The sequence below is a fragment of the Corylus avellana genome, chromosome ca11 (genome assembly GCF_901000735.1).
Source record: "Corylus avellana chromosome ca11, CavTom2PMs-1.0".
Lineage (NCBI taxonomy): Eukaryota > Viridiplantae > Streptophyta > Magnoliopsida > Fagales > Betulaceae > Corylus > Corylus avellana.
Genome location: NC_081551.1, coordinates 20,181,646 through 20,253,445, shown reverse-complemented (window position 1 = coordinate 20,253,445; position 71,800 = coordinate 20,181,646). Strand labels below are relative to the sequence as shown.

The 71,800-nt window shown below is 35.6% G+C and overlaps 5 protein-coding genes across 7 annotated transcripts; 2 read left to right on the top strand and 3 right to left on the bottom strand.

Moving 5' to 3' along the window:
- Positions 1–513: 513 nt before the first annotated feature.
- Positions 514–5,100, bottom strand: LOC132166531 (probable glutamate carboxypeptidase LAMP1). 2 transcript variants are annotated; one of them, XM_059577359.1, is made up of 12 exons: positions 4,025–5,100; positions 3,824–3,891; positions 3,619–3,700; positions 3,428–3,520; positions 3,190–3,342; positions 2,882–2,950; positions 2,511–2,598; positions 1,840–1,923; positions 1,501–1,589; positions 1,268–1,384; positions 1,041–1,184; positions 516–866 (listed from the first exon to the last, which is right to left on the bottom strand). In XM_059577359.1, exons 1-12 carry the CDS (start codon positions 4,970–4,972, stop codon positions 684–686), a joined length of 2,118 nt encoding a protein of 705 aa, XP_059433342.1. In that variant the 5' UTR covers positions 4,973–5,100; the 3' UTR covers positions 516–683. The 2 variants fall into 2 exon arrangements, with proteins under 2 accessions (XP_059433343.1, XP_059433342.1); XM_059577360.1 differs by lacking the exons at positions 3,190–3,342; positions 3,428–3,520 and having other exon boundaries at positions 514–866.
- A 3,325-nt stretch (positions 5,101–8,425) lies between these two features.
- Positions 8,426–10,968, top strand: LOC132166180 (probable pectinesterase 53). The gene is made up of 5 exons (XM_059576957.1): positions 8,426–8,886; positions 9,285–9,474; positions 9,565–9,771; positions 9,878–10,113; positions 10,705–10,968. Exons 1-5 carry the CDS (start codon positions 8,525–8,527, stop codon positions 10,850–10,852), a joined length of 1,143 nt encoding a protein of 380 aa, XP_059432940.1. The 5' UTR covers positions 8,426–8,524; the 3' UTR covers positions 10,853–10,968.
- A 4,192-nt stretch (positions 10,969–15,160) lies between these two features.
- LOC132165696 (protein IQ-domain 26-like) lies at positions 15,161–17,635 on the bottom strand. Of its 2 annotated transcripts, XM_059576356.1 has the most exons (4): positions 17,238–17,635; positions 16,692–17,098; positions 16,160–16,363; positions 15,161–16,039 (listed from the first exon to the last, which is right to left on the bottom strand). In XM_059576356.1, the coding sequence occupies exons 2-4, from the start codon at positions 17,091–17,093 to the stop codon at positions 15,338–15,340; spliced, it is 1,308 nt and encodes a 435-aa protein (XP_059432339.1). In that variant the 5' UTR covers positions 17,094–17,098; positions 17,238–17,635; the 3' UTR covers positions 15,161–15,337. The 2 variants fall into 2 exon arrangements, with proteins under 2 accessions (XP_059432339.1, XP_059432338.1); XM_059576355.1 differs by having other exon boundaries at positions 16,692–17,634.
- Positions 17,636–37,406: 19,771 nt separating this feature from the next.
- LOC132166198 (protein DETOXIFICATION 52-like) lies at positions 37,407–39,377 on the bottom strand. The gene has a single exon (XM_059576977.1). It carries the CDS (start codon positions 39,111–39,113, stop codon positions 37,500–37,502), a length of 1,614 nt encoding a protein of 537 aa, XP_059432960.1. The 5' UTR covers positions 39,114–39,377; the 3' UTR covers positions 37,407–37,499.
- Positions 39,378–57,552: 18,175 nt separating this feature from the next.
- On the top strand, positions 57,553–65,057 carry LOC132166576 (hexokinase-1-like). The gene is made up of 9 exons (XM_059577420.1): positions 57,553–58,147; positions 59,673–59,823; positions 59,913–60,095; positions 61,097–61,171; positions 61,355–61,510; positions 61,828–61,926; positions 62,025–62,155; positions 63,934–64,015; positions 64,300–65,057. Exons 1-9 carry the CDS (start codon positions 57,876–57,878, stop codon positions 64,645–64,647), a joined length of 1,497 nt encoding a protein of 498 aa, XP_059433403.1. The 5' UTR covers positions 57,553–57,875; the 3' UTR covers positions 64,648–65,057.
- The last annotated feature ends 6,743 nt before the right edge of the window (positions 65,058–71,800 follow it).

The following is a 71,800-nucleotide window of genomic DNA, read 5'->3' as shown; positions in this document are numbered from 1 at the left end:
TGTATATTAATTATTAAGTAATAAGAGGTTCTTCAGCATCAACATGTATTTTATCTAATCAAAAAGCAATATTCTCTATTTTACCTACTCATTTTTCAATACAAATTCCAACAAATTTTCTATCTCATTCCATACTTTTTTTAAATATTATTTTTATTCATATTTTTTTATCCAAACAATCCAACTACCGAACCCCGTCCAATCCCCAATTTTTCTCCTCTCCCCATTGTTTATTTTTGCAAGACTATCTCTCTCTCTCTCTTTCTCTGTGTGTCCGACATGACCGAGGTTTTTGTATGGCTCCGACCTAGTCCCAGATCCTGGAGAGCTAGGACCTCCCGTGACTCCTGGTGATTTACTCTTGGAAATCTCGTAGTTTCAGCCTTAGGCGCCAGGGCATTTTCTCTATCCAGAAAAGCCTCGGTCCTAGATAGAGTTTAATGAAGCTAGGGATTAGGACTGATCAATTTTTTGTAATAAAAATTCAGATCATGCAAGTAATTTGGCATGCACTTTCGTTTTGAAGATTCTAACAACAAATTATTTGATTAGGACTTGCGATAGTGGCACAGATAGTCTGACCAGATTTAGAAAACAAGAAGGATATGTGCCTCTTTTGACTTCTGTTACGATACATGATGTTCATGAACCACATCAAAACGGGGAATAGATATTGTGCATATTCATGTTAGTTCACCATTGAGAATTAGTGAGGCATGTCTGACAGCTCGAGAGACTCGCCAAACTTCATGTTGTACTAAATGCCATGCCTCTGCAGTATTCACATACTTTGCCTCCTCAATGGCATCATTTATCCCAGGGAATGATTTAGATTCATAGTCATTGTGCTTTGAGGGCCCATAAATCTGAAAAGAGCAAAATAATAAATCTGGTGCCATTCTGTAATTACAATAATGCAATATCTTCAATTGGGTGGGATTGATTCAATTTTCATAACTGGAAAAATTGCTTTTACTTGATCTTTTGAAAATTATAGTAATTTCAATTCAGGAGTCATGTGTTGATTAGCAGAAACATACCAAATGCTTATACCATGACCTTTGAGAGAGTCCATCTTGGTCTGTAAATGCACGCTCTGCCATCATTAGCCTGTCATTCAGCTCTCGCACCTTCAAGTGGTCTTTATTCCAGATTGATGCCCAACCTTTTCTTTCTTCTATTGCCTACAGAATCATACCTCATGTTTTTGATAAATGTAAAACGTCATTTGTTACAGTATAGTATACAGAAACTCTCAAGTTTATACCTTTCTCTGGTTGATCACTGTGGCGGCTGCTTTTTGGAGCTCCTCTATGGACTTGAACAAAGGAGTTAGGCTTATGTTCTTATCTGAGATCTCAACTTTTAAGTCCTTTGTGTATGTCTGTTATTCCAGGATTCAATTCATTATGTTTGTGTTTGGCACTAACCTCAATAATAATAATTTGTGTTCCACAAGACTGCATGTAATGATTTTTGCAACTATTAACATTGACATACCTGCAGCTCCCGTGCATAGGAGAGATAGTTGTAAGGCAAAAACTCCTCGTCTGCTAACCAAAGGGCTACTAAACCCCAAACACTTGCCACTGTTTTTCAAAATAAATTTGAAAAAATTCAAATCTTTTGGGCAGTTAGATTAAGATTTATTATTAGCCGATCCAGGATTCAGTGCAAAATGTTACTTTTTAGAACTATAAATGGTTCAATGAGAGCTGAAGTAGAAAGATATGAACTGGAAAATCCGAGTATTATTGTAGTATATCGTTGACATTTTTGAGTGGGAAGGAATCCAAAAAAGTTTGTTGGATACTGCCAGGTAAAAATTTTATGGCTCACCTGCAACATGTCTATGAAACATCGGATCACCAAATTTTTGCATCCAGATAAAGTCATCGTACATTGAGTGGTATACAGGGTACCCTGCATTTGATGACAACTATTCAATGGAAAGCCATAAAAATTCCGAAAAAGCACACTGCCATAGTATACCTGCACATAAGTTTTTCTTAAAGGATAAAATGTTTTGACGTTTTGAAGCTTGTTAAAGTAATGGTGTTTAGTCCCTTACTACAATAGAGAACATCACTTTATTTCATGTTTGGTAAGTTATATGATTAGAAAATGGCTGTATTAGTTCAAGGTTAATTTTGGCTTGTGATTTATAAGTTGTTTCCTTTTAGGGGGATCAAAAGCTCATTCAGGGGATGAAACATATGTTATATTTCAAAAAATTGTGCTTTTGCTATGGTGCATATGGATTATGGTCTGAAAAATAATACTTGAGATTTGCTCTTCTTATACCTTTTCAATTATCGAGTTCTTCATATCAATTCTGAGAAGTGTACAGTTTTTTTTTTTGGATGAATAATTCTGAGACGTATTCTAGCAGTTGTTTCCTTTAGCAGAAAAATGGCACACGCAGTATAAATTTGTGTCTGTGCACGCATGCATGTATCATCTTACCAACTAGAGGATGATGTGAGAAGAATAAAATTTGTGCTTGTTACCTCCTCCAAAAAACATTGCAGTTGCTGGAATCCCTACATGTTGTACAAAAGCTGCAAAATCTGATCCTCCATCTCCCAACCTCCCAATCTTTATATAGAAAGCACAAGTTAATGAGCATCAATAATTTAACAGTAGAAGTTTCAAGGTTCAGTTGAAGAAATTCATCTCCTTTGTCTTATTCATCTGTGCTTGGTAATATGATGCTAGACTTGGAATTAATTATCACTAGCAGGTTGGCTGGAAACGAAGTCAATGGTACTTTTTACATTCAGGGTCGCTGCAATGCAGTTTTATTTCTTTTTTAAAATCATCAATTTGAGATCATAAAGTCAAGTTGGTGCTATTAGGCTTTTGCATTTAATTTGCTTACCAGGGGAGAATTGCTAGAACCGACCCATGAATCGTATAGACTTTGTGATGGGTTATCTGGGTCTCGAACCTTCAAAAACCAATTACAAATTCAGTTGGGATAAGTGAGATAATAACAGCAACAAGGAAATTGTTTCTGCAGATGCTAATGCTATATGTATGGCCTAAACTGATTATATAAGAAATGAAGAAATATCAACTCTTGGTATAGTTATGCAATTGCTGCTTTCACTGTTGGGTTATTCTAGCTGTTACCATTGCTTATGCTTGCTGTTGCTAGTTTTCCTAACATCACAACTTTTGAGATACCTCTTGAGTTGCTCGTTTGAGCAGTTCATCGAGCTGGGGAGTTGCAGAGGCATGGAAACCTGGTCCAGCTACTGCACAGTCAACATTTAAGTACGCAACAGCCCTTGAAGCTAGCATTTCTCTGTTCTCTTCTACCCATTCGGTTGATCCTAGCTGAATATATATAGTGGTTAGGTTAAATTTAATTGTGTGTGAGTGAGTGTGTGTGTGTGTGTACGCATGAGAGAAAGAGAGAGACCAGGCCATATTCCTCCGCATCCCAATTGCACAACACAATTGTTCTTCGAGGTTTCCACCCTTCTTTCTGCATCTTCCCCAGTCTTTCTGCAATCTACAGTTAGTATCAAAATCAGGCGGTGCTGCATGGTGTAGTGAATTTTCCTCATTGGGTAGAGTCTTGACAAGGCAATCTATTGGAGTCACTTTTACCTGTAGCAATGCTGCGGTGCCACTGTTGGGATCAGCGGCTCCAAAAGTCCATGCATCCCGATGATTACCCAGTATGACAAATCTGCAAATGATTGTAACATTTGTGACTTGGTCATTACAAGGTAGGTAGCTTTGTCAGTTCTGAACTTTATGTGTGTTTTCGTTAGTTCTCTGCATAGCTTTTTATGAAAGATTTTGGACATACCGATCAGGCTCTTCTGCTCCTTCAATCACACCAATGACATTCTGAATTGTCCCTATGATTTGCTTTCCCTGAAAACAACATCCGATTTTGATAATTCAGCAACTATATAATTCAGCAACTATATATTAGCAGCTCTTGGTCCACGTTTGTTTCGTCTTATTTTTTATTACCAGGGCTAGATTGGTGTTAGTTTGAGCTTACAGTGTAACTGAGATTGACAATCCCTGGCCCTGGTCCGACCCTGTAGGTAGGTGCATCTTTGCTTCCCTGCCAATCCTCTTTAGCAACATGTCCACCAATCGATCTCAAGATTGTTTCACCATCTGCCGCAGATATTGGCAATGAAGGTATCAGAGGAACATCCCCGCCTTTCTCTACTTCCTCTTCTGATAACCTTTCACAGTCTCCAGTGCTCGCCCATCCAGGCGTAGTAGGGTCTCCAAGCCCATTGTAAACTGTTCCCACCTGTACCCCACTGGGTGGCATCCACTTGTCATCTGGGAACCACCGTGTATCCCCTCCCCCGCCGCCGTAGTCCTTCCTGTCTGTATACACCAACGCCCCTATAGCGCCTGCCTCGTACGCATTCTTCACTATGTGCCCTCTGTATATTTCTCCATACTTGGCCAATACAACAGTACCCGACACATTCACCCCCATTTCCTTCAGCGTCACGTAGTCTTCTACGCGCCCATAGTTCACATAAGCCACGGGCGCAGAGACGGTGCCCGACTTTGCATATGCATGGAAAGTAGGCTGAACTTGGTCTGATACGTCGGCGTATGGATCGCCGTCGTAAATTTCTTGACGAAGACTGAACGTGGTGGGTGGCTCCGGAGGTGGACGTGTTAGCGACAGGGAACGATGTGCTGGGTAGGTTAGAGACACCTCATAGGACGCTATGTGGGATTTGATATTGACGGAAGTGAAGACGGATAAAACGTAGGCTGCAGCATCGGCGTTGGCCTCTGAACCGGCAACGTGGGGCCGGCGAGTGAGGGTGTAGAGGTGGTGTGCTATTGAGGTGTTGTCGGATAGAGAAGCGGATGTGTAGAGGGAGTGAAAGGTAGATTTTGGAGCGGGAGAAAGGAGGAAGAAGGTGAACGAGGTGGCTAAGCCTAGGAAGATGGCGGTGGCTGTTTTCAACATGGGCTTAACTTTTTTTGATTTGGCCGTGGCGGTGGAATTCCGGAATGTGAATTAGCAATTTAGCATTTAGCAGGAGAAAGAGAGAGAGCGATAGAGATACAGATAGAGATAGAGAGAGAGAGAGAGAGAGAGAGTGACTGCTATAATTTGTTTGGACCTTTGATTATTCAGATTAAATAACAAAGGTAAGAAATTTTGCAACTTTTGTTTTGTCTGTTTCCGTCAAACGCAGCACGTATGCATTCTCTCTTTTTGTCGGCATCATAGTGTTCAGCTTCCAAATTGATTTGTGATGGAGACAAATTATTATTTAAGAAATAAAGCTATGACTGGTTGTGATTGGAAGATAAAAAATTAATGTTAAAAATCACTTTCCTTTGAGAATCTTTGATCTGATTTGGTCTGCAGTCCCCAGTGATTACTGTTTACCCACTATATTGTAAATTTGTAACCCATTCTCCATACTGCTGCACAGATCAGCAAGAGGATGCCTGCAGTTCAACCCCTGAATGAAACAAAACGTTATGAAATCATCTGTAATTATCCGACACAAACCACCTGCGCTCGTGCCACCTGCGGGATTTCTGCGGCACTGCGATTATTATTTCCATCCCCAAAAAATTCTTCTTTTTGTTGGAAGAAGCTCAGGGATTCTTCCTTTGGTTTCTGGAACCAAGAAACAAAGTTTGTTTAAATATCTTTTAATTTCACTCTCGATTTCTTAAACCTAAGCCAAATCTAGGGTGACTGGTAAAAGCTAAAAAGCTTGGAAAGAAAAAATGGTCGTAGATCGGGGTTGGAATTACTTGTACGTATATGTATGTCACTTGCGTTGAACCAGTGGACGAATTTTGTTGTAAGATAGTAAGATACCATTCAGGCCACGCCTTGAATGAATAATATACTTGTGAAGACACAAGTCAATGTAATGGAGAAGATCTAAAAGAGACAAAGAAAGAAATACAGGAGGGAGGGAGTCCCTCTCGATTTTGTTCATATGAGTTCACAGTCAAAACAAAAACAATTGCCTGCCCAGCAGCTCTTTGTGACTCACTGGTCCACTTTCCTTGAATTGACCTTTTGATTATGTTTCCAGTTTCGACTGAGCGGGTCAACGTCGCCTCACCATCTTCAATCTTGCCAATTTTGCCTTTGCTGCTTCGTGACGCAGAAGTCATTTTCTTTTGCTTGCTCGGAGTTGGTGCAATAACTCTTATTTGGGCCTTTTTTAAGAAAAAAATAAAAAATAAAAAAATGAATGGCTCATGTCGTAACAGTACATAGGAATGAAAAAGAATAAACTTGTGGATGTCCAAACCATCCCTTTTGGTCACGGGATGGTTCTACGAACCCTAATCCGGTCATTGGGGATTCCAGATTCCATACCCCTTATCCAAAATAACATTTGGGATGAGAATGGCCTAAGACTTTAAGTGCAAGAATTTTTTTATTTTTAATTGAAAAGAGGAAAATATTATAAGGGAGGATCTTTTCTACTCTTTATCCGAATGGAGAAGAGAAATGGATGATCCTATGAAAATACTTTCGAACATTACGTGGGAACCGACCCATTTAGTCGAACAATGGCAAATTTCTTGAAGATAAAGACAATATAGATCTGTTGAGAAGGGCTGAGAATAACAAAACATCATATCAAGAAGGCATTGGAAGTAATAACCAGCTGTAACCAGCCGCTCGTGACTCAAAATTCTGATTTGGTTCATCTCCTCAGGTTTGGCACGGAAGAGGGTTAATTACCATTTTTTTTCTTATTCACGGGTCCATAATATTGAAAAGAAAGATTTGATGTTATGATTATTTAACATTACGCTTATAATAATATAGAAACTTAGTTGCTAAATACTTTCCTTTTTACATTTTTTTAATATAAATTTGGGATAATAATAGTAAATGATCCAAAAGTGGAACAATATTTTTTTTAAGGAGATACTTCCCTTATTTCTTTTGAAATATCATGAATTTTGCAATGTGGGGCGGCCCCAAGTTATCAAAAGTTTTGCAATGTGAGTTTTCTAATGGAAGGAACAAAAGTAACCAAAATACATCTGGGATTCCCAAAGGCAGGCTAAGGAAAGCAAAGTTCTTTGTACTACTCTTGGCCTTCAAATAAGACACTTTTATTCTCAACAAAAAAGAAAAAGAAAAAGAAGAAGAAGACACTTTTAGAAAGAGAAATGCTATAGTGCAATAAAAATGTTATTTTTTGCCCATAAAAGTTTTAGGTGGCAAGAGGTCATTAGTCCTATCCGTAGTTGCTATGGCCCTACCCACTGATGAGCTTATGACCTCTTACCATTTAAAACTTTTATGAGCAAAAAATGATCTTTTTATTGCACTATAACATATCTCATAAAGAAATTAGTTCTTCTTCGTCGTCATAAGTGATAAGACCCAAGCTGGCAAGGATGGCGTGAGTCTTTTTTTTTCCCTCTGTTTTTTAGAATTCTTTTTTTTTTTTTTTTTAATCTTTATAAATTTTACGGGATAGAAAGGACATTTCATTTGTTAGCCATTTGAGTTAATGAAAAACCTAACTGCAAGAGGAAATTAAAGGGACCGAGACATCAAACACACAACTTTTGATAATTTGAAGCCAACATTATATAATCAATGACGGTTCTAAAAATGGGTAAGTGAAGTTTTCCTTTGTTATTTTGAGGCTACTCAATTACCCTAACACAATTAAAGAAGCCATGGATTTGCAATTCCGTTAGCTAAATTTATAACTCAATTGAGCAATCTGTTTGCATCCAGAACCTTCAAACACATGTTCCTGGACTCTAAAGTATGATTTGGCATCCTTAAAAATCATCATTAAAAATAGCTTGTGCTGCAAAAAGCTTGATTAAAAGCCAATTTATTAATCTTAGTCTTGGACAGGTAAATCTCAATGAGAAACTTAGCCTGATTGTGTTGCTTTTTTCTAGTCCTGCAATTGGGTCTAATCTAAACAATCCCATCTGATAACTTATTTAGAAACCCAACAAAACTAATTAAACCACTCACCATGATCAAATTTGGATTATAATCCTACTAAAATCTGGATCCAATAATTAGACGGCCATGATTTAAGATTAGATAATCAGGCCAGAGGCAGAGAGTAACAACAGGTTTATTCCAGAATATTTAAGTCAAATAGTAGTACAGAAGCATGCCACGAATATATTCATCTTCACACACAAACAGGGGGAGGAACACTCACGGGCACCACCAAACAAATACATTAAAACAACAACAAAAGGTACTGCAAAAAAACTTTTATAAGGAGAAAAGTGCGACATGTTTGTGGATTACATTTGTTTGCTCATCTCTCTCTCTCTCTCTCTCTCTCTGTGGATGTTAGAAGACGCACCCGTGACCTCTCACTTTCTGTCATTGATTCTCTAATTCAGCATTACTTTTTACCTAAAACTAGTACTGACTTATATGTACATCTACATATATAAACAATGAGGAAGCCGCTTTTTATAACATTCTCTCATTCTCTCGTTCTCTCATTCTCTCGTTCTTTAATTGCCATTCTCTTTCAAGATGTCAAAACTGAGGCACATTTTCTACGTTCTTCTTCTTCTTCTTTTCTTTAACTTAAGCCAAACACTATGCCACACCAAAGGAATTCGACCGAGGAATTCAATGGGGAAGCAATTGCCAACCAATATGACGGCCCGAACCCAATTATCAGAGCAGCAATTTATGAAGTGGGTCAAGTTTGTTGGTAGCCTCAAACACTCTGTTTTCAAGAATGCCAAGAATAAGCTAAGCCCTTCTTACACTCTTGTTGTGGATAAAAATCCCGCGGCCGGAGATTTCACGTCAATTCAGGACGCCATTGATTCTCTCCCATTCATCAACCTTGTGAGAGTGGTCATTAAAGTCCATGCAGGGGTTTACAAGTGAGTCCTCTGCCTATATACATATATGTTGTGTAATTCTACTTGAATCCTTTTTGTGTTTCCTATTGTGCCTTTATTTATTTAGCTTTTATTTTTGATTTGGGCTCTGCCAAAATGGCATAACTCCTCTGAACCATGATTTGTATAGAGTTTTTTCTATGTTCAGTTTTATGTTATATATATTTTTCTTCAGTTCAGTATAGAAACATGCCTCTCAGTTTTGTTTGTTATGGTGTCTTTTCCCTTTGATAAAAAATCAAAAATAAAAAAGTGATCTTGGAGTAGTAGGTCTCTTTTGATATGATTATTTGTGTGTGGAAATTTTGTTTTTTGGCTTATAAATTCTAGTAATTGTGAAACGGTGAACTGGGTCTGAATGGAAATGTGGGAATTTTCAGGGAGAAAGTGAGTATACCTCCATTAAAATCGTTCGTAACCATTGAAGGAGCAGGGGCAGATAAAACAATTGTTCAATGGGGAGACACAGCTCAAACACCTGGGGTAAAAGGGCTTCCCATGGGAACCTACAGCTCTGCAACTTTTGCTGTGAATTCCCCTTATTTCATTGCCAAGAACATCACGTTTAAGGTCATAAATTAAGCCACCTGATCTCTTTCTCTAATCTCTCTATATCTCTCTCTCTCTCTGATTGTGGTAGCTAGAGAATGTGATATGCAGAACACAACCCCAGTTCCAGCACCAGGGGCAATTGGAAAGCAGGCGGTGGCATTCAGAATATCAGCAGATACAGCAACATTCTTAGGGTGTAAATTCTTGGGAGCACAGGACACGCTTTATGATCATGTGGGTAGGCACTATTACAAGGATTGTTATATTGAAGGTTCTGTGGACTTCATATTTGGCAATGGTCTCTCTCTTTTCGAGGTAAGATTAAGGTACACCTAAAAATGAAATAATGAATTGTGGGGGTGTATTAAGTTAATTGAAAGTAATAATACGGAGGAGAAATGGATTAATTATTGTGTTGCAGGGATGTCACGTGCATGCAATAGCACAGTCAATGGGGGCCCTAACAGCACAAGGGAGGAGCAGTCTTTTAGAGGACACGGGGTTCTCATTCGTGAACTGTAAGGTCACGGGCTCAGGAGCTCTCTTCCTTGGGAGGGCATGGGGTCCTTTCTCTAGGGTCGTCTTTGCCTACACATATATGGACAACATTATCATTCCCAAAGGCTGGTATAATTGGGGTGATCCTAACCGTGAAATGTAACTCTCTCTCTCTCATGTCTAATTGCTACTGATCACTCTGATATAGGGAAAACCATAGGGAGATTGAAGCAAATGGTTTCCATGATCTGTTTTATGTGGGTGTAGCTATTTGTCATCTTAGAGCCCTGATGCTCAATTATTTCCCCTTTTTCTCACTTTTGTAACAAAATGACTTAGATGTCCATCCAAGACCACTAGACTAGACTCAAACCATTTATTTTATATACAGGAAGGGCATATCCACTATATATCCAGCAATGTGAGCACACAAATGGGCGGTTCCAATTTAAGAACCGACCCACAAATGGGTGTGTGAGTGTGCCCTTTTTCCCCTCTGCTACTGCAAAATCTACGTGTGATGCACCCACTATGCATAAAAAAAACCCCTACGTATATATCCACCTAAATTCGGCTGCATATTTTAATTCAGCATGGTGTATAGCTCGGCTAGCTTGCTTTTCACAAGCCACCTACTCCTGGCAGTGGCTTGATTGGTTCATGTTTGGCAGTTTCAGTTTGGCCATTGTAGCATGCGTATGAGGCTGCAGGCTTTGTATTTATGTTGGTGGCTTTTTTGGGTTTGTGCAGGACTGTGTTTTATGGGCAATACAAGTGCACAGGACCAGGAGCAAGCTTTGCAGGGAGGGTGTCATGGTCGAGGGAGCTTACCAATGAGGAAGCCAAGCCTTTTATTTCACTTACCTTCATTGATGGGTCCGAGTGGATCAAATTGTAATAATACTTCTCTATCCACATTATTTTTTACAGTTCATCTTTGTCAAACTCATCTTCTTGTCAAATTTTGCTCAACACAATATAAAGTGGATACGTCACTCTACATATATAATAAAAGTTCGGTATATTATTAGCAATAAATTAATAACAGTACTATAATTTTCTTACAAATTCATATGTTGGTTTACTTTTTACGAAAATAAGTATCACTTGACGATTTACATCTTAATGGCTACATAGTAAGTGTCGACGTCATTGGATTTGTAAGATGTGGGAAGTCTTGTGTGGAGTGTCGTGTGGTGATTTATATTCTAGTAATTGATGTAGTAAGCGTCATAAGAATTACTGTACATGTGTACAACACCTAAGCCTAATCTAGGATTAAAATATTGTTGAATCGTATTCGGAAATACTTTTACAACAACATTGCCGCAAAAAGAAAGGGAGAATTAGAATTAAAAATAAATAAATAAAAAATCGTAAATTTCTTTTTTCTGAACATGTTTGGAGTATTACTATATTCCATTAGAAACTGATTTTAAATGTGACACTTCCTGTACAGACTATCACATCAATTTTCAACCGACATAGTAAAAATTGTAATATTCTGTACCATTTTTTTTGGTCCAAGTCTTTCTTGCATCTTTTAGGACATCAAAGCCTGGGTTTGCACTGTGCAATGTTATGTAATAGTCTCAACTAATTATTGGATCCATTTTTTTTTTTTTTTAAAAAAAAAAAAAATAAATTGTTAGTTGATGCTCCGTCAACATTATAAAATAATTATAAAATAAAAATATAATATATAATATTACTATAATTTATTTGATAGGTTAAGAGCTTGTTTGTGATTGCGTTTGAATGGCCTAAAAGTGTGTTTAACACTTAAAAGTTCGTTTCAAGAAAAAAGTACTCATTTGATAAAAAAAAATTAAAAGCACTTTTAAAGGTTAAAGAGTCTAAAAATGGCAAAAACGCACTTTTGGCAAAAGCTTAAAAATGAATCTTTTGCCCAAAAGCGTTTTTTGACTTAAAAGCTCTATTTCTCAAACGCAATTCCAAACAGACTCTAAGAGCATGTTTGAGATTGTGTTTGAAAAATAGAGCTTTATGTCAAAAAGTGTTTTTTGGCAAAAGCTTCATTTTTAAGCTTTTGCAAAAAATGCGTTTTGACATTTTTTGAGCTTTTTGAACCATTAAAAGCGCTTTTAATGTTTTTTTACTAAACGAGTACTTTTTTCTTAAAACGAACTTTTTTAAGTATTAAATATATTTTTAGACCCCTTAAACATATACCCAAACAGATCTTATCTCGGAAAGAAATGATCAAAATGGGAAGAACATAATAGGCTTGGCCCTTGGCGTGCTTAGCCCTGCCGCCCCATTAGGTCTGTCTAGTTGAACGGACCTTAGCCTTTTACTCCGAGATTGGCACCAGAACGGACGGGGTTGTGTATTCTCTGTGCCTCTTTAATACTAAAATAGTAATTGCTTGGACTTTGGTCCTTGGAAAGTTCTGTTGGTTTAACCGCACCGACGCTCATGAGTCATGGTGGGCCTAGAGTGAGCCTTGTACCCAGAACTTTACAAAAAGCCCAACCCCGACTTCATTTCGTTGTTGCAAATTTAAATCGTACGTATTTTTGGTCGGCATGCCAAGTGGGCCTATCCTTGCCACTGAATAATTTTAGCCCATAATCTCAAGATATTATCAGTTTAGATCATAAAAATTTATTGGGAAGAGTTCACGTACCCTCCTCAAACTACCACTCAATTGACAATGTCTTCCTCCCAAACTACATAAATCTCTATACTAGATTAGTGGGCTATGAATAATGAAATGTACAAAATTTATTTTATCATCGGTACAATTATCTATTTCAAAAGCTAAAGTTACGCTTTCTTTTAATTAATGACGTTCAACACGTGAAATATTTAATTGAAATTGATATAAACATGAAGGGAAAGTTTGAAGTCAAACTTTTACTTTAATACCGTGTTAAATCACACTTATTCAAAAAATTTAAACTAATAAAAAAATTAAATTTATATTATAACATTATTTTCATTTCCCTCCGCACCCAACGGCTTAAAAGGTTGAAAGATTATAAACATTTATAAAACTTAAATTATTATTTATTATCCATCATTTAATAGTATTCAAAATTATCTAATAAACAAAAGACAGTAGAATTTAATAAATAAATAATTTAAAACGATTAATATAATAATGAAAGCACAAAAATCGAAATAATATAGAGAGGCGTGCTTCATCTTTAAAAACCCTAAAAATGGGGATGGTGCAACCGATGATGGCAGATGATGCAATTCTTGGCTCTTCAAAGGAAGGTATCTTTTCTCATTTGATTAGGCATCCTTCACCATTTGTCGTATCGGAATCAGAATGTAATCATCAGAAGCTGATTATCTCGGAAACTGAGTTTAAGGGATGACATAAATACTCCCCCCAACTTACATTCAACGCCAAATTTATTTGTGGATTTATTAGGCTGCAAACATATTCATACAGTTAAATATTGTAAAATTTAATTTTAATCATAAAATCATTGCTCTTTATTTCATTTGAAATCAATCTTGTTCCGATTTTTTGATAGTGTATTTGGCCATTTAGTTGGAGATCGAATAGTTAATTTTTTTGTTTGTTTGTTTGTTTAACATAACAAAAAGTTTGTAGTGATATTCATTGTTATTGTTGAGGCAGTTTTTGGTACGTACGGCTTGACCGGCGATGGATTGTTTGCAAAATAACAAGAGCGTTAAACAGTTTTGACCTTGGTCGGAGTCTTTCTGATGCTTAAATTAGCACTCTTATATGAAATCAAAATATAAAATGAACTAAAGTCTTTTGAGAAGGATTTGATCAATCATTTTACAACCTGCGTTATAGAGTTTTATGTTACTGTTTTTTGTCGTTACACGTTCCACGTTCATCTCGTGGTTGATAGATCATGAGTTGTCCACATTCAGATAATAGTTGAGAGAAAATAGAAAGTGGTTGAGAAATAATCTCCTCCTGAGTTGTTAGAAAATTTTATTGTGGATGTAACTTATCTCTATGTGGCTGCATGAGTAGGACTCATAGTAAATTTTATCTCCAAAGTTATGAACAATATATAACGAATAATGAGTAAATATAAACCAAAACGCAATGTGTGACAAAAATATATTCTTCTAGCTTAGTTGTAGCATTGTTTATCATTGATTCATAATTTTTTTTTTTTTTTTTGTTGGTTCAACCATATGATAATTATAATTATGAGAAAGTATTTATATAATATAAGTGCTCAACTTCATTTTTACCACAAATACAAAAAATAAAAAAACATAATTTTTTTAAAAAAAATATATATATATATTTAATACAAACGAGCTGAAATCAGGGATGAGTTGTGACAGTACACACAAATTAACACGGATTTCTCCTTTTTGTTGTTTTATCTTATTTTTAAAACAAACGAACATAAAATAGTCCCGACATAGAAAAGGTAAAAGAACACTTGGAAAATGGAAAACACATAGTGCTTCGATCTGTCCAATCATTTCAATTAGAAATTCAACTATATTTGTGGGCTTACATTTTGTTCTCAAATTGCCCTCGTGTCTGCCTCTACATGTCAATATATCGTTGTTTTTTCAAAAAAGACATTGTTATGATGTTCTGACGTGACGTAACTATGAAAATGTAGAATATTATGATTCTTCATAGTATTTTTATTTATTTAATTTTAAGTGAATATTATTTTTTAAAAGAACAGTAAAAAAACATCCTACTGATATCCATTTATGATCAGAAAAACACTAAAAAAATTCGAGAATTAAAACATAACCAAATATCAAGTCAAACACAAAATAAAATAAGGGCATGTTTGGATGTGTATTTAAGAAACCTAAAAGTGCATTTAATATTAAAAAAATTCGTCTGAATGAAAAAAATATCAATTTGATAAAAAAATTGAAAAAGCTTTTAAGGATTTAAAAAGCATTTTTGACAAAAACTTAAAAATAAAGCTTTTGCCAAAAAGTATTTTTTGACTTAAAAGCTTAATTTCTTAAACACAATCTCAAACTTGCTCTTAATAAAAAAATTGAAATCGTTTTTAAGTGTTCAAAAAATGGTCAAAAAGCGGTCTTTGAAGCTTTTGCCAAAAAATATTTTTTTGAGTTAAAAATTATATTTCTCTTACCCAATCTCTCAAACATGTTGTAAGTAGTAAGAATACGAATTGCAATTCATTTGATTAATATGAAAAGGATGATGATGATGATTCCATGACAAAGTACCAACATATGAATCCAACACAATGGACATCGAATTAGGATCATATTTATAAATTCTACACACTTTTTCTTCTCTTCTATCAAACTATTTTATCTCAATTACCATCTAAAAAGTCCAAGAGCTATAGACAGTGAAGAAAACATCAGAATTGCAATGATAGCAGCAGCCCTCTGTCTATCTCGTTCTCTAGCTCTTACTTACATTCACCACCTCCTCTGCAAATAATATCTCTCTGGCTCTCTGACGGAACTCTGAGGATCTCTCTAGCTTCCCCATTACAGCATTCTTGAAGCTAATGGCTTCCTGGACCTGTGAACACGACCGTTGCATCCGAACCCCGCTCAGGCTACTCCTCGACTCCATCATTTCATGAAGGGAAAGCCTTTTCTTCGGCGCCGGCTCAGGCCTTTGCTTAGGAGCGCTATAGGACCTCAACTTTGCTCTAAAAGACTGAGTATTAGCCATATAGTTGGGAAAATTCCCGTATCCCCGGAAGGAGTTATCGGCGCAAACACTCTTTGCAGGTGTGACAGGTGAATTAATGGAGTTCACGAAGCGCGGGGTGCTTTGTGCGGTGGAGATCAACCTACATTCCTCGCCGGTTAAGCCCCAATCATGGTCTTGGAAGTTCCGGCAATCCGGAATCGATAAGCGGCCGGGAAAGCGACATGTATGGAGTGGAGAAGAGAGTGTTTGATAAGGTGGGTCATCGCCGAAATCTGAAATTGAAGTGTTTGTTCGGCGAGATCTTGATTTAGGCCTGCCGGTATCGACCTCCACGATTTTTGGGCTCTCGTCAATGGAGTTAAAGGTGGTGTCCAATGAAGCCGATAGCCTTCTGCTGTGGATTGGAGCTGCGTGCTCGCTTCTAGTGTCATCAAATCTTTCCTGCAATGTTAAAAGAGTAATGAAGAACTATGAGATATAAATGCTATGCAAAGAAACTGTACTATTTGGCTTTTTCTTTTTAACATTATTGAAACGTTGGGGTTTTTAAATTTTAATTACCATGGATTTTCGTGCTCGGATTTCAAATCTATTAGTTTCTTTGTTGATGCGCCCGCGAGCTTTCTGGGACCGAACCGTGGCTTGAGCTCTAATAAGTGCCTGCATACTGTGAAGAGTTGCAGTGGCCTGCTTGCGCACTAAATAGCCTCTAACAAGTGCCTGTAACTTCACCAGTCCTTTAAGTGCTCTCAGGGCTTTTCTGGCCTGCTCAGAATCCAAAATCCAAGAAAACAAATTTCAATTTACAGATATCCAAACAGATTGCAAAAGCAGAAAACTGAGCGTTCTCAGGACCTTCCATTTCTAAAACAAAGCTACTGTAAATGAATAGTAAAGCAAAGCCATGTTTTTTAGCAACAAACTAAGATCTAAGTAAAACCCATTTGGTTTTTCCTTTATTTTTCTGTGAATTTTGTTCAACTGAGTCAAAAATTCATAAAGATGAACAACCCAGTCTACACAAATTCCCAAGAAAAGTTGCTAAAACTAAAACTACTAATTCAAAGCACACGATTAGCGAAGACCCATTTACCAAATATCCCCTGAAGACGGCCTGAATCTTCGCAGCAGCCCACCTCTCATGTCCACCACCAAACATAGTATCTCTTCCATGGCTTGTAAGCCTGACAACAGCCACCGCCGCCTGCGCAGCAGCCACTGCAGCGTCAGCCGCGGCCGCCGTGGCTGCCGCTACAGCAATTGCGTGCTTGTTCTGCTCCTTCTCTGATTCTGTGTAGTATGACTTTAACCAAGCAGCCTCTGCAAGCGATATGTTAGGTGGTATGGTCGTCGGATTATGACACAAGCCCGTAGAGTCTCTGCCGGAGTCGCCCAAACTACACCGTTTCTTGTCTTTCCGGTCACTGGAATTGGAATTCTCTTTGTCTTTCTTTATCCCGAACAAGCTCTTAAGCCATCTTGTCGCCCTGCCCATTTTCTCTGAATGGAAGAGCGAGAGAACCCAAGAAACGTTAGAGTCTTACAGAGAGAAAGAATGGCTCAAGAGTGAAATCGATTAAAAAAGAAAAAAAGACCAAGTTAAAAAGTTTTTAAGAGAAAAAAGCTGATGCAGGCTTACAGCTCACAATCCTAGGCTCTTTCCATGTTGCGAAAAGTGGCGAAACAGAGTGGTTAAAGAAGAAAATGTTTTAAGAAACCGTCGATGAATGTAAAAATAGAAAATTGTTGCGACTAAAAGTCTAAAACAAATAAAAAGCTCAGTGGGATTTTGATTTTCTTTTCATTTTTGAAATATACTCTGTACAGCCCTCGTGAAAATCTGCATTACATGACAAAATCCTGTCGCTGGAACGTGCAGGGGATTTAGAAATAAAATATAAAGAAAATATATTAGAGGAACTTAAGGGGAAGTTACAATAAAGTGAACTTATAGTAAAATAATCACACACAGAGTGAGTAACCCAGTAGATAGAATCAGATTCTTAAATGCAAAGCACCTTAAAAAAATATTAAAAAAAAAAAAAGGAAGAAAGAAAGAAAGCAAAAGAAACGCTCGGATGAAACTCCCCAATCAGAAACCGAGAAAAAGCTTGCAATTTTCAAAGATAAAAAAAGATCAGCAAAGGCAAATAGTGAAAACTCTCTCTCTTTCTCTCTGTCTCCCTCTCTTATTACTTCCTGGAGCGACGTGTCCTCAAAAGGAAAGATACCTCAGTGTCCTCAGTCTCTGACAATCTCGTGAAGCCTTACATATTTTTATATGCACCATAATATGGATGCTTCTCTTTGCAAACCAACTTTTTATCTATTTTCCTTTTTCCTTTTTTCTTTTTTTTCTATTTTCTTAGCAACTTTTTATCTTTTCTCTTTAACAGTTTCGCTCCCTCCACTTCTCTTTAAACCCTAGCAAATAAATGGAACCCTATCATTTCATTTTCCATTGCAGCAATATTACTCTCTGTAGGCTGTACTGTAGCGCTTAAAGAAACCGGATGTGGATGGGGTTTGTGGCATGTAAAGAGAAACAAATCATATGCCTCTGCATGTGCACATATCTCTGTTCCACCATTAAAGCAGAGCCAATGAGAGATAGCTTTTTCCTGAATCCATTGTTATCCTCTGTGCCCAGTTGATAAATGGCTGAGGCGCCTGTAACTCTAAGCCCCCACTTTCTCTCTCTCTATCTCTCTCTCTTGGGGTTTGGAAAGATCTTTCGTTTGTGGCAGCATCTAACAGTGATTTTCAGAATTCCTTTTTACTGTTCTGCTTCAATGCTTCTTTGAATTATTTGGGCACTAATTCAGCTCTCTTGTCAATTTTCTCTCTAGCCTTTTCTCTGCGACTCTGAAATGCAGCTTAAAGACGATAATAAAGGTTCTTATGCTATGGACGTACTTTTACCAGTGCTCAGTCTTTCTTTATCTTATCGTACTCTGTTATTGTTTTCTTGGTTGCTGATTATCAACAAAAATTAATTAATTAATTAATCAAAGTACAAATCACAGTTCATTTTGTTAAACGACCAAGAGTCAGAGTATGATTGTTAACGTGTTATATGAGTTATGTTACGATGTGATTTGTATTAGGTGAAAATATGTTTTTATAATGTTTTGTACTAAGATTGCTTGCTCTTCAAATGTACAGTTCTATAAATGACAAAGAAGCACACCATTTTGGTTATCTTAGCCAAAACCAATTCATCCGATGTGTTTTAGATGTGTTTTTTGTTTTTAATTTAAAAAAAATGTTCTGATCTAACATAAAAGTACTAACTTTTGTGTTTAGGATTATTTGCTAATGTCTTTGACTTGAGAATAAAAAACAAAATCGGTGACAAACATGACCATACCTCAAATGATAAGGTTGTTAAGCCCCAAGTTGGCACCTTGAAGGATAGAAAGTTCAACTTTGGAGGAAAAAGGCTACATGGTCCTTTGTCATGATGGCTCAAGTAATTGGTTTTTTTTTTTTTTTAATCAAAAAGGTGGGAAGGGGCGACCAGTGTAGTTTTCTCCCTTGAGCGTTACCATCGGAGTTCCCACCCGCTGTGGAATGTTCGGTTTGAGCCATAGCTATTGCCTGGGAAGGCGAGCCCGTCACCACAACCCCACAAAGGTGTGAGCCAGTAGAGTATTTAGATTAATATAAAAACTTATTTTTTTAGATTAATGAACTAATTCTCTCAAAAAGAGTGTTTCATCATCTTTTTCTTTATCCCTACAATTCAAAGTTTGCTTCCATATCCACCCGGTAATGGTAGAAGGACGTCTCACGTCCTCTTTGTGTTCTCTCAAACTTAAAGTAAATTTTAAAATTACAATTAAATTTGTGATATATGATTATTGAATTTTGATCAAATAAATTTTGAGTTTACTATAAATTTATGTCAAAGGCGATGCGAAGCTTGTGGTGGAAGCGATGAATTCCATGGATTGAAACTGGAGTAAAGTGGAGCACCTGGTGGAGGACATGCGATCTACTCTCCAAGCTTTTCCTCAGTAGAAGGTTGGTTATGTGGGCCGTGAGGGCAATTTGGCCGCTCATAGGCTAGCTAAGCTGGCCATTAGGTAGGTCATGGATAACACGTGGCTAGAGGAACCACTTGAATGTATCAGTGATATTCTTCTCATAGAGCAATCTGCTTTATCCCTCTAATTTTAAAAATGAGAATGAATATACCTTTTTTCAAAAAAATAAAAAATAAAAAAAAATCGGCATCAATATTGGGAGAACACAAGAAAAATACAGGCCTTCCTTCTAACATAACTCTATCTACGCATACTTTGACATAGATAACATGTTGGTCACTATTTCGTCCTATACAAAATTTTCGGCTCGACCTCTCTCCCACCTCATTAACTTAATAAGAAAATTGATGCCCAATGCCAAAACCTAGCAAATTCAATAAGAAAATGAACTTGGAACAATCAAAGACAAATATTATTCAACAAGAGAAATCGGATGATAAAGAGGTAAAAAAAAACAAAAAACAGGAGAAAATAGCTGAGGATTATTGTAGTACTTTGAGCTTAGGAGGGGAAGAGAAAGGAGGGTAAGGTTAGCTTTTGCAAAAGATAATAATTTTTTGTATTTAATTATAATATAAATTAATCAAAGTTAGAGTGTTGTTAATGGTACGACAATTTTGATTACGTGTGTAACTTATCATGTCAACCAATAGGTAGCTCAATCGGCTGTGAACCCCGTCTTATGAAGCGGAGGTCACTAGTTCGAATTTCTCCTTTCCCCTTCCCTTGTGTGGACATGTCAAAAAAAAAAAAAAAAAAAAACCAATAAATAATTAAATATCAAATTTAGTTACTTAATTTTTTTTTACCATTAACATATCTCCCTCCTCTATGAACTATATCAACACATAATCCCCACATACATTTCATCCCATCTCCTATTTATTGACCTTTCACATCAATTCTAATTAGAAGGAACAAGTCACCTTACCCACTTATTGCCTCATTGTTGATTAAATTTTTAAGGTTCGAATTTGGCTTAGGTGGTGTAATTTTTTTTTTTTTACGGCATTTATGCTGTAACTTTTTTAATGGTCGAGATTCAATTTTCATTTCTCTATCTTTCTCATAGAATATTGAAAATTGAAGCTCAACCCTTCAAAGAATTACAATAAAAAAAATTACAACACCTAAGCCTGATCGTTAAGCTTTAACCTAGGGATACAACTCTTATTATAATTTTAAAAAAATAAAAATAAAATTGAGAGTGTATTATCATAAGTCAATTAAATTAATTGTTCAATTTATTTTTATTTAAAAATTGATATATTAAAGTATACTTTTTTTTTTTAAAAAAGAAGAAGATATATTAAAGTAAAGTAAAAGAAAACTCTTGCTTGCTTCAGTACTTTGGTGAGGCTTGGCGGACAGAAAGAAAACAATCTGTCCTTATTCAAGTCACTGTTTGCGATCATATGCATGAGTGTGAAAGCACAAGGAGGGGGGTAAATCTGTACTTTGGATTTGATTCCCGATCTAGTTTCCTTAGCTGGCTGTCTGGCTGCTCTGCCACAAACTTCGCGCATCTTGCGCCCTTCAGAGGCCATATCCGAATTCAGGTCACAAGTTTGGAGTATTTACAGAAATGCTACTCCAATATAGCTTTGACGAATTGGTATGGCACTCGGGCAGGCTTGCATCATTGTGTACGGACCCGCGGACCTATTAGCTTAAGGTCGTCAAAAATGGCAGGCGGAGAGATTGCCCTTGCTTCACTTCATTATTACGGAAATGGCTATATATGAGTCTATGACGTGTTCAACTTTTTACTACGGTGCTTTTCTTTGTTTCTTTTTGTTTTGTTTTTTTATTTCCCCTATTGCCTTAGGTAAATAAATATTTGTTCCGTTTTGTTGTCTTCTTCTGTGATTTCTTGAAAAGAACAAGTGATTTTTTTTTTTTTTTTTTTTTTTTTTAAGGTTTGAAAAAGTATTTTGATGCGACATAAATGTGAAAAAAAATATGTTTGTATTTTTAGGTGCGTTTTGTATTTAGGTTGTTTGTTAATATTTTTAATTTTAAAAATAAAAATAAAAGACAAAAAAGCAAAAATTTTAACAAATGAAGCCATAATGTTTTTAGTGATGGGTCATAAATAAAAGAGTAAATAATATTGAATCATCTTTAAGCCTCTACTTAAACATAATGGCTTAAAAAAATGTATAATGAGCATGTGGTTCGGGCCCTTTCAGGGACGGAGTCAAGCTGTTGTAGTTATGGGTAGGTTATTGACGATGCTAAGGTAGTCTTAAAAGAGTTCAGAAGATGGGAGGTGCGCCATGTCAAGAGAGATTCAAATATGACGGCGCATAAACTAGCAAAGGAGGCAGCCAACAAGTTTTCTAATAGGGTTTGGCTTGAGGAGATCCCCAATTGTATTTTTGACTTAATCAATTTAGAGTGTTTAGCTCTTGTTATGTAGAGCTACGACTTTGTTTTTATGAATGAGATCGCCATTTTCTTATAAAAAAAAGAAAAAAAGAAAAAAAAGAAGCATTTACGTATGCTCAATAAATTTTAAGTCATTACTTATGTTAATGTTAGTAATAAATTAGAGATTAGAACTATAAAAAGCAAATTTTCAGACGATTGGACTGGCTGACGGACCACTTACAAGGCAAGAAAACAACTACTAGAGTAGAGACGGGCGGGAAACCTCCAATGATTAAGTGACTAGTGTATTTGTAGAGAGAAAGTATAATAGATAGAGTTTATAGAGAAAATGAACTCTTATCTTATTATGATTAAATCTATTCCCTCATAGACTTGGTGTGAAACTGATTTAAATCACTTGTAATACCTATACCACGGGGTGAACTACTTCAAATTTGCTGTTCATTTAACGTGAATGAATGATCTAGAAATCACCTTGTCATCCATAATTTTTGTTTTTCTTTCAATCTCATTGGTTGTCTCAGCTCTCCACACAGTCACCTATACCCCTCAAAGTCATAGGCCCCTTGCCCACCACTGCTAAGCTCTTATCTTACCACCTCCCCATTGTCGTCCCATCATGCAGTGATTTCGACCATCCTAAATTGACATTTGAGGGCGGCTAAATTATTCATAATGGCCAAAAGGGTTGTTTGGCACCCCTCAATGGAACCATTCCCAATAATAGAAGGGCCTTCAGGGATGGACTAGCCCTAGTTACTAGGGATCCGGATCCCCTCAAATTGAAGAGAAATTGAAGATTTTCCAATCGTTAATCGTGACATTTCATTTTAAATTCAATGGTCTATAAAATCATTTAAACATCGAAAAAACAAAAGCCAACATTTAATGCCTCGATGATACAAAAGCAGCTGGCATTTTATATACCATTGGATTTAAAATGAAGGACCATGGTTAACAATTGGAGAATCTCCAATTTATCCCAAATTGAAGGGGATCTCAATTCAGTTGCTAAAGGGGTGGTTATAGGCATTTCCGGCCAATTGGTTAAAGAAGGTGGTTGGTTGTACACTTATATTGCCCTTACTAGGCAAATGGGTGATTCGGGCACCTCCAATTAGGCTTTAAGTCAGCCTTTATGGCAAATAGGATGGCTATTGGAGGTGATTCGCCCATTCTTCGCAAAGAGGTTGGGAGATAGTAAAGGAGTTGAAAGAGAGGCAACGATGAGCGAAGATGTAAGACAAGACGCAATTCTTTTTTTTTTTTAGATGACGTGACCGTTTTAAGTTATTTATTTTTAAATGAACGACTCAAATTAAAACCGTTGCATCTCTCACAACACCTATCCATGCAAACTATATCTTCTTTTTTCATAAAATCATAAAATTGAATTAAAATGTAATGTAACATTATAAAAAATTGGAATTTTCTATTTTGTTAATCAGAGCCACTAAATTAGTTTCAATCATATATTCAAATAAATACATTAAAGATATTAAAGGGTAGTTTTGTCAGAGAGGTGTCTCTCAAAGAGGTGTCGTTTACTCCTTTTTAAGGCATGGGAAAGGGATATGAGAAGAGATGAGAAGGTGACGGGTTGCCAACCAAACTCTATAGGGGATGGCCGTACACTTAGTTACAGAGCCCATCCATCCATTGACTTCTTTACCGTTGGTGACATATTCCAATCCCCACCACATACATCCAGTTTTGATTTTTGAAAGAGTTTTCATTGCAAACTGGACCGCATCAGAGCCATTTCCATGTTTGCTTACACCATATGGTGCTAGCTAGCCCTCGTAGCTAGGCTCGTACCCTTCTCAGCTCTCTCTCTCTCTCTCTCTCTCTGTGTCTGTCTTTCTCTTTGACTTTTTAAGGGTTCTAGAGGTACTTCTGCAACCATGCTGGAATCTTTTACACAAGACAAGAATAATTATAAAACTGAAGAAAACATGGAGAATAGATTTCGTACCTGGCTTCAAAATCATGGCTCTTCCTCTTCAAAGCCTGAGAAAGATCATAGGTTATTTATATAAGAATGCATCTGGGTATGGTATGGATCAAGGATGGTTAGGTTTAAGGGAAAGCGAGGTCCTTGAATTTTTTTTTTTTTCTTCTTAATTAATCGACACAAAACCAACGTCTCTAATTGGGTTTGAATCTGTCAAGGGTGTAACTATTGATCCCAAACTCTCAAAGCTGTTGGATACTTATTTAATTAAATCCTTTATTTTTAGGATAGTAACATATTACAACATACTTGCCTAAGTTGCCTTGGGTGGTTATACACAACATATGGTAGAAAGGGGTGGCCGAATCACTCTCTAGCCATTTGAGAGTGATTTGGTGATATAAATTTTGAGTAGAATTCGCCATTAAAAATTAGTTTGCAAAGAAAAAGTACTCAAAAACTTTATGTGGGACACTAAAATCGTACAATTCGGCAATCAAAGGAACTAAGATCCTAACATTCGGCAACCTCAGCTATCCCCAGATATGGCCAAAGGGGTTGGCTGAACTGTTCTTTGGCCGACCAAAAGGAGTCGCTCAACTACATAATCTCCTCCCTTTTTTTTAGAGGTATTTTATTCTTATTGATTTTTTTAATTTTTTGGCTGGGCTTTAGAAGAGACATCAACAAATTTAAATGATCTGGGAGAACATTGACGCAATCTTTAATTTGAAGGAGATATAGAAGATAGCTAAAAAGGAAAACAGAATAAAAGAAGATGATGAAAGCAAGGCCCAGCTTTACAAAGCAATAGACACAAACAGTCCTATTGAAGGTTGGTTAAGGTTAGTCATGGGCGTCTTTGAACCCATGGATCTCTTTGACAACCTTAGGCCTTGAGCCCTGATCCACTGAATGTGCTGATTCGGCGTAGAAGTGGGTATCTGGTGAGATCTTCACTTTGGTCCACGTTAAACTATAAGGCCGCTATGTTGTATAGAGGCCCAATTATTTATTTGGCAATTTACTCTCCTTTTTTTTAATTTTATTTTTAATTTTTAATTTTTAATTCCTATTTGCACCTGAATAAAGTTTTTATTCAAATTGTATTCAGATTATTAAATTGATGTCTTGAAAATCACATGCATTTTGAACACATGTCAATTTAGAGAAAACTTTGTCACTTACTTTTACATTATATATATATATATATATATATATGAGCTGATTGTGTATAATAATGTTAGTAAATCTGTATGGCATATGAGTGGCATTATGGCCAAATCCTGAAGCCATATGCATGCCAACCTAGCGTGCAGAGGTTGTGAAGGGTAAGAAGATATCTATTGGGCCAAAAACAGAGTGTTGTAGTCTGGTCCAAATCCTAGATGACCCCGGATATATAATTGGTGCCGTGGAACACCTATATATAAATATTGAATTTTAGCTCATCTCACTCCTATCTGATCATAAAGCTCAAATTCATATATATATATATATATATATAGAGAGAGAGAGAGAGAGAGAGAGAGAGAGAGAGAGAAAGATTGGTATCATGAAATTTTTAACTGCGATATTAGGAAATATACATTTACGAGCATGAGAATGGAAATGTGTAACATTTTTTTTAAAATTTTTTTGAATAGATAATTAGTAATGTTAAAAACTTCGAAAAAATATTAATTAAGAAACTGGGATTAATAAGTTAAATTAGTGCATTTCGTAATTTACAAGTTGTTTGTGTGTGTGTAATTAATATTATTTTGTGAGCTTTCAAAGAATATCACAAATTAAAAGTGAGTTTCTCTTGGACACATCGGCTATATATATGAATCAAGCCATCTTTTATCTTGATAATTTCTAGTGTTTGACGAATATATATATATATATATTCCAATGAAGCAAAGTCGGACCTTAAAAGATCCAGCTAGATAGACAGACTTCCAAAGAGGCGAGAAGAGGAAGGGGATGGGAAGAAGCTAGGGAGTAGAAGGGAGGAAGCTTGGCTCCCTCCTCTCATGGCGTCTCAAATCTCACTAGAGAGAACAAACCCTAGAGATTTTGACAAATGTATTTGAATAGGTTTTATTTGGTTAGAGATGGAAAAAAAAAATCAAACAGTGTATACAATATGCTTGGTATAGTAGTATATATGATTGACCTTTAGTAAATATTCATTATTATACTTATTGTTACCTACATATAAAAGTTATGAATATTATTTTACTCCACAAAAAACTAAAATGAATATATATTTTTTTGGCCAGAGACAAAATAAAGAAAATAAATCAAACAGTGTATACAGTATACTTGGTTTAGTAGTATGATTGACCTTGAATAAATACGCATTATTAAATACTTACTATTACCTAAAAATATGTATATAAAAGTTGAGTAATTCTAAGTGGCCTACTTGAGTTCTACTAAGAATGATGTAGCTATTAAAATCATCATTGGACTTTTGATTGATTATTATTGAATTTTGATCAAAGGGTGATTTTAATAGCAACATCATTCTTAGTAGGATACAAGTAGGCAACCTAGAATTACTCATAAAAGTAAAAAAAATATTTTATTTTAAAAAACTTAAAAATGAATAGGTTTTATTTAGTCAGAAATGAAATAAAGAAAATAACTCAAACAATATGGTTGATATAAATATGCATTATTAAATTCTTACTATTACCTAAAAATATGCATATATATAAAAGTCATAAATCAATTTTTATTTTTATTTTTTATATTAAGAGTAACATATATCATCATTTTATTGGTACTGACGTGAACATTTAATAGAATTCGGCCCACCAAGTGTTTTGATAGAATTTGAATATAGAGACTAAATTGTCTGCATTTAAGAAAAAGGTGTATATATATGATTGCATGAAGTTTGGACTTTACCTGTGGTACGTAGGAATTGAAAAAACCAAAACACATTAATGGTACACGTTAAACCCAAACAAGCGTAGCCCCAACTCATGTATATATTGCTTGGATGGAATCCGATTGATTTTCAACTCACTAGACTTAAAAAATCTGTTTCTGGTCCCAAAGGGCCGGCTCTCTGGGAAATTAACCTTGTAGCCTCATTCCCATATCGGTCCCCCCACATACATTATCAGCCTTAAAAAACCCTACAAGATCGATCGAGGTATAGCGGATACCCTACAGAATCAAGATGCATGCCCAGAAGCATAATTGCAAAGTAAATTTAAGTAGGCTTATCCACACAACACAACACAACACAAGGCATGTCGATCTGCATGTTTTAATCTTTAATTTCTTTCACGTACCATATATATATATATATATTATGAATTAATTAATCACCCACATCTAGAATGGACCCATTGTCGGCCTAGGAAGGGGTAGGGAATGATGGGTAAGCAAGTGAGAGCTAAACCTAACATGCTAGAAATATAGCTAGAGGATCGATGGCACACAAAAGCCATGTGCAGATGGATGCATGTGCAGCCAAAAATGAGAGAGAGTGAAAAAGTAGAGGGGAGTTGAGGGAGAAATCATGGAACAAAGCCCTATGCACGCAGAGTTTCAGGGAGGAATATGTGAAAAGTGTGAGAAATATGCGTGTTGTTGCTCAGAAGGTAGACAAGGCCACCCCTGTGCTCAAACTTAGGCTACACTAGTGTGTATTTCATGACAAAAGGAAAATAGGCATGATGGACTGGTTTTGGGTGGTGGTCGTGCTGTTGGGTGTTATGAAAGAATGACAAGAAGTGAAAAGAAAGGGGGTTTATTAGATAAGGGGACAAAAGGGTAGAAAGTCAAAGATGGAAAGAATGGGGGTGCTTGCTGGAAAGGGTAGCCATGTGAGAAGCATCATGCTCACAAATCATGTTGTCTCCAATGTCTATGTTTTCTTTCTGTTTCTTTCCTCAATCCTGCCCTACTATTTTTGTACCAAATTAACCATATATATATATATATATATCTTGATGATCACCTCTTTAGTGTTTAGAGAGCTAGCTGGATATATATATCTTGATGATCACCTCTTTAGTGTTTAGAGAGCTAGCTGGATCTATATATATATATATATATATATATATATAACGATTGAATTAATCACTGTTTTCTATGACTCTTCCACAGAAAAAAAGTTTGTTTTTGAGCCAACACCAATTGGATATTTTTGAGCTGTCCTAAAAGCAAGCAAGAGGTGACCAGTTGGTCATGAGTCTCATGATCTGAAAGCCGCAGGAGACATCCATCGAATATGTTAGTGCTCCAAGAGGACCACGGTTGTTCTGTTCATCATATTGCTCAAAATGTGTACATCGTATTGATTCGACAGCACGACCATGGTGCTATAGGAATTAGGATCACGGACTTCCCTAAGAGGTGGCAATTCAACAAGTTTGATTGGGCCACTCGCTTGTTGCTCATTGCGGGGGGTCCCAACTCTTATAAGTTTGGATAATGACCCATTTTATATATATATATATATATATATATATATATATATATATATATTTATTTTCTTTATAATTAAACTAACTTTATTAGCAGTTAATGCACAATTGAATTTGATTGTTGAGTGTTAACACGTGAATTTACAAACTAATGAGGCATTATCTTAATTATTTAGTAGTTGTGGTGGACTAACACGTTAGTTTATAAGAGACTTTTATATATATATATATATATATATTTGAAGTGATAATTGAGTTAAAGATATATATTTAATTAAATTGCTTGCTTGCTAACCGTAGAGAATTTGAATTCTCCTAGACTTTGTCAATTGAATTGCATGAGCTAGACATTCTATCGTTATCAGTATCTATAGCTAACATACACACCCTCTCAATGGGGATGAATCGGATGATCGAGCATACGTTGAGCTTGGAACTAAAGGAATGAAAACAACCAATGACAATTGGTTTTGTAAAAATGTCGTTAAGCTCGTCTTTGATGAAATGGAAATCAATCTCTATGTGCTTTAATTGGTTCTAGCATGAAAGTCTAGATTGGCTGTTCAGTACGTAGCTCCAATATTATATTGTCTCACCAAAAAGTTGGGATACTGTGGAAGAACGACTATACCGAGATCACATAGTAAGGATTGTACCCAAAGAGTTTTAGCAATAGTGTTAGCAAGGGATTTGTACTCTTCCTCGGTACTTGAATAAGCCATAGTAGCTAGGTTGTTTACTAGCTAGAACTCCATGAAATTAGATTAATGCCAAGTTAGACACAGTATCCACTGGTTGATCGATGATTATCGGGGCACTTTAATTTGCCCAATCTGCATTGAAAAAAGTCTCAAATTGAGTAGATGTGGACCAATCGATAGACTATGCTAGAAGATTTTTGTTTAAAAAGAAAAAAAAAAAAAAATTTATCAATTAACCTAATGATAAAGATCAAATTCGAAGAGCATATTTGCCAAAAGGACAATATTGTCAAAAAGTTAATCATAATTTTTCCTAAAGAGAATTTGAAATATATGGCATCATTTTAATCCAACCTAATTCTAAGAATTTGCCAACTGCTTGGAATAAATCATTTCAAAAGCTTATACTATTATATCTTCAAACTAAACAGTGTACTGAAGATCAAGCTGCAGGTGAAGACTCGTTTGTTACTGAATGATTAATTAGAAGTTGAAAAAAGAGAGAGAAGTTATAGTCATGTGGGGACTCCACAATAGTGCATATAATCAAGTTTGAAAAAAAATATGAAGCTTAGTTAAACAAAAAAACAAAGCATCATAACTTTTTTTTGACAAACAATCAGATCAACATGAAGGGAAATATAAAACTCGTTTGAATGTATCAATATTGTATTCACTTTTTATAACATGGATAAATATTTTGTCTGTGATGAATAAAAAAATTCTAGTGGTTAAGGAAGTTTTCTTGAATTATTGTAGTTTCTTGCAAAACACTGAAAAAATTGATAAAATAGTCTTAGAAAATTCTTCTACAAGTCATTGAATGACTGCTACAAGATTGAGAAAACGTGGCCACCGCAACCAAAATTCTGATTTTGTTATTACATCCTTACATGTTGCGAGATTAATACATTTGGGGAGTGATTAAGCTCATAACTAGGTTTGGGCCCAACAATGCTATATTAACTACTCACATTTCTTATATATTCTCCATGTGTGATTCTATTAATTTTTAACTCAGACATATACTCAACAATCTCCCTTTTATGTGTGAGTCCATCATCACGATATTGGACCAATTCCCCCTCGCTTATGAGTATTTTTATATTTTCAAGAGTTTCACACGTACAAGAGTTGCAGGAGCTGGCAGAACTCCAAACCATACGCGTTCTAGATACCCATCCAGGAAACTAAACTTGGCTTTGATACAAATTGTTGGGAGATTAATACCTTTGGAGAGTCTTTTTGTAAGCTCATAATATACTATGTTGAGATACCACACAACCTAAAAGCTTAAGCTCATGGGTTTAGGCCCAACAATGCTATATTAGCCACTCACATTTCTTATATATTTACAACGTAGAATTCTATTAATTTTTCACTCACATATGTACTCGACAGTACACACACCAGTTACGACCAGACGATAAAATGTTTGTCCAGGGACCTCGGAACAGTACACATGCCAGTTAATTACCAGACAATGTTGGGAAAGTGCACGGATAATCAGAATACCGCAACAATATATCCTGTGTTTTAGATCAACCCAGAGCACCAAATCAAGTCACTTTCTTCACTCATCATGGCTCATGACATGCCTCCCCCATGCACATCTTGCTAGAAATTCTGATTAATTATAAGAAATTACAATCAATGATAATCAAATCCCATAATATATTTGAACACATCCATGGATATGAAGTGTCACCACATTTTATCTTTTAGCTATTCATCATCGTCATCATATGATAATTTTAACTCTTTCAAAGTGTGACCAAGCCGCAATCAACTTCTAATACGCGACAGATTCATAAAAGAAATAAACAACAAGAAATATGTGGCGCACACACATATATATATATACATGAATCGAGTGTATGACTGATGTAGGAGTTATATGTATTTGTGTATATATATATATATATATATATACCACACCTCCACTTCGAGTTGACCATGCCTGTCGGTGTCCGAGTGAAATAAAAATAGCAGCATGGCTTGCTTGTCATGGTCGTGCCATGGGTGTTTACAACGCAAAGTCAATGCCTCATATATATATATAGTTACGTACGTCTGAAGGTTTTTTTGGGAGATCTTGCCGTACATTGACAAGCACAAAATAAAGAAGAAATGTAAAGTCAGAGGCTTGTATATATAAAGTCTCCTCTAGTTCTGAGAAACTGATCCTATCGTTTTAGAACAGATATGGATCGGAGTTGCTTAATGATGACATAAGTAAACACACCAGCTTCAAATCCCACCCTTACATAGTAAGCAACTATTTTATATATTGTGTGTCTGAAACGTCAAAGGCAAATTTATTTAATTTATTTTCAACCCTTATACTTTTTGCAAGTTTCAATCTAAGTGATGCTCTACATCACAATGCTGTCAACGCACGTTTGGAGGAATCTTAGTCTTCTTGTTCTTGTTCTTTTGGGTTGAACACAAACAATTGATTAACTGGAAGTCTGGAACAGTAGTGTGTTTTTTAAAAATGAAGAAATGGATAAATGATAAAGTCTGGAAGCAATGGAGGGGGCCACCCAGTTTAGCTTGGCACAATAAAAACAAAGGCAATTGAAAATGTAGGTGGCAGGGAGATGAAGAAATTGCAGTGGAGAGTGTGACAGAAAGAAAATGTAGAAGAAAACAAGCAAGTCCCACTGAAAGACATGAAATGGGTGATACCCCCCTCGTGCGTTTCTGCATAAAGAACTCATGCTTCTGAATAAACAGACAAAACTCTCTTTTGTTTTCCTTTCAGACCGGCAGTGGGGGGTCTCTTCTAAGGAGGGCCTTTTTTCATTATAACCCTTGTTTGTTTGTTGGTTGGGTTTCTTCCTTTATCCAAATCATGGGGACGCAAATCAACCACATGAATTTACATCAGGGAAAAATATGTTCCAAGGGCCGGCTATATATATATTAGTTTCCACACATTGCAAATGTAATATTGTTACTCGGTCCCATATGAATAGGAATGATAGTACTCTCTTGCAGATCTTTTTTCACTTGTCCCTAGAGTTAATTCACTAGTAAGTTGGTTATTATATATTGACCACAAGGGTGCCGGTACGACCTCTAGTTGAGAATTTTCATGTCTTATTAGTGTAAATCACTTTGGGTCTTATTGCTGTTTTTACCTTCTAGGTTCTTCCTGCATGTGCTACTATATATTGTCGTCACTGGCTCTCTTTTTTCAGAAATTGGATCGCTTTAAAGGTCTCTAAATGCAAATTTTCAGGCACACTTGCTTGGTAAATGAGCTACTTTCCACTAAGTGTTTGGAAGCATTCTCTTCACTTAGAATTAAGAGCGGCAAACCCTTCATAGTATCTGTAATTTTTTTCTTTTGTGACACTGTTGTTTTTATATTGTTCTCCTTTTCCCGTTTTTTCTCCTTGAATTTGATTAGGAAAAAAGAAAAAGTAGAATTGCCGCTCTGGTCGCCATTTCTTACCTTTTTCAAATAAAAAAAGATAAAACTTGTCCAAATGAGACATTGGCATAGCAACGTACGGTCAAGCAACTGTAGATAAATATCCTCGATTCATAAAAGGTTATTATAGTGAATGTGGATTTCTTCAAATGCCAACTTTAATCAATAGTAATAACTTATAACAAATAAATGGTAAACAAAAGTTTGACTATTATTTATTTATTTATTGAAATGGACTACTATTAAAAACTATATATCATATTCTCAAACAGCTAATTGATTTTTTTATTTTTTTTTTATTTTTTTTCTCTATGCAATTGAAATGTATTACATGTACAAACCAAAAAAAAGTCTACAACATATAATTGCAAGTCAAACCATTTAATATTGAAGAATATAACTAGCTAGAGAAGTCTAAAACATTAAATTAACATACCTAGGAATATCTTTCAATTTTCAATCTGTTTTACGTACGTTTCTAAAATAATTTTTGCTCAAGTCTTCCTCCTCGAATCCCAATCTTCTCCAATTGTAGTGAAATGGAGTGGAATTATTTTATGATTATGATTTTATTTTATTTTATTACATTTTTTTTTTCTAATTAAAAAAGGTGGGAATGGGCGACCAGTGTAGTTTCCCTCCTTGGGCGTTACCATCGGGGTACCCACCCGCTGTGGAATGTCCGGTTTGAGCCATAGCTACTGCCTGGGAAGGCGAGCCCGTCACCACAACCACACAAATGTGTGAGCCAGTAGAGTTCCTTCAAAGTAGCATCTGGTTCACGCATCTACTACCGCAAGCGGATTCGAACACGCGATCACTAGGATGAAAGGAATTATTTTATTTTATTACATTTAACAATGTACATAATATATTATGTCATTTAAAAATTTTAAATGATGAATAAATATATTATCTACTTGGCATTATATACACAATTAAATGTAATATATATATATATAAATGTCTCTGGAGTGGTAAGAGGCACCTATACATCTTGCACCATATTAATTATTTTCCTTGTAGGTCTTAAAAGTTCTTTGGGATATTATACAATTTACATAATGATAGCTAGCTAAGACATACTATTCTCAAATTTAAGTGACACCTAGGACATATTATAATCTTATATATCATAGGATATATTCAAACTATAATGATAAACTTGTCATTGGCCATGTTTTTTTTTTTTTTTTTTTTGGAGGGAATTCTTTCATCTCCATTCCATAATAAGAGATACTAAACATAAAGCTCTTACAGAAAAACATAGCTAAAAGCTATGAAAAGTACAACATCTACTTCTAACAATAAAAATCGTATATACCTCCTTCGATCCAACCCATGTACACACTTCAGATAAGGGGCAGATTTGCTCTAAACAAACTAGATCTAAATACATAGGTAGGTCTTATCCCTAAAGAAACAAGCTTTATTAACCCAGCCATGAAACAAATTCCTCACACCAAAACTATTCCTCCTCAGCTCAAAAGTCAGGAAAACACAACAAAACAAGAACAAAACAAAGAAAACCAGCAACAATGGCAAGATCCAGCAAGAAAATGGTAGAGGACAACCAGCGTGTGGGGCTCACCCACAAAGCTCGTGAGGCTCACCCGCAAAGTGCGTGAGATCCACACGATTCACACTCTAGAGCGTGCCAAAAAGAAACGAGAAAAAGTTTGGTGTCTACAGGGCACAATGGCACCAGGGAGAAGCATGTAATGGCGCATACGGGATTGGGTGAGGGGCAAAAGAGTAGATCGGCAACACAAGGAGCCGATCTAAGTTTCCCAGCAAAATATTGATGAAACTCAAGTGCAAGGAGAAGCCAAAAGACGAGGTGGAAGGGACGGTTGTTGCTGTTGCTGGATCTGGACGCTGCTGCTGGGTTCCAAAATCAAACCACATCAAAGAAAGGAAAGAAAGAACAAAAAAAGGGGGAGGAGGGAGGGATGGATTCCATCCCTCCCCCCTTCAGCGTCTCACCAAAGAGGGACTAGGGAGACATAATAAAATGATATATATCATCGGCCATGTTAAATCACCAATTATTTTAAAAGTTTAAGTTGATAAAAAAAAAGAAGATTAATATTCTAATACTCCTCTTAAATAAACGAGGCCTAACACGTAGAATACTTATAGGATACTTTGCAAAGTAGTGAAGGCTTCGCAAAATGAAGGAGGGAATTGATGTCATTATAGGCAGCTACTTGAAGGTACATAGTTTTTTTTTTCCTAAGCAAAAAAGGTTAGAGGGGGAGACCAATTGTGCCTATTCGGGCGTGACCATAGTAGCGCCAACTTGTAGGACTGCTCAAGAGGGACCTAGACGGCGAAAACTGTAGGCGCACCCTCAAGACTGGCTGAGCCATATCTTAATTGTCCTCCCCACCAGGGCATCAATAGGAACCAATGTCGTTTATACTAATCAGGCATGAGGATTCTCCATTGCGAAGATTTGAATCCAGATCCTAATACTTACCTAATTACTTGAAAATTTTATTGTGCCATTGAACCATCACCCTTGCATCTGGAAGAGGAACAAGTCTGGATAGAAGAAACTAACAATTGTATTCAAGACATTGCATTTGAAGAACAATATGCTATTAATTCTCTAAAGAATGAAAGTCTCCTTTATTTATTTATTTTTTGAAAAAAAGATTAAAAATAAAATAAAATTCTATAACAATATATACCACCAAACAGTAATAATAACCCATCCTAAAAAATACCTAGCTTCTATATATAAATTTTGAGTAATGAAAATTATTATGCACTTGACTAAACTTCATTTACCTTAATTATTACTTTACATTTCAAATGAAGAGATAATTCGTTATATATATAATCTTGTTCTGGTTAATTAATTGCAAAGAAAGAATGTTAAAAGTTTGAAGTTTGAATAGTAATTTAAACATCAAATCTTATTGAAGATATCTTCAATATCTAGTAAAAGAATTATATATATATATATATATATATATATATATATATATATATATATATATATTAAAAAAAAAAAAAAAAAAAACCTAGTGTGTATACACAACTCTGGTACATACAGGAGTCTCATGTCTCTCCAGTCTGATGTTTCCTCTTTTGTTATATATGCTTAGACTGGGAGAACTAGAAGACCTGGTGCATGATGCACGGTCTAAATAACACGAAAGTGATTAATTTAACATATTAAAAAAATTAACACAATATCCACAATTTTAAAGGAAGAATTAGTGTTGATGTATATATTTATATATACCACTAGCGTGCGAATATAATATTTTAAATTCCTTAAGAAATTTTTTATAGTAGAGTTTCAAATAAACAAATATAAGTAATGTCAAAAAAACTCTTGGTCTTAATCGCAACGTAAATTGACAAGAATGTTATTCTCGTCAACCCTTGGATATCAAATCATTGTTTAAAAGAAGAAAAAAAAAAAGTTAGAAACTATAATTATATCCAACATTCATTTAATAAGTCTGACGTGACGTGACATGACACTCTCAACTAATTATTTGATTAATCTTTGTTAAATAATAAATAAATAAATAAATTCAATTTGCCATATTAACATTGTGATTTTAAAAGGCACACCAGACAATGAGAAAATGAAAGTATATGTAACATTGCTCTTATGGGATAATTATAAGATAAAAATGTAATATATAACATTACTCTTAAAAAAATATTTTAATGTGACATAAAGGCTTTTAAAAGTGTTGTGTTTTGAAAGGTATTTTATATTTTGAATTGTTCGTTAAAGAGGAAAAAAAAAAAACAACACAAATTAACAACATAGCTTTGAGGATTTATTACCAATTATAACATGTATTTACGTTCAAAACTTATGGAAACTCAAGTAATTAGTAAAATATGAAAGAATTAGGAAAAAAAACAGAACATGTTGAGCCCACCCCAATGCATTAACGTTTGTAATAGGCAGCCATGAGCAAAGCAATCAACGTAGCGAAACTTGATCGACGACCGTCGACGCGCAGCATAGTTCCGACTTTAAGCTGAACCATGGTCGGGACCAACCAAGAGAGGAGAGAGTCCGAAAAAAAAAACAGAAGGTAAAACGTATAAAGCTTTTGTAACTGCACGCACTGTCGAAGTCAGCCAAAATATTACGGACTTTTTTACGTGGACGGACTAGATCCATGGTTTGATGAGATAGGGCCTCGAAGCTGCCATGTGTCGGTTGGTGATTCAAACCACTCGGATACTTCTAAAAGGCTTTGTCCAGACCAAATAAAAACGATGAAAACATGTCTGAATTTTTGAGACATTACCCCATTTGCCTTAAACTGTCAATTCCTTCTTTAGTTTTTCTTCTTAAATCATTCTTTCCACGCCTTTCTCTCTGTACTATTTAGTATTTATCCCAACCCCATCGCAATAAAATCTTTCCTTATCCAAAACTGTCGCACTCCAAGACCCCTCCATAAATCAATATGTCAAATTATGTTAGGATTAGTAGAAACAATATTATCACTGAAAATCTTATTTTGCAAAAATAAAAATTGCTTTAAGGGAAAAAAATAACTAGAATTCTGTCAATCTTACACTCTCTAGGAATTTTTTTTTTTACTGAAGTCAAGCCAATCTCTAAATAAAACAAATTACATACTGCTAGTTTGCGCAATACACGTACACCATATTAGCTAGAAAGGAGATATATATAGTATATATGCCCACCACACCCAATAAAAAAAAAACAGTAAAAAAGAATCAAGTTTTCTCCTTTATCCTTTTCACTTAGGACCCATCTGATCTCCCAACTCGACCAAAAAGAACAAAAGAGGAAAAAAAAAAAAAAAAAGAGGGTACAAATTTATCGATCTTAATAATTCACAAGGAAGAATTGTGTCCATGCCACATAGGCGGCATTGGGCACAATCAAAAAAACGAAAAAATTAAAAAAAAAATTAGTCTATGGGTTGGCAAGAGGGAGTGACGACGACAATGGAAGCCAGTGGCTCTTGCTCCTCCCCATCACCCTTGCAAACGCTGGTTAGCTCCGTGTTTCCACCGCCGGCGCACGTTAGCATCTGGGCCCTCCAAGCTTGTAGGTCCCAGTCAGTGGTACCGACCACGTACAACATGAGTCCAGCGCAGCACACCTGGGCCGCCAAGAGCCCGACCCAAAGCCCACAAAATCCAACGCCTAGGCGGAAAGATAGCCCAACAGCCACGGGCATGCCCACCAGATAAAATGCGCCCAGGTTGACGTTAGCCGCCGTGGTAGGGCGCGCACTACCTCTGAGGACCCCACACCCCACGGTCTGCGGGCAGTTGCCCAGCTCGCACAGCCCTAGGATCGGCAGGGCGGCCGCTGTCAACCGAAGGATCTCGGAGTCGTTCGTGAACATCCGGGCCCACTTATCCCTCATCCCCGATGCGAAGATCATCGCTGATAGGCCCATTATGGCCGCCAGGAACACCGCCACCACAGCGGATAATTTCGCCCTGTACGGAGAGTTGGCGCCGAGCTCGTTCCCGACACGTGTCGACACGGCGAAACTGAGGGAGGACGGGAACACGTAAATCAGGGCCGTGGTTTGGATCAAGACGCCCATTGACGCCACCGTGGCCTTGGGGTTCACCAGGAGGCCACACAAGACGGTCATGATCTCGTACCACCACCATTCCAGGCAGACAGAGACGCAGCTTGGAGCGGCTAGCCGGAGGAGCGGCTTCCAGTTGGTTAAGCACTCTCGGCTCGGCGCAGTCCAGGTCGGCTCGTGCAGCCCGGTGGCCCACACGTATAAGACAATGGATAAGAGCGCGAAGATGTTGGAAACGGCTGAGGCAGCGGCTACGCCGGCCACGCCGAGCCGGAAGTGGATGACAAGCAAAAAGTTCATTGGCAAGAGGAAAACCGTGCCAGCGAGGGATGCTAGCGTGACCGGGTGGGTGATGCCCTGAGCGCGAAGGTAAATGCGGATTGGATAAAGGAAAGAGTTGGAGAAAAGGTCGGGGAGAGAGAACATTAGGTACGTGTGAGCCATGTGGGTGATACTGTGGTCTTGGTGTAAATAAAGCAGGATTTTGGACATGTTGAACCAGAGAAGCGAAATGGGTATCGAAGAGAGGAGGAGGAAAATCACTGTGCGGTGAAGGGTTACAGAGAGAAGCTTGGGACGATTTGCTCCGAAGGCTTGGGAGCAGAGAGGCTCCATGCCTAGAGCAAGGCCGGAGAGGACGGAGTAGCCGGTAATATTGGCAAAAGCGATGGCGAGGGAGCCAGCGGCGAGTTGGAGGTCGCCGAGGTGGCCGAGGAAAAGCATGGAGAGGATAGAGCGAGAGTAGAGAATGAGGGCAGTTAGGACCATGGGGAAGGCGAGGTTGATGAGTGATTTACTTTCGGAGACAATATCGGAGATGGTTGGTAGAACCAACTGTATTTGCTTTTCCGGGTCATGTTTAGTGGGGTTGGGCAGCGATGATAAGCAAAGGAAAAAGAGGTGGGTTAGAGGAGGAGGAGGAGGAGGAGGGTGTTGTTGCTCTTGCTCTGCGGCCTTCTCATTAGTTGCAGACATGGTGGTACAGGTACAGGTACAGGTGTGTGAGTTGTAAATGATGACGATGATGGACCGATGGGTGATGGTGATGGTGATGGTTGTGATGATGATCCAACAAATCTTGTGTCACTTTGCTAATAACCTTTGCTCGCTACTCGCTACTCGCTACGGCTCGCTATCTAGCACTTGTGCTCAGAGATACCCTCATGGAGAGCACTCTTCCCTTATCTCTCTCTGTCTCTCTCTCCCTATCAATTAATGGATGCTATAAGGTGGTTCTACTAAGAGATAGATAAGAGTGCAGAGCAGCAGCACAAGTATTAATAAGCAGCTGTGGTCTGTGGTGTGGTTTAAATAAATAAATCAATTTTTTTTTTTATAATATATATTTATTTGGCAAACGACTTGAAAAAGGGAATGAATTGAAACTGTATCAGAAGAATTGATTGACGTGAAAAAAAAATAAAAAATATTTTATATAAAAAAGTAAAAAGAAAATTATTTTATTGTGATTTTTTTATTTAAATAATTAAAAAAAGTAATTAATATTATGTAAAAAATAAAAATATTAAAATTAATTTTAAAATAATTTTTTGGGTTTTGAATTCGGTCGAGTCCGGTCGTTTGGCAAACATGCCCTATAGGTATAAGATGTAATTATTTTGTTACTTTAATGTAATTTAAAAGGGAATATGACAGAATTTGCCAGATATTCTGTGAGGTTCAATTTCCAATATTAAAAAAAAAAAAAAGAAAAAAAAAAAGGGATTTTAATTTACGAGATTGATGTTGGTGGTGGTGGGTTTCTTTTGCACAGGCCCCAGGCACTGTTGCTCTGTGCTTTCTCAGTCTATCACCCTCGGATGCGTTGATATATATTTTTATACAATCCAACATCACGGTGACAGTGATTTGGGCACCTCTCCGTTGGTGAAATTTGGGTTGCACGGCAAAAGACTGTGCTATCCCTGCAGTAAGTATTAAGTAAGTCGCTTACCTTGCAATTTGCGTTGCGCTTTACCCCCGTGAGTGCTGCTTTGACTCTCGGGGTCGCCCTCTCAAATTAATGGATTATAAATTATCGTATCTCCCTTTATTAGCCAATTCTTTTCGATAATTCTAGTAATCCTTTTTGTATTTATTTTAATTCTCTTTAAGAATGATGTGTCTATTAAAATTACCATTTGATCAAAATTTAATAATGATCAATCACAAATCTAATAGTAATTTTAATAGTCACATCATTCTTGAAGAGATTCAAGAAGAACATAAGAGATACTTGTAACATTACTCATTTTGACCCAATGTCGTGGCCAACAAGTTAAAACTTAAAAGCTTAATGTTCTTTTTTTTTTTCTTTTTTTTTTTTTTTTTTAAATAAAAATATTAACAAGAAACTAAAAAATATAAAACATTTCTCAAAACACGCAAAAATTCAAATACAAAAATAGTTTTCACGTTTATGTCAAATAAAAATATTTTTAATTTTTAATTTTTTTATACATTGTCATCTCACTCGACTAATGTGATAGCATTCATTGATCCTAGTTACAAGAAAAACACGTACATTAACAACAATCAACAAGATCCCTAAGAGGTAGTTCAATCGGCTAGGACCACGCCTAATGAAGCGATGGCCACTAGTTCGAATCCCCCTTCCCCTTCTTGTGTGGATGTGTCAATATATATATATATACTCCAACAAGGGCATGCAAACATTAATTCAAGTTTAGGGTTTGCCTTTCTTTTATTTATTTATTTATTTTTTTGCTTTTCTTTCATTTTCCTTTTTGTTAAATCCCAGCATCATGTTACACAAAACAATGGGCTAACCATTCGGTATAAAGGATTTTTTTAATTATTTTTTAAAAGTAATTTTGAGAAGTAAAAACAGAATGATCGATGAGAATCTTTAGCGATTAATTCCCAATTGATCTAAAATTATCATTCATCCTCCTTACTTAAACACTTGAGATTAATCAGCATCAATCGAAAACATTTTCTTTATAGAGTAAATTGAGTAATGTTGAAGACAAGATAGAGGAGAAGAATATATATATGAGATTCATGAACCAAATCTCATGTATTCCAAAAGAGAAAAGCTCTAATCTCAAGAAGGTATAACTTAAACAATTACAAATCATCATCCTTCATTCTCTTGTTCGATCTCATAACGTGAAAACTTTTACTCAATTGGGGTTATCCTAAGCTTTTATTTTTTGTCTACAACGATACACGAAATGGTATGACAGACGAGTTGGGGTGGGTTCACACGTGCAACAGTAACTGGAGGCCCTCTTCTGCTGTAATTCATTAGGTTAAGAGACCACGGGAGGAGGGGAACCATAAGGATAAGGGATCCAAATTTTTAGTATTTTGCTATTTGAGTTATTAGCAATTTGAGCAATAAATGTAAAAGAGTTTCTAAACGGTCAAGCAGGGGCCGTGTTACCCAAAACATACTCGGATTAATAGGTCTTATAGGGACTCACTCGCATTTACTATCCAAATGGCTAGAAATCCAAGCAACAAAGTTGTTGAGAATCTCTATTTAAAAAGGTTAAAGGTGGTTGTGGACTTAATGAATCTTGTGTATGCATATGTGAGTGAACATAATTAATTTTACAGTCATCAAGAGGTAACTCAATCGGCTGGGACCACGCCTAATAAAGCGGATGTCACTAGTTCGAATCCCCCCTTTCCCTCTTGTGCAGACATGTAAAAAAAAAAAAAAAAAAATTACATTAAAAACATATTATAAGAATAAAGGGTTTTTATTTATTTATTTATAAGAATAAGGGGTTAATATAACACAACTAGACTAAAGTCTATTAGTTTAGCTGTTTAAGCACTTTTAAGTTGAGTGATGTCTTAGTATGAGCATAATCTTATTGTTGTGTGTGAGCAAAACCAATTAAATTCCACATTACCACTTTGGATATATATAATAAAAACATATGCCATAATTAGGTCAAACCTACTATTTTAACTTTTAATCAAGGAAAAAATTAGTACATATAAGGGTGGTTGCTTTCACCGCCTCCGGTGGCTCACAAGAGGTGGCCGAACCATCTTATGACCATGGAGGCTAGTTTAGCCACCTAAGCCGAACAAGCCCCCTTGGCCCTCCATTTATTTTATTTTATTTTTTTATTTTTTTGGTTTTTTATATTTTTTTAGAAGTAACACTTGTCACTGTATGATAGGCACTGATGTGACAATATGAAGTTGAGTTAAGAAGCCTACTCGTATTTTTCTTCTAGAAATTTTGGGTAACTTTTGAAATCTCTAAAAGCTATTTATATATAACTTAATAAAACCACAAAAACTGATTAGAAGAAGTGGTAAATCTCCCGTGAGGTCCGGTGGAGTGGCCTTTCTCGGTGATCTGATTGGGTGACTTGAATTTCTGAGTACGAACCCCACCAACAGGTCGGATGTGTCCGCGTCAGCAAAACCGACCTTAAACTAAAGTGGGATTTTATGGCCAAAAGAGCTGTCGCTGGGTTTTGCCTCCAAAAGCCTTTCTCACGTCATTACTCGTCACCCAAAAGAAAAATCAAATGAACTTTTTTTTTTATTTTTTTTTAATATAGTTTTTGGTGTGTTAATTAATCCGTAGATCTTCCACAGTAAAAATGCATGTGAATAGGCAAATGGGGATTTGATTTTTCTTTTCACATGGCCATGGTGGGCTAAATTCTAAAATGCGTGCGTGATCAACGGATAAACTGGCAAGAGGGCACGAGTCAGGATGGCTAGCATTTCCACAAACAGATGGAAGGAGGGAAACATACCCTTCAGAGCAATTACTCTCTCTTTCTCTGTCTTGTTGAGTTGGGTGTAATTGACTGTTGTTGTCGTTTATCAGTTTTGTATCAGAGAGAAACAGTACTGGTGCGTGCTGCGTGGTTCATAGCGCCAGAGACAGCCACCTTGTAGTGAATAAGACCCACACATTTCCAACCCCCTCATCTGACACTCACTCACTCTCGGCGCACCACTTCTTGTTTTCTTTACGGGAAAATGCCTTCCTCTCTCTCTCTCTCTCTCTCTCTCTCTTTCTCTCTGTGTGTTCACCCTTCACCCCCTCTGTCGCTTGTGACCCGGCCAGCCCCCCTACGCTTCCCAACTCTGCGGGCCCCTCTCAGATTTTTCAGTATGCCGAAATTATTAACACTATTTTTTTTTCTTTTTTGACTTACTGATTAGGATATCCAACTCCTTTTCTTCCAACCATTTTCTCTGATTCAGAAGATAGTGGGAGGCCGCTTTCTTACCAATAATATATCACTCCCATCCCGTTTCACGTTTAAACTAAATTAATTGATTACTGCGCCGAATAAAACACACCAAGGGAAATGAAAAACTAACCTTTTTTTCTTTTTTTCCATGTGAGATGGAAGCAAGAGGATGAAGATTACTGTCAAAAGTCTTCTTCTCTGTAGCCTATGTGATATTAGACTCTACATGATGGAGCGGAGTCTCTGTTCTCTGTCTTTCTACCTCACGTGTAATGGAAGAGAAAAGACAAACTTTTTGTCTTGGACACTTCAGTGGCCAGCCACCTCTTATTGGAGTTCAAACACGGATCAGAGGAAGGAGACAAAAGGAAAATATATAAGCAAAAAAAAAAATTACAATTTACCTCTAAAATCCACCGTTTTCACTTTTTTTTTCCCCCCAAAGTTTAAATGGGTTATTTTTGAATTTCACAAACTATTAAATTGTGAAAAATTTTAGCCCCGGAAGCAAAGTATATTTTTTAAAAAACTTTGTAGGGTGCTAATGCAACTTAATTTTTACACCTAGTAAACATATGATAAAAATAAATAAAGATTTGGGGTTGTTGAGCATGCCAAGTTTAGCCAAAGGAGGTAGCTCAAACACGTCTTCTAATTGACTCGGGGTGGTTTGTCCATGGCAACTAGGACTAATTTGGCCACCCCTAAATGACCAAATGGGATGGCTAGCCAAGGGGTGGCCGAAACCATGCACCCCCATTTGTCCATTTCGGGGTACTCAAACCACCCCTAATGACTATCGGGTGGTTTGGCCGGTCATAAAGAGTTTTTAGTTTTTTTTAGGGGGGAAATAAAGTGTATTTTTCCTAAAATATAAAATCTAACTCCAATTAGCTTCAATTTTTTGGTTAGTTTTTAAAATTATAATAACACTATAAAGTTTCATTTTTTACTTATGTTTGCAATATCCCTCCATCCATGAGTTATTCATAGAAGAATAAGGTACTTTAATTTAATTGTCAACCTTATTCAATCTACATCTTTAATCCTTGAGTTTAAGATTAAATCACATGATTATCCACAATACTCTTTGACTAAAGAATTTTATTCTTTATTTTATTTTATTTTATTTTTTGAAGGGGAATTGTATTCTTTAGAGTATTGATTTTAGTTGCCATTTATTAATATTTCTAGACCTAGAGTTAAGTCATTAATTCAATTAGAATAATCTTCAGGGGATATCTATATCTCATAATGAGACTATAGATGCCGTCTTGAGAATAATTAGTATTGTTCCCTTAGTATTCAATGCAATCACACAAAGATTCGAGGTATATACTAAACATGATCATCTCACTTGTTGGTAAATTAACACGTTAACATATCATATTTGAGTCCACCATTCCCATAAGATTAAGAGCCATTTTAATTAGTAGTTATGAGAAAAGTATTTGCGTGACAATAATTTGTAACACCTTATCATGCTGCTCCAATTGAATGTATTATGAATGCATTATAATTAAGTTTATACTTCTATGATCAAGACAAATCATCATAGTTAATATGTTATAGTGTTTATTTGCAGATAAAATGCTTAATTTCACACCGACTATGAACTCAAAATTACAAGTTATAAAAAAACTTTTTATTTAATTAGACCTTTTGTGCACTAATTATGCTCAATGCACCTAAATCACATACAATATAACTTGAGGATTTAATTCATTTCATAAATAAAAAATGCCCAAATACCATACTTTCAAAATAAAATAACTTTTATTCAAATAAAATAAAGTTCAAATTATTATTTAGGGCAGTAACCCTAACATTAATCCTAACATTGACAGCATTAGTTGTAGACCAATAACGTTAATAAACAATCGTCTAGATCTGTATTATTTAATTAGGATGTCACATAATGGGTCTACCCTTTTTTCCTAATTGATCCTAATTCAGCGCTAAAAAAATAAATGATTTTTTACCCCAGCACATTTGTTCTGCAGTACTCTCCATATACTTTTTGTCCAAATGACTATTATTATAGCTTGGCTACACTTTTTAGTGGCAATGATCAGTAAGTGATCTGCGTAGTCACTTGTTCAAATATATGCCACTCTAGGTTATGATGGTTTCCCATACTTAATTTTATCACTCTTGTTTAACACTCCAGTCTTATATTTGGAAGATGCATAATTTATATAATAGATCACATTGATTATTTATTATATATATGAGACTAGGCTTTATAAGTGATTCTAATTAACTCCAAGTTGAATACTTTTTTTTGGACTAATAGCTCTTTTATTGGGCTATTACAAATGATACAAGTGCAACCTAACAATGTTACGTGGTATAGAAACATTGCATGACGTGGCTCTAATAAGGATGTCAGAGATTTAAAGAGAGAGATTGTAATATTTCAGTCTCTTATTGGGATGATTAATTAATATATAACGTACTCACATAGACCACATTAGTCCCTTATTAGATTGCACTTAACTTTATTAATTAGTAATTAGAGCTTCAAATTGACTAATTGTTTTGAAATAGTTTGTTTTTTTTGGCCATTACAACAGTTGGGTCTACGTTGCCATAATGCTTTTATAAATATGCGAAGCACACAGATAATATCCTTCGGCCAGTTGAGGAGATAAAGATTTGTACTTAATTGGAAATTGATGATATTGGTCTTCCTCTAAAAGGTGGTGATTATGTTTTACTGGAGCTTAAATGAGGTGCATCTTCATCAAAGGAATAATGTAATGATCACTTCGATCGACAACTATTAGTGGCGTATCCTATTTACATTTAACCTGAGTAGTCACGACTTAAGGTTTTTGTGTTCCTTTGTAACATCAAGCATATATGCATGTGTCGTATGATGCTTTAAAGAGGCATTTAGATTTTTAAATGAAGTGCGCGCTTTTTAAGAGGCCAGAATAAGTTACCTTCACTGAGGGCTCTAAGAGGAAATTAAGGTGGTAAACTTATATATATAGATATAGAGGTAGGTGTTAGGCAGGAAGACATGCAGAGGATGTGCCTCGGAGAATATATCTTCGTTCTTATTGGGTTATTGGTGGGTGGGTCCAGCTTTAGACAGAATAATGGTGGGTATCTTTTTTGGGTGATGGGCAGCTAGTGTGTTAGTAGCCATCGATCGGATCATGGAAGCACAGTTGGTGACACCCTTTGTATATATTAGACTGCTGCCTAGGCCTCTAGGAGTACTGTTTATTTATTCCCACGTCCTTGCTCTTATAGCACACCTGCTTTTTCTTTTACCTAATTAAGCATTAATGTCTGGTTTTGAGTACTTAAGGTGTAATATTATAGTACAATACTACAACTCAAGCTTTTGTGTGTATCTATAACTTATATGGACTGTCACTTAGAGATCAAGTGATCAGACAGTAAATATATATGAGAGATTAAGTTTAAAGTTATTTGTCTATTTGCTTGGACAAGTGGGTTCTTTGAGAATTTTTTTTTCATATTTATTATTTAAATTAAATTGTTAGAAATTTGAATCCATCCCGCATACTTATTTTCAAGTAAGAGAGGTTTGTTAATATTAATATGTTTTGGGAAGTGCTTCTTTTTTGATTAAAACAATATTTTATAACATAAAAGTGAAAATAATTTTAAGTGGTATGTGTTTTAGGTTGTTTGTTAATGTTTTGTCTTAATATAATAAAAAATAAAAAAAAGTATAAAGTGGGAACTTTAACAAACATATCCGAAGCACTTTAATTAAAATTTTCATGGGTTTATATGTCGAACCTGCTCATAAAATGAGCTAACATATAAGAAACCCTTTTAATATTTGTTAAGCTTTTGGGATATACAATGATTTAACATGATATCAGAATAAAAATCTTTATAATTGAACATTGCTTACATCATTCACATTACATCACATCACTTTTTAATTAAATATTTCATGATTAGACTTGCTTATTAATTGAGAATTTGAAGTTACACGTGAAAGGCAATATTTAAATATAAATAAAATTATTAAAATCAACCTAAATGATCTTTTGAGAATAGTTGAATCCCAATATCAGTCATAAACAATGCCAAGATATTGATAAATAATAATAAAACTAATGAATTAACATTGGTAGTACTCTAGATTTAACTTAATTGGTTTCGATTTATTGTACTTTCTCTCTTATTTATTTGTTTTGCTTTTGGTGTTGGCCAGTTTGGCCTCCCAGTTTGACTCGGAAATCAACTAAGTGCAGCATTAGAAACCAATGCTCAGTGTTGATCCACTTCACCTGCTCTCTTTTTCTCCTCTAACAAATAATTCAAATCGTTTTATTATATATTGATGAATAATAAATATAAAAAGTCGCCGTAAAAAATTGTTCTTCTCCAACAGTCGTGCATGGGGTCCAACATGCATTATTTGCGACAGATAATATTAAATACTCTTGAAAATGTTTAACTATTGACTTTTCTTACAAGGCATGGTTTCATTACATAGTGCATGCCCAAGTCGAATTGACATTTTCCGGTACTTGTTAGGTTTTGGATTTCTACAATCTCCTAACAAATAACTATCACATTGCCATCCAATGAATTTTCTTTTATTTTTTTCTTTTTGCATAGTACGCTGAAAGAATTTGAGAGACGCGTGGCAGCACCCCAGATGAAGAAAGGAGGAATCAGAATTACGAAAAGCTTTTCACAGCATTCCTTTTTACATATATTTGTAATCAGATTGCATGCACCACCTTGCCTTTTTCGCAAAAAGCTTTGCACAATCACACACAAAGTTTCAGCAAAAAGGTACAAGAACTGCAGGCACACCACACACACACACACAAAGCGATATTCTTGTTTTCTTTTGTTGTATTTATTAATGGGAAAGCATCTGCTGCTTCCTATACAAAGGCGGCAGCTTGCTTGACATGCAATAGTATTCAATTTTAATTAAGCTTGGGGGAAAATGCAGACAATTATCTCTTTTGGAAAAGGGAAACATCAAACAGTGCTAATATGACTATGAAAAAGAAATGAGGAAAGAAGGAAAAGGAAGAAAAATAGGCACGTGATACTATGGGAGGGTGTTGCAGAAAGGTCTTTGCAAAGCCAGCTACTTGCCTCGTACGCACAGCTCATCTCCACCTCCAAGTTTCCAACTCAATAAAGCAAAAAGAAAGAACAAAAAAAAGCTAATTAAAAAGATCAATAAAAAAGAAGAAGAAACAATTAAGTCCATTTTCTTCTGCAGAAAGGATCTAGACAGAGGCCTCATATAATCCAAGAGAGGCGCTTCTTTTGTAAAAGGATTTTGCATATTCTAAAATTTCCCCATTATTTGGCTCTTTCTTGTGTGTGGTAAAGAGTTTTACTTTCTTTCCTACAGTTTCCTTGCTTGGAAGGTTTATGAGCTTGCCAGTGTTGTGTACTTTCCTAAACTGTCAAAAATAGAACCAGAGACCCACACGCATGCCATATCCCACGTGGGGCGCATTTCATGCACATGGTTGTGAGACATTCTTGTCTAAATCCACGCCACTGCTGACCCTTTTTATTCGAGAAAAAGTGCAGCCCATCTGAGCCGTCCATGGTGATCAAGCTTAGAGCTTGGCTTAATCCATCTTTGACCTCGATTAACCTAGCTTGCCAAATCTCTACTAATAATGGGATCTAAAAGGCAGTAGGAGTGTAGGACCCTCGATCGTGGCAAATTATGTCTTGCAGCCACTTGTTGCAATGATTAAAGAAAAGAGTATACTGCTTGCGTCCCGTGTCTTGAGCGTATTGAACACAAGTTGGAATGTCACGTCAATAATTGTTCGCAAACGGAACAAATGTGAGAGGATGCTTTGTCCAAATCCAATTAATTCTATAGATTGCTCTCGACCCTACATGCCCACTTGGTGATCATCAGTTTGCTTGTGGCAAAACCTATTGTTATAATGTCCATACAAAATTAACAATATTAATAAACCAGTTGTACGTTCTTCAACCTGGTCAAACATAAAGAAAGAAGTCAACGACATCCATGATCACCGTTGAAGAAAAAAAAATACACCAGTATCTAATGTTGACAATTTGGAAACTAATTAAAATTAAGAAATTGATCATTCGACTTTCAAAGCATGTACCATTTTGATCATACAACAAACTCCGGAATGATGAGACTTAGATTTGGCTGGATTCGGGGGGTAAATTATTACACCAACGATTGGAAATGAATTAGTGCACAAAGGATGCGATCTTAATTAGCGGATTCAAAGAGAGTTAATGTAGGGATATTATAGAAAGAAATCAAAAAGACAGCCTTACAACATGATCATTTTTGTTGAATTTTATGGATCCCATAATAAGATCACTACCACCTCCAACAAAACGATCGAAAGGAATCAAGTCAAAGGCTTGCTGTCACAGATTCTATTTCAATTAACCCTAGAGTCATATATAGAATATGTTAATTAATCATGTAAAAGAAAATTTCCTCCACAGCTAGGTATTACATTGCGGCTGCTGGCTGGCCTGTTAATTTTTTCCACAAAGTGGACAACTTCAATTAGTTAATTAGCTCGTAATGGTAAATTTACAAAAATAGATGAACAAAAGATGTGTTAGAAAATGACACCAAATCCCATATTTAGCACATGAAAGATTGGTATTAGAGACGGAACTAGGGAAGGCTCCTAGGGCCGGCGGCCATGACTTTTTGGAATGATAATATTCTACTTATAGGCTACAATATAACATGAAATCTCGAGAGCCAAAAAGGAAAAAGTTTCGAAACCAAGCCGACCCTGCCGATTTCATCATTGGTTGGTATTATTAAAAGGGATTTTTAGAGATTTTCTGAGGTTGATAGACAATGAAAGAATAATGCATTTGCCAATCTTCCACTGTTAAGCTATGTTGAAGGGTATCCTACTATGCTTTTGAAACATATGGCCACTTTAGCCGCAACCACAAAATGTGATTCATTACTTGTCTATAGAAAGATACGTGCAAGTTTTTGAAGGAAAATGACTTGCAAAATAAGAGGGGCTTAGTCATAACGATGTTGGAGTTCAAAAAGATTAAAAGAACTTGGTTAGATGGAGAGTCACTTGCAGTGACTCAACTTATGGTCCTTGTTCACACAAACTTTCACGTCTCCTCAAACCTATAATGTTCTCCCATTTCTGTCTCTGTCCCCCCAACTGAATTAGGCAAGGAATTAATATAAATTTTAATTCAAAATTTTTTTTACACTTTTGATCTTTCACTACTCATAAATTGTCACATCAATTTGTAAAATGAGTTGAAGTTAAAGTTTTAGTATCCCAAGCATTTTCGTAAGATTTGAGGGAAATAAATCACATAAAATATGGACTGCTGCGTAAAAATCTGTGAGTTTCTTTCGATGGCTCGCATTTAATTTAAGAAAGTAGGAGATGGTGAATTACGAGATTGTCCTGTATGACCCTTTTGTCGGTTGTCCCCAAAATAAAAATATTAGTTGCATCTATCATCATTTGACTTGGGTCTTATCAGTTTCCAAAACAAATTTCACAAATGGGAAGAACATTTATCGATGGTGGGGGTGTGAGAAAATGATTACGGAGATCCTGAAAGTGATACCAATATAAAATATCCTAACCGTGTGATTTAGGAATTAATGTTTGTAAATTGTCAAAGAACACAATCACATGTGGGGTGGCCTGCGACATATTTAAGGATTTTATTTTTATTATATTTTATCAGGAATCTCATGATGTTAAACCTATGTTTAGTGTTCAGAATTGAAGCACAATTATACCCCTTCTCTCTCTCTCTCTTTCTCAGGCATGCTTAACTACCAAAAGTTTCTTGAGTGGACATGATATATATATATATATGCAATTAGCTAGCATGGTGGCAGTCCCCTAAAGAACTTGTTGGACCTGAGCTTGTCTCCAACATATCCTCACAAAATTCTGTCTCAAACTCAATTAGGATGCTCATGTCTTCTTGGATTTACCGAAAGAACAAAATCATAGGTTAGGGTTTGATGAGTATATGCCCTTTAGAGGCTTTCAAATAGAAACTACAAAAAGGTGATCAAGACAATAATTGGTGTGTATACATATACGTATATATAACCAGAAAAACACCAATGTTTTTTCAAAACAAATTCCAGGCCCATTTCATGCCATATTCAAAGATCCCCAGTCTCTTAGGCTAGGCCATGTAAAGCAGATTCATATAGCCCTCAAAGAAAGAGCAGCCCGTATATAGGCATGGGGTATGGGGTTTTTTCATATTGGACGTGGGCCTCAGATATTCCAACTTTGTACCAGATAGATCACTGCATTCCAAATTCCTTATAAACTAAAGCGGTAGTTCATGTATTATTTACCATATTAACCACTAAATAATTAAATTTGACTGTTAAGTTTGTTAAAAAGGGTTAAATACTAAAAACCTTCATAGGGTTTAGACACCTTATTTTTTCTCTCTTAGGTTTTGATTTGTATCACATGAGGTACTTGTGGTTTTAATAAAAACCAAATTGGTTCTTCTATCGACCGTTAATTGACTTAATAGAAGTCCACGTCACTGACATGTAGACTAATTAAAATTCGACACCTAACATAAGTGGCAACATCATCAGTGATGATGTGGCCACCTAATTAGTTTTTTTTTTAAATATTTTTTTTCAAAAAAAAAAAAAGAAAAAAAGAAAAAAAAAAATTGGGGGTGGCCGTAAGCCAACCCTTGGCCATTTGGGGGTGGCCGGCTATGGGGGTGGCCGAAACCACTCCCAGTACCCACTGGTGGCCAAAACCACCTCCAATGATGGTTTTGGCCACCCCACCCCCAAACTACCATTGGGGGTGGTTTTGGCCACCATCTTGGCTCCATAGGGCAAACCACCCCCAGTACTCATTGGGGGTGGTTTCAACCACCCCTTTGAACACCCACTGGGGGCGGTCGAGCCCAAGAGCCACCCCCATCCGGCCAGATTGGGGTGGCCTTGCCAAAGGGGGTGGCTAGAGCACCCCCAAATGGCCAAGGGGTGCTCTAGCCATTTTATTTTATTTTTTTCTCTTTTTCTTTCTTTCTTTTTGAAATATATATATATATTTTTAATTTTTTTAAAAAATAAAAAATTTAATTAGTTGGCCATGTCATCACGGATGATGTGGCTACTTATGCCAGGTGTCGAATTTTAATTGGTCTACGTGTTAGTGACATGGACTTCCATTAAGTCAATTAACGGTCAATGGATGGAAGGACTAATTTGGTCTTTATTAAAACCACAGATACCTCCTATGATACAAATCAAAACCTAAGAGGAAAAAAATAAAGTGTCCAAACCCTATGGTGATTTTTAGTATTTAACCCTAAAAATTATAGTAAAAATTGTTATAAATGTTACATGAACTACCGCATCAATTTATAAGGGACTTGTAGTAAATTTCAGCTACATGGAACACTGCCTTCATAAATTTCAGCTAACTTGGAACACTGCCTTCATAAATTTCAGCTAACTTGTCTAATACATACATTACACAACTTCTTGCAGTCGTTGCAATTTGTAAAAGTAATGTTACATATTATATACTTTCATTTCACTTCATTTTACTAGGCTGATATGACAATGATTATTAGCCCTTGATTTGTTTTTTTTTTTTTTAATTTTATTTTTTAATAATAACTAATCCAATAGATAAATATTGTTACATTAATTAACGAATGGGATTTTGGTATAGTGCATATGATTACTCATGGTCACAAATACCGGTGGGCTGTAAAATGAGGCCGAAGCACCTGAAGTGGGTTGGTCCAACTAACTTTTCAAAGACCAGAAGAAACTGACAGAAATTCCTTATCTAATGGATCACCGTCCACATGAGATGGGTCAGAACCCACAAATCTGGCGGCCCATAATCTATCAAAAGGTTGGTCTTTTCTTTGGGTTTCTTTACCAGATAAGGAGTTGAAGCCGTTCGTGGACATGGAACCTGAACCGAAGCGGAGAAAAGTCTACCAACCACCGCCTCGCCGGTAATGCTTGTCGCCTTTAGTATCTCTAATCTATGATTTATTTTTCGTTATATTTGAAATTAAGTTTCATCTAGAGCTCAAATCGTTGATTTGTGATTGTATCGTGGATATGGAACCTGAACCGAAGCGGAGAAAAGTTTACCAACCACCGCCTCGCCGGTAATGCTTGTCGCCTTTAATATCTCTAATCTATGATTTCTTTTTCGTTATATTTGAAATTAACTTTCATCTAGAGCTCAAATCGTCGATTTGTGATTGTATATTTGTTAATCTTATTTGTACTTAGTTCACGTGCTCGGAGTCGCAGTGGTGGTGATGAATTCAAAACTTGAAGTTTTGATTTTCTAAATGACAGAATCCGATTTGGGAAAGTGTAAATTGAAATGGGATGGCCCTTTTCTTCTTTCTTAGAAGCATATAGTGCCATTTATGATTTGTTTGCAATTAGTTTAGTTCAAAGTAATTCTGGCTTTGTATGTAATGTAAAGCTAGCTTATCTGCTAGTGGGTAGCTGGTAATTGAATATGATTTGCGTAATCAAATAAAAAAATATTTAATTTAAGTTTTTGGTGGGGTTATGATTTTCTTTCTTTCTTTCTTTTCTGGTAATTTTCTGGTAATTTTTGCAACTGGTAAGTGTTATGATTTGCAATAGGTAGACTGGGGATTGGGTTTTAACTTGAGTTTGGGGATGGTACTGAAATATCAAATGCTGTCTGTTATTCATTTGTGGGATTGGAGCTTAAAGAAAGATAAGTGATTTTTGATGACCTGAATATGTCTGGGCTTTGGGATAATGAAGCCAAATAGTAGGAAGTGTGACTTATGGATTTCTGTATACAATGGCTTGAGCTGGGGTTAAGTTCTATACTCATATTTGTCTGAGTGAGGCAGTCATCTCTAGTTATCTGGGAAATTATAGAAGTAGGACTTGAATTCTAAGTTAAGTTTTGGACTTTCGGTATCTAAGATACAACATGGTGCTCAGACTTGTTAGTTTTTGTGTTGAGTAATGTTATATACTACATTTTTATGCTACAACTATCCCACAATGATGACGTAGTAGTCTTAATTATCATAATTTTTTTTTTAACAAAGGACTAATCTAAGGGTTAGTTGAGACTGACCATTGTGAGATAAAGTTTCTAACATTACTCTTGTGTTTGGTGACCACATAGCTTGGAGTTTAAGATAATTGATCAAGTGCCCTCCTATATGGACATAAGCCTTTTTTTTTTTTGTCCAAATTTGAGATACCCAAATGTCAAATATGATGGCATGATTTGATGAAGCCTGAATTTGCTGTGGCAGTTGATATTAGATGCAATTGTTCAAGTGATGTATCTCGACATGTTATGTGGTTGATGCTATATGATTCTTAGATAAACAGGGCACTTAGTGATGTTGATGGATGGAGTGCATGTTATTGTACTTGTCTGTTGGTTCATTAGCTTTGGGAAAATGATTAAAGAAAGAGTTCATTGTTTGACCAATTCTTTTCCAATGTCTAAAAGAAAGAGTCTTATTTTTTTTGCACTAAGATCAATTAATTTTTTGCATTGAATAATACTCATATGAGATTCAGAGAGTGCAAGCTGTTCATACCGCCTTTATATGTGCAGGACTGCCCCCTCAGTTGTTGCCAAGAAAGAAAGTGTAAAAGCATCTGTGGAAACTTTCAAGGTAACCATGACCTCCTAGCCTCCTTGGCTCTGTTCTTATAGTCTTGCATAGTTTCTTAAACCACGTAAGTTTAATATGTCACTGAATTTTGTAGATTCCGGTGGCCCGAACTACTGGAGTCAATTCGACTAATCAACAGGCCAAAAATATTGCAGTAACACAAGCACAACAAGATGGCTGCACTGGAAAATTTAAAATCTTCGATTCGCCATATGGGAATTTTCTTGTGCCTGTAATTCCAACTCCTGCTGAACTAGCTGGATAATTTCATGTTTCGTACTGATAACAAAATTTTGTTGGAGATGCTGTATTTGTGGAGCTCCTATACACATAAGTACAAAGCTGAGCCTTTCCAAAATTTATGCATATGCACAGTGTTTTCCATGAATCATCGATCAATTAGAGGCTGTTGCTTTTTGCTATGAAAATGCTCCTCCATTATGATTGTAGCCAACCCACAGGAATCTGCACCCTTTAGTATGAGTTTCCCCTGCACCGTACATGGTTTCTTGTGAGTCAGTTGTGACTAATTTCACCAGCTTGTATCCTTCAAAATTGGTTTCTTTGCTGCAATTCTATAGCCCACATTCATTCAGTCGTGAAATCATCACATATAGAAGCTATAACTTACTAAAACACCCAAGTTTGGTGTCTTAGTATGTTTGTTAACGTGTTTTGTTTGAAAAAAGTGTTATGACGTAACATAAATGTGAAAACTATTTTTGTGTTTTGAGGAGTGTTTTAGGGAAAAAAAAAAAAAAAAAAAACTTTAGATATACAATAAAGATTTTAAGAATTCCATTTTTATTCGATCAGTTTGTTTCATCTCAATTCACTTGAGAATCAACCTTGGAATATGATTCGGCTAGAGAATGAAGTTATATATATTATCAAGTAAGAATCGAATTATATGCAGCAGATAAACAAGAGATGGTTTGTGTTGCAAGATTCCATCTTTCAGGAAAGCTCCAAACACCTGTCAAATGAGGATGACAGATTTACGGTTTACCATTTCCCACCAAGTCATCTTGAGAGATTGACGCGAGAGGTGGAGTATCTTCCCCATACATATCTGCCCTAACATGCAAGAAAGTTAAAAGATTCCCTTAGGAATAAGGTGTCTCCATCCAACTCCAATTAAAAGATTAGTTTTTGTAGGAAGAAGAAGATGTTCTAGGACCACTTTTTTGGATTCCTTTGTTGTTGAAACTGATTTGGCACCCTTGAAGGAACGACACGACAAGAACCAGATAGGTGTGGAGCCGAGCCAGACTCCAGTGGCCAATTGGATGGACACAAACAATCACCCCCGACATGGCCATAGCCACTAGATTGGATGCTCCGAGTGTCATATAACTAAGATAACGTGATAATAAAAATTATCATTTGAATCAAGAAGGGCTTATAAAAAAGTAAAATTAAAAGGTAATTTTCACTTCCATGTCATCCCGCCCAGTTGTATGACAGTCGTATAACAATCTATTAAATAACATCAACACACACAATAAAGTGTTAATTTGTTAGAATAAAATCCTTTACATTTAAAGGAAATGGAGAGAAACCATGTCATGGTTTAAATTAGATTTTACATATTTAATAATATATATTATCACATAATAAATATGTTACTACTTATGTAAAATATTTATAAGACATATGCACATAAAGTATACTCTCTATTTTCTATTCAATTTTTGTATGTTTTAGATTATCATCAATTTTAAAAAGTAAATAAGCATAATTGTCGTAGATTATCCAGCTCATTTTACTTTATTTAAGAAGTTGACATTTTTTCAGGAGTCGTGATAAAAAGTATATTTTTATCCATAAAAACTAACATGATATTTTCAACCAACCATTTAATAAGATTAGTTGAGACGCCATGTTAATATTATGAGATAAAAATATAATTTTTCACGTCTCTCTTTTTTTCATTAGTTTTAATTGAGTTTAAATTCAAGACAAGAACCATAAGATTTGAATTTATGCAAATGCACATCTATAAATATACCTTTGTGAAGGTCAACTGCTAATTCAAATTGTATTAGAATAATGTTAGAGACCATTTTTTTATTCTCCTAAAGCTGATGTGGCTTTTAAAATTATTATTAAATTTTAGATGAATCTTACTTGAATTTTGATCTAACGGTGATTTTGAAAGCCACATCAACCTTAAAAAGTTAAAAAGAGAATAAAAAGATGGTCCATATAATTACTTATTGTATTAACACGTTATCTGAAATTGTAAGAAAATATTTTCCGCACAAATAAATAAAAAAAGCGAAGAAAACATAAAGATCCTTTCCAGTACGATCTCCCCTCAGTCAGGACAGGCTCGCAAACTCTTACACTACACGTGGTAATCACCCAGAACCGTACACGTGGCCCTCCTGGATCTCAAAAGTACAAAAGCTTCGAACTCGGTATGTCATTATCGTAATTTCAAGACAAAACCATGACCATTTCTCAGCCCCTTTGACCTTTTCCATATGTAGCCAAAGCCCAAACTCCCCAAAAAATATAAGATTCATTCGATCGAGCACCGCTTACGTATCTCCCCCCTTTTGAAAATTCACAAAAATCAAAAGAAAGAACCGGTAAACGGCTTATTTTCCGAGAAAACGAACTATTTCCGGGAAAATCGCTCCCCAGCTTGTCCATTTTCCCCCCTCCGATCTGGGGTTTTCAACTCTTCCGCTCTCTTTCGTTCTCTCTCTGCTACACTTTTCTCTTCTCGGACCGATTCATAGCTCATGCAAAGGAATACGAGGCTTTGATTTGCGAATTCCTTACGGTCATAGAAAACCAATTAGGAATTTGATTTGTGGGGATTGAGAGATAGATGGGGAAGGTGGCGGTGGCGGCGGCGGTGGTGTGCGCGGCGGCGGCTTGCGCGGCGGCGGCTCTGGTGGTGCGGCACCGGATGCGGAGCTCGGGGAAGTGGGCCAGGGCCATGGCGATCCTCCAGGACTTCGAGGACAAGTGTGGGACCCCCATCGGGAAGCTCAGACAGGTGGCGGACGCCATGACCGTTGAGATGCACGCCGGTCTCGCATCGGAGGGTGGGAGCAAGCTCAAGATGATCATCAGCTACGTCGATAACCTCCCCTCTGGGTAACAAAAGCACACAAAAAGAACTCTCTTTTCTTTCATTTCTTCGTTGATTTGATTTGATTTGATTTAATTCATGATTGAATAAAGAAGGCTTCTTGATTGAAAGCCTCATTTTTGTCAGATTTCAGAGGGATAAGTATAGGTTTTTATTTTATTTTTTATTTTTAATTGGAATTTTTTTGTGGTTATTTTTATTTAGTATGTTTGTGAGTGAAATATTAAGAGAAGTTTGGTCAAATGAAGCTTTCTGTTCAGAAAAGCTTCTTCCTGGGTGATTTGTAATATTACGTAGCCGAATTAAATTGGAAAAAGTTCACCTTGTATTTGCTTTTTGACTGGCCTAACCTTTTTATCCTGTTTGGTTTTCTCTTTTTTGTTAAAACCATGTGCATGTTTGGTATTCTGTGGGAGTTGGTGGTATGTTTACTTATTGGGTATTACTTGTTCCTTTTTCATTTCATGCTGCTGCTATCTTATATTACGCATGTCGCTTACCATCTATATACATATATATATTTTTTTAAAGGTTCATATTTGTTATTGAATGTGGGACTCTTTGATTCCTCCTTTATTGGAGGTCTATCTATGGCTGACGATTTACTAGAGACGGTAAGCTACATGGTATAAGATATGAGCATGACATGAAACAAGGGGGAAAAGGAGGTGACCATTGGACATAGAATGGAAAAAGGAAATAGCAAAGAACAAGTAATACCCAACAAGTAAACATAACACTAATCCCCAAAAAATAACTAGACAAGCATTTAATTTGAACATCAAAGAGAAAAACCAAATAAATAAGAGAAAAAAGGTTGGGCCGGTCAAAAAGCAAATCCTAAGTGAAAATTTTCCAATTTAATTCGGCTATGTAAAATTCTAAATCACCAAGGAAGATGTTTTTTGAAGAGAATATTTAGTAAATTATACACTGAAAATTAATAAAAATCGAAGAGGAAATATTTAGTAAAATGTTTTGCTGAGTGCAACCCAACTTTCTTATTTTATGAAAGAAAAAAAAGAAGAAGAGTTTTCTCTCATGGTATATAGAGTTAAATATAAATTTGCAATTCATGATTAGCTAACTAAATTTTGGCCAAAGTGGATGTTCATCACAATATCAATTGAAAAGTGATGGTTTTAGACAATTAACTAGGCTGAATGGAGAACCATGTGTGAGACATCTTTATCTGCTTTTATTGTTGTCGAGTATAGTTTTGGCTAATTAGTCACAGCTGCATAAAGTAACCAATTTTCTAATGGACTATCTCTCTCATGTTAATATTCACAGCTGTGTAAAGCATTATATCTGCAATTAGGGATGAGGCTTATCATGAGTAAAAAGAAATGATAGAAGAAAGAAGAGACTGTTTCAAAAATGAAAAGTATTATTGTTTGCTAAATAATGGAAAATAAATAACTCTTATGTGAAATGGGATGCAATATCAGGCGTCTAGATCTCTTGTACTGTTGAATTTCATTTTTAGCTTAGCATGCCCATTACTCACTTTTATTCTAATTTTAATAGGGATGAGAAAGGCCTTTTTTATGCATTGGACCTTGGAGGCACAAACTTCCGTGTCCTGCGAGTGCAGCTGGGTGGGACAGACAAACGTGTTGTCGATCAAGAATTTGATGAAGTTTCAATTCCTCCACATTTGATGACTGGGAGTTCAGAAGTTAGTATTTCTTTAAACAAGTCTGTTAAAGGTTCACACATGCTTTAAATGGTTCAAACTCTAAAACATTCTAGATGATGTGACTCCAGGCGTTATTTGATTATATAGCCACAGCTCTCAAAAAATTTGTTGCTACGGAAGGTGAAGGACTTCATCCTGCGTCAGGTAGACAAAGGGAGCTGGGTTTTACCTTCTCGTTCCCAGTGAGGCAAGTATCAATTTCATCTGGGACTTTAATAAAGTGGACAAAAGGATTCAATATCGAAGACACGGTAAACCCTTTACTTTGACTCGTTTTTGGCAGTTTTTTATATTGATATTGTCTTCCCTGTCTGTAGTTATTAAGTGTTCATTAGGTCTGTGGTCCATTGTCCAGAAGAAGCAGGCATAAAAGCTTTGCAAATATTTTATACTAATTATACCTGTAACGAAATTATTGATTTCATTATGGTGTCTTCCATCTTCTTTTGTTTCCCCACATATGTATTAGAAATGATACCTTGGGACGGATGTGAAGCTAAGCAAATTGCTTCTGCTCCAACAACATTTATTTTTATCTTTTTCAATGGTAATAACTATGATAATATTATGGGCATGCTTATTTGCCTAGAGGCAGGTAGGCTGGCCCCAGTGCTTGGTCTGGTTTGAAAAATGAGTTGCACTCTAATTTCATGATCTAGAAACAGGATGTGATGGAAAATGGAAAGCACTCCAGAACATTTTGTTGCTTCTGAAATTGTTGCACCTTCTGTTGTTGAAGAGATTCTTTCAGTTCACATACCTATGTTGAGAATAGAAGTCAGTAACTGCAATTTAACTTAGCTGAAATATAAAAGAAATTGACATAATTAATTATCCTTGATGTTATCAAATTTTTTTACTTCATGAAGCCAATTTGATTCCTAGAATCTCCAATGCACAAGTGCATGAGTATGCTCTCTCTCTCTCTCTCTCGCGCGCGCGCGCACACACACACACACCCCTTCGAAGTTTAATGCAGGGGTGGGTCCCTGTAACAGTTGGTCTAGACAGCTTTGGATTATATATAATTATATTAATTTTAATATTTACAAATTTAATAAATATTAGAATTGTTGTTTTAAGTGTTATGTGAGTATTTTGTATTTTGAGTTGTTTGTTAATGCTTTTTCTTTTTTGCTAAAAAGCAAAGAGCAAAACTAAAAGGCAATGTCGAATGAGCCAAATTTCTGACTTCTGACTTCTGATGTTTAATCCTCTCTTGTAATTTGTTTATTGGCTGGTAATGTTATAGGTTGGACAGGATGTGGTTGGAGAATTGACCAAAGCCATCGAAAAAGTTGGCCTTGATATGCGAGTGTCTGCTTTGGTAAGACCAGTTTCTTTTCTACTTCCAGAGGTTTATGTCTAAAAGTTCCTGTTAGGCTGGGAGGATGAATAACAGTTTGGTATAATATAAAATTTATTTTTGTTGGGTTTCTTGGTGTTTCATCCTGTTGACTATTATTTTTGTTTTTACTCTGGGCAATGCTAATTTGCTGGGATGATGCAGGTCAATGATACAATTGGAACATTAGCAGGAGGTAGATACTACGACCGGGATGTCATTGCTGCTGTCATTTTGGGCACTGGAACAAACGCGGCATATGTAGAGCGAGCACATGCTATTCCCAAGTGGCATGGTCTTCTACCTAAATCAGGAGACATGGTTAGCATACTTTTGAATATTTGTTATGAAATGTTGTGAAATTGAACTTTTTTACTTTTCCTTACGAAAAATTCAAAACTTCTTTCTACTTTATATCACATACAAAACCCTTTACCAAACCAAGCCGTTGATTTCTTATGGAGAAGTGAAAATAAGGGGAGGGGGAGGGGAAGGGGACAGGGTTTGCCAAACTAGCCCTGTGACCTTCACATATTTTCTATCTCTTTTCTTTTTTGACAGATATGTTCAAAAGTAGGTTCTCAATGTTGATTGTTAAGTGCAAGACAATTAACCACCAATAAATGATCATACTGTAGGTTATAAATATGGAGTGGGGAAACTTCCGGTCATCACACCTCCCACTAACAGAATATGATCAAGCACTGGATGCTGAGAGTTTGAACCCCGGAGAACAGGTAACAACCCTTGTACTTTAGTTACATCTTAATTACCTCACTGCTTATACTAATAGCTTAATGTATATCATTTAAACCTTTCTGATTGTTGTGTGCAGATTTTCGAGAAGACCATTTCTGGGATGTATTTGGGGGACATTGTACGCAGAGTTTTGTGCAGGATGGCGGAAGAAGCTGAATTTTTTGGTGATACTGTTCCACCCAAACTGAAAATTCCTTTCATACTGAGGTGCGCCAAATTTTTTTCTAGGCAAACCATTTTAACCTTGTCTCTTGTGCCGGTGGACCGGTGGTGACTCCATTTTTACTCATCCAGGTTCAAGATTGTGGATATTATCTTATATTCCATATTTATGGGGCACCAATGAAGATTGACCTGTTTAAGTATGAATTTGGTATTTTGATTTAAGTTTGGGTCGCAAGTTTTGTAACTCATTAATTGCGACGACTCTTCCACACCAGAACACTTGCCTATACACTATAATTCAAGTAATGATTAGGTTAGCCACCATGCCATTCAATTCCTACCCGTCCTAAAATTAAATGCACAAACCTAAAAGCCTAGTATCTTTTGGTTGGGCATGACAGGATATCAAGACATTTCTTGTTGGTTTAGTTATAAATGTAGGATGAACTTCTGGTTGGACCTACCATTTGAAACAACCTAACCCAACCTTGTACCAAGTCTCAAACCTAAGCCATATATTATTCATCATCCTATTGTTTGTTTGGTTCCTGCTGGGCTTGACAGGGGTTATAGAGGCTGTTCTAATTGGTTTTCTATGCATGGGCAGATATAACTCATGATGGTTTGGTAATGTATGTAGATTTTGGAGGGTCAAAACATGTTCTCGTTGCTGCTTATTATGCTGATTCAAATGATAACTTCACCATTGATACGGACTGTCTAATAATTTTATTCCCTCCGTATGAATAGAGTGGTAATCCTTTTTCACTAGGTGAATTCAGTTTTAATTCTAATTATGTGGAATACGAGTATACGACTGTAAAGCTGCAGTTGTTCATTGGAATTTATGCTAATTGCCTGTTTTTTTCCTTCTTTTTCCCCCCATATTTTATCTGCATGGCAATGGGACCTCCTTCACACTCAAATTTAGGAAGCATTCTAGTTTTATAATTTTAGGTATAAATGCAAAATTAGTCCTGAGAGTTGCACCGATTTGCAAATAGCTGCCTAGGGTATAAAAGTGGTTTAAAACTCCACGTGGTAAGCAAAAATGACAAATAACTCTACACTCCCAACTTCCGTTTGGAATTTGGATGGAAACCGTCAATTTACCACGTCAGCATCAATAATAAAATGACATATATATAAAGAAAATTTGGGGGGAGGGGGGCAGCCTCTTTAGCTGTCCTGGGGTGGCCGAACCACCCCCAAGGTTATGGGGGCGGTTTGACCACTCCCTTTGGGCAGATCTGGGGGTGGCTGAACCACCCCATCCTTTGGCCGGCTTGTGGTGGCCGACCTCCCCCTTGTTTTTTCTTTTTCCTTATTTTAAAACTTTTTTCTTTTCCTTTTTTATATTTTTTATTATGGTGGACATTTTTCATGGTGGTTTCTGGCAAAATTCCAAATGGAAGTTGGGAGTAGAGAGTTATTTGTCATTTTTGCTTGCCACAAGGAGCAATTTGCAAATTGGTGTAGCCCAAGGACTGATTTTGCACTTATCCCATAATTTTATAATCCCATATGACTAAAAACTGTTCTTTAGGAACCTTTTTTTTTTCAGAGTATTTGAATCTGTGGAAGGAAAATGAGGGGCAGAGGGATAAAGTTGAATGAATTATTCACTGCTGTATCACTTGTTTGACTCTGTCTCGTTGTTAACGTTTATGCCATGGCTGTTGAAATTACACTCTAATTTATTTACGTTTTTTTGCCTCTATTAGATTTCTCTCCATTTGCAGTACATGGATGCATTGCCCATACATTTTCTGATGGGCTGGAGCATAAGAGTTTTTACATTGTTGATGTAAAATATGCAGGACCCCCGACATGTCTGCAATGCACCATGACACGTCTTCAGATCTAAGAGTGGTTGGGAGCAAATTGAAGGATGTCTTAGAGGTAAAGATACCTGCCCAAACTGTTGGATAAAATTGTAATTATTCAGCCTTTCTATAAACTTTTCATTTTTATCCTTTATTTTATATTTGTTGGGGGGTGGGGGGTTTAGAAAAAAAAGTAAGAAATGATACAAAGTAATTCAAACTTCTGTGTAATACTTTCTCCCGGGATTAACTTTTATGTTAAGATGTGTTTGGGAGGGCATTTTAATTAAAACAAGCAAATCTTAAGGTCACAGACATAATTTTATGGGTTTTCTTGTATGTGAATTTTTTCTTGGACAGATATCCAATACCTCCCTGAAAATGAGAAAAGTCATTGTGGAGGTCTGCGACATTGTTGCTACACGAGGAGCCCGTCTATCTGCTGCTGGGATCTTCGGCATCCTGAAGAAATTGGGAAGAGACACGATAAAGGATGGGGAGAAGCAGAAGGCGGTGATAGCACTGGATGGGGGGTTGTATGAGCACTACTCTAAATTCAGCAGCTGTATGGAGAGTACGCTCAAGGAGTTGTTGGGAGAGGAGGTCGCGGACAACATTGTCATCCAGCACTCGAACGATGGCTCTGGCATTGGAGCTGCCCTCCTTGCTGCCTCCCATTCCCAATACCTGGGCGTGGATGAATCATGAAAAGCAATCAAAACCGAGGTAGATGGAAGAAGAACGATTTTTTTTATTTTCTCTTTTTATTTTGGTATTTTCATTTCCCCTTCAATCCCGGATGGTTTAGAGCTTGTCTGAGATCTTAGTTCGAGAGACCATGCGAGCAAAGCCTTAATTTATGGTCTTGCAGAGCATATAATAGAACAGTGAATCAAATATGGAGGTTCCAGTTGAGTATGTCTCAACCTTTCATGCTGCAGCCTCTAATTCTGCTGCTTTCCTAATGTTGAGATATTTTGTTGGAACCAGCATATTTTGAGAGCACTTGTCCTGAGTTAGGGAATAAAATAGGGAATGTAAACTGTTCTGTGAAGAGTCACCATGCTGGAGCATTCTCTCCTGTTACTATTGCAAATAAAACAGGATTTTGTGTATCAGCAATGTGGAATATTTAGTTATGGGCATCCATGGAAAGAAAAAGAAAATTATGCTCAACTCCCTCAAATCACCGTATCTTTTGTAAAAGAGAAATGTTTCTTTACATTCTGGAATATTTAGTTATGGGCATCCATGGAAAGAAAAAGAAAATTATGCTCAACTCCCTCAAATCACCGTATCTTTTGTAAAAGAGAAATGTTTCTTTACATTCTTGCATGCATCTCTGTTGGGTCGGTATGTTATGTCAACCATTAGTATTTTTTGTTTTATTTAATGAAGGGTGGATGAAGTTTGCTAACTCAACACAAGGTGGATGTTAGAATGCAAAAAAGCATTTATCTTTGTAAAAATACCTTCAAATTATCATTTGTGAAAATATACTAACCTTTCATGAACTCACATTTTTTGCACTTATCCCTCCAAGCTACCATTTGTGATTCTTAATTTCTTTCAACTACCATTTTTATGTAAAGAGCCCCCTTTGTGTTGTTGAGGGCGTGAAATCCGACGGATAAATGAGTACGTGACATGTATGCGTTCATTTTTTATTTGAAATGATGAACATATGCCTTCAGTAAATTTATTTATTTATTTTTTTAAAAAAGAGAGGGCCAAACCTTTCTTGAGGTGGCTGTGACTTTGAAGTTTTTGAGAGTGATTCGGTCACCTTCGAGCCACCTCCGCCTCTCTTCTTCTTTCTTTATTTATTTAATTTTTTAATTTTTTATTTATTTTTAATGGATTGTTAAGTTTTTGAACGAAAAATGAACGGAATACTAAGTGCTTTTATAAGTTGTCGTAGCATTTAGCTATTTACAATACTCCTTGAAACTTAAGTGGCATTTTGACTTGAAGCCAAATTAAGCAAATGTACTAATAAAATATTTAACTCAGAAAAGAAAAACACAACAGCATATATATATATATATATATATATATATACCCGAGTCAAAGGTTCGATGCGAAAGTTGCATCAATACTTTCTGACGCATTTGCGCTTTGAATTGTTGAGGGGAGATGCATCGTACTCACACTCACAACATTCATTTGTCCATTAACGAGTTGCTGGTTCCATCAGAGCAAAATCTTTAAAGATAAACTTCTTCAGGTCTATGTGACAAACTTGGAGATATATAGCCAAAAGAGGCAGCCATAGCTGACATTGTGACAGATTTTCCCCCTTGATCAACATCTTATTAGCTAGACCCAAATTAGCGATTTTTGCATAACTTTATTTTATTTTATTTTTTTTTGTCTAAGCAAATTTGGAACGGTTACAAGGAACTGAAGGAAGCAAAACACCAAAAAATAGGTGAGCTCTTCAACAACGGACTCATAAAGAAAATAACAATGTAAAGAAATACATACAAATAATATGAAAAATGTCAAACAAATGGCCTGGTTCTCTCTCTATGGTTGCATAAAGAAGTTACTGAAGCAAAAATGGCACAAAAGGGGTACAAAGCTCAAGAGATCCTACAACCCTTTCCGAATCCAAATTAATGACGTTTGAATTGTAAAATGTCACGAAATAGCGACATTTTTGCCCACACGTCACCTTTTAGAAGGTGACATTTTCACTATTCACATGTCGTTACCCTTTAAAAAATTATAAAAAATAATAATTTTGACCAAATATATATATAGGGGTGGTTGCTGGTTTCTGGCTGCCGGTTTGGCAGCAAATTGGTAGCCACCTTGTGTAATTTATTTATTTATTTTAAAAAAAAATTTATGTGTGTGGGTAAAAGAGGAAATTTTTTTAAGTTTTTGGGTGTGGATGGTTTTAAACGCAAACTTTGTATGCCAATATTTTTAAATTTCGAGACATTTTACTGTTCACACGAGGAAATGCAATGCGCAAAACACTATTCACACAATTCCTTTCTCGCGTGAATATTAATACTATTCAAAACGTCACTATTTATGAATAGTGATGTTTAAACAGTAAAAAGTAGCATTTTAATAATGTTTTCTAAAAACATTATTAAGAGAAGGGGAAAGGGAACAAAAGTTTGAAGGACTACCATAATATTGTACAATTACTACTCACATCTTTACCCTAAATTCATCATGTTTATGTGTACCTTTTAAAATTATCATTGAATTAAAATTTAATAAAAATTAATCAAAATCTAATAGTGATTTTTAAAGCTACTTACAAATGTGAGAATTGAGTGAAAAAAGTAGGAGTACTATGTGTAGCCTTAGTCACTTCTTTTTCATTGGTCGTACGCTAATAGCCTTTATTATTAGTGGTGTGCTGCTTTCTGGTCGGCCTTGTTTGGCAATAGACTTGCACAAGTCCCATTATTTATTTTTTAAAATCAACTCTCCAACATTCTTATATTTTATATCAAATCAATCACTATTTTTTACTATTTAAACAAAAAATTCACACAAAATAAAAATTTTTCATACAAAAAAAATAAAAATCAAAACTTCTATTTACTTAATTAAATCATATCAATCACTTCAAAACCAAAAAGTTTTGCGACAGGATAAATGCACAAATTTTTGGCACAACTTTGGTCCAACTTTTCTCTTATTTTTTATTTTTTTGAAAACAAAATAAAATTAAAAAAATTTATGAAGCAATAACATCCTATGTGGTCCTTGGTATTATTATTTTTTTTTTAAAAAAAAATGGTATTTTTCATAAAAATGGTCATTTTTTTATTAAAAAAAAATTGTCATTATTATGAAGAAAAAGACCATTTAAAAAAAAAAATACAAAATAAAAAAAGGGATCACATAGGATGTTATTGCTTCAAAATTTTTCATTTTATTTTATTTTTTTTGTTTGTTTGTTTGTTTGTTTGTTTTTTTTTTTTTTAAATGGCCACATAAGGAAAAAGTTGGGTCAAAGTTATGCCAAAAAGTTGTTCCTTTATCATTTCTCAAATTTTTTTATATAAGTTCACCGTCAAACAAGGCTCGTAAGCGAAAAAAGAAAGAAAGGGTAAAGTCCACATACCTCCTCAAACTATCACCCAATTAACAATGTCCTCCCCAAATTTTCAATTGCCACAATGTTCCCCCAAATTACCAAAACATTGTCAATGTCCCCACAATACTAGCAATAAGACAGAAATGCCCCTATAAATTTCTCGATAAGACAAAAATCCCCCCAATAAATTTTTATTTAGTTTTAAGAAACGAATTTTTTTAAACGAAAATTTTTATTTTTTTAAGCGTTAATTTTTATTTTAAAAAAAATTATGAAACAAAAATTAAGAAAAAAAAAAACGAAAATTTTCAATCTTTATTAAAAAAATAGATTTTTATTTTTTAAATTTTTTTCTTAGAAAAGGATGTTTTAAAAAACAAAAATTGGCAACCGTTTGGATTTTTTTTTTTTTGTTTGTTAATTTTAGGTTTCTTCAAGAAGTTTAAGTATTTTTGTTTTTATTTTACTAAGGGTAATTTCGTCATTGGGAGGAACTTTGACAAATTTTTGTAGATTGGGAGGGAGGACATTGTCACAATTGAAAGTTTGAGAGGAAAATTGTCAATTGGATGGTAGTTTGAGGGAGGCATGTGGACTTTCTAAAAAAAACAATATCATAGAAATTGCCGGAGAAGATCAAATACAAAAAAGAGAGATTCGAATTCAAAAAGATATCCTCAATCAATAAATGTGTAAGTGGTCGTGGGCGTGACAACCGTGTGAGTGATTTTTTTTGTTTGTCATGTTTAGAGTGGAAGATTAGTACCATGTCTTTCTCAATCCTTCTTAACGTCTTCACATTCATACTTAGATGTCATGCATGTCGTGTACTACGTGACGTGTAGAATGAGAAAGTCTAGAAGATGTGAACCTTCAAGGAAATAGCGGGTTAAAGTTTCCCGTTCATACTTTGATGTCATGCTTGTGGACATGAATAATGAGACTGTAATGAGTTGCTGAAACTGAGAGAATTAATGTGACCTTTTTTTTCTACGCGAATTAATGTGAGCTTAATCCATGAAATGGTACGGGGCCTTTGTTGATCATGACAATTGAAAGAAGTAGTTGAAGACTTGGATGCACTTTAAATGGGTTTTATACACATTTTCCCAGCACTCAACTTCTGAAACGAAAATACATCTTGAAACCTATGTGGCATTTTGATTTGAAGCCAAAGCAAATGTACTAATAAAATATTTAACTTAGAAAAGAAAAATACAACAGCATATATATATATATACCAGAGTCAAAGGTTCGATGTGAAAGTTGCATCAATATTTTCTGACGCATTTGCGCTTTGAATTGTTGAGGGGAGATGCATCGTACTCACACTCACAACATTTATTTGTCCATTAACGAGCTGCTGGTTCCATCAGAGCAAAATTTTTGCAGATAAACTTCTTCATGCCCATGTGACAAACTTGGAGATATATAGCCAAAAGAGGCAGCCATAGCTGACATTGTGACAGATTTTCCCCCTCAACATCTTATTAGCTAGACCCAAATTAGCGATTTTTGCATAATTTTTTTTTTTTTTTAAAGCAAATTTGGAATGGTTACAAGGAAGCAAAACACCGAAAAATAGGTGAACTATCCAACAATAGACTCATAAAGAAAATAACAATGTAGAGAAATACATACAAATAAGAAGAAAAATGTCAAACAGATGGCTTGGTCCTCTTTTTATGGCTGCATAAAGTAGTTACTAAAGCAAAAAGGGCACAAAAGAGGTACAAAGCTCAAGAGATCCTACAACTCTTTCCGAATCCAAATTAATGACGTTTGAATAGTAAAAGTGTCGCGAAATAGCGACAGTTTTGCCCACACATCACCTTTTAGAAGGTGACGTTTTCACTATTCCCATGTTGCTACCATTTAAAAAATTGTAAAAAATAATAATTTTTACCAATATATATATATATATATATATATATATATATGAAATAAAAAATGAAATTAATTTTCTTTTTAAAAATAAAAAATAAAATAAATTCAAATAAAATTTAAATTAAAAGAAAATTGGAGGAGTGGCTGCCAGTTGGCAGCCACCCCTTCCCCAGGGGTGGTTGCCGGTTTGGCAGCAAACTGGTAGCCAACCTGTGTATTTTATTTATTTATTTTTTAAATTGTTTTTTTTTTATGTGTGTGGGTAAAAGAGGAAATTTTTTTAAGTTTTTGGGTGTGGATAGTTGTTTTAAACGCAAACTTTGGATGCCGATATTTTCAAATTTTGAGACATTTTACTGTTCACACGAGGAAATGCAACGAGAAAACACTATTCACACATCGTCTTTCGCGCGTAAATATTAATACTATTCAAAACGTCACTATTTATGAATAGTGATGTTTTCTAAAAATATCACTGAATATGCTTTTTTTTTTTTTTTTTTTTGGTAGTGATATTTGCTTATGAGAAGGGGAAAGGGAACGAAAGTTTGAAGGACTACCATAATATTGTACAATTACTACTCACATCTTTACCCTAAATTCATCATGCTTATATGTACCTTTTAAAATTCAATAAAAATTAATCAAAATCTAATAGTGATTTCTAAAGCTACCTACAACTGTGAGAATTGAGTGAAAAAAGTAGGAGTACTATGTGTAGCATTACTCACTTCTTTTTCATTGGTCGTACGCTAATAGCCTTTATTATTAGTGGTGTGCTGCTTTCTGGCCGGCCTTGTTTGGCAATGGACTTGCACAAGTCCCATTATTTATTTTTTAAAATCAACTCTCCAACATTCTTATATTTTTTTATCAAATCAATCACTATTTTTTACTATTTAAACAAAAAATTCACACAAAATAAAAATTTTTCATACAAAAAAAATAAAAATCAAAACTTCTATTTACTTAATTAAATCATATCAATCACTTCAAAACCAAAAAGTTTTGCGACAGGATAAATGCACAAATTTTTGGCACAACTTTGGTCCAACTTTTTTTTTATTTTTTATTTTTTTGAAAACAAAATAAAATTAAAAAAATTTATGAAGCAATAACATCCTATGTGGTCCTTGGTATTATTTATTTTTATTTTTTTTAAAAAATGGTATTTTTCATAAAAATGGTCATTTTTTTATTAAAAAAAATTGTCATTATTATGAAGAAAAAGACCATTTTAAAAAAAAAATACAAAATAAAAAAAGGGATCACATAGGATGTTATTGCTTCAAAATTTTTCATTTTATTTTATTTTTGTTTGTTTGTTTGTTTGTTTTTTTTTTTTTTTTTTTAAATGGCTACAAAAGGAAAAAGTTGGGTCAAAGTTATGCCAAAAAGTTGTTCCTTTATCATTTCTCAAATTTTTTTATATAAGTTCACCGTCAAACGAGGCTCGTAAGCGAAAAAAGAAAGAAAGGGTAAAGTCCACATACCTCCTCAAACTATTACCCAATTAACAATGTCCTCCCCAAATTTTCAATTGCCACAATGTTCCCCCAAATTACCAAAACATTGTCAATGTCCCCATAATACTAGCAATAAGACAGAAATGCCCCTATAAATTTCTCGATAAGACAAAAATACACCAATAAATTTTTATTTAGTTTTAAGAAACGAATTTTTTTAAACGAAAATTTTTATTTTTTTAAGCGTTAATTTTTATTTTAAAAAAAATTATAAAACAAAAATTAAGAAAAAAAAAAACGAAAATTTTCAATTTTTATTAAAAAAATAGATTTTTATTTTTAAAATTTTTTTCTTAGAAAAGGATGTTTTAAAAAACAAAAATTGGCAACCGTTTGGATTTTTTTTTTGTTTGTTAATTTTAGGTTTCTTCAAGAAGTT

Coding starts and splice junctions, on each gene's coding strand:
- LOC132166198 (XM_059576977.1), bottom strand. CDS start 39,113: ATGTCTGCAACTAATGAGAAGGCCGCAGAGCAAGAGCAACAACACCCT.
- LOC132166180 (XM_059576957.1), top strand. CDS start 8,525: ATGTCAAAACTGAGGCACATTTTCTACGTTCTTCTTCTTCTTCTTTTC. Junction 9,475..9,564: donor CCAAGAACATCACGTTTAAG/GTCATAAATTAA, acceptor TGTGATATGCAG/AACACAACCCCAGTTCCAGC. Junction 10,114..10,704: donor GGTGATCCTAACCGTGAAAT/GTAACTCTCTCT, acceptor GGGTTTGTGCAG/GACTGTGTTTTATGGGCAAT.
- LOC132165696 (XM_059576356.1), bottom strand. CDS start 17,093: ATGGGCAGGGCGACAAGATGGCTTAAGAGCTTGTTCGGGATAAAGAAA. Junction 16,364..16,691: donor CCGTCTTCAGGGGATATTTG/GTAAATGGGTCT, acceptor GATTCTGAGCAG/GCCAGAAAAGCCCTGAGAGC. Junction 16,040..16,159: donor TCCGAGCACGAAAATCCATG/GTAATTAAAATT, acceptor TTAACATTGCAG/GAAAGATTTGATGACACTAG.
- LOC132166531 (XM_059577359.1), bottom strand. CDS start 4,972: ATGTTGAAAACAGCCACCGCCATCTTCCTAGGCTTAGCCACCTCGTTC. Junction 3,343..3,427: donor ATGCGGAGGAATATGGCCTG/GTCTCTCTCTTT, acceptor ATATATATTCAG/CTAGGATCAACCGAATGGGT. Junction 1,185..1,267: donor CAGTGATCAACCAGAGAAAG/GTATAAACTTGA, acceptor ATGATTCTGTAG/GCAATAGAAGAAAGAAAAGG.
- LOC132166576 (XM_059577420.1), top strand. CDS start 57,876: ATGGGGAAGGTGGCGGTGGCGGCGGCGGTGGTGTGCGCGGCGGCGGCT. Junction 61,511..61,827: donor TACCTAAATCAGGAGACATG/GTTAGCATACTT, acceptor ATCATACTGTAG/GTTATAAATATGGAGTGGGG. Junction 62,156..63,933: donor AAAATTCCTTTCATACTGAG/GTGCGCCAAATT, acceptor TAAAATATGCAG/GACCCCCGACATGTCTGCAA.